The following is a 72,089-nucleotide window of genomic DNA, read 5'->3' as shown; positions in this document are numbered from 1 at the left end:
CAATACAGTGGAATGTGATTGTGATTATATGATTCAAAAGATTTGGTCCCTGTTCATCAGTGTTTTGGATTTACACTGATGTGATAATCAGCGATGAAGTATACTTACACTTGGAGTAAGTGTTATGTTCTTTCCATAACATTGGTAAAGTATACTGGTTTCGAATGCATGGAGTATGCATTGGACTGGACCGATATTGAACTTGGTTAAAGATATTGTAAACATACCGTTGTATCTTTCCAAGTCAATGTCAGAAGTTGATCTTAGATTAAGAGAATCTAAATCCTGATATGCTTAGGCTCAATCTCAGGAGTGCTATTCTTGTTCTTTGATTTATTAGTTAAAGCCTGTTTTGAGTCAGGATAATACATATATTTTGGGAACATGATAGCATAACTGAATAGGGAGTGCTAAACATAAATATGGAAATCTATAGCTTCTACTGGTGTATAGAAGTAAAGTGATGATTCCTTTTGAGCTTAGTTAAATAGAAGTAAATGGATGAGCTCTTGTTTCAGTGACTATATATTAGATCACTAAAACATCATTTACAGGTAACTAAGTGTTCAAATGGGCAAAATACATTGAGGGGTGTAAACGGTAAATTAGTCCCGTCTCGATGTAAATCATCTATATAGAGGATCTCTAAATCACATTAAGATTATAACAATGGTTAAATGAGATAGCATATTGATATCGTGAAACATATGATATGCTCTATATAAGTCTGAGAGTGCAATTCCAAGTTCTAAGAGTGGATTCAACGAGGAATTAATAAGTTAGGGATTTACTTGGTAAATCGGTTCAACTTATTGGAAGCTCAGAATATAGATCCATGGTCCCCATTCTAGTTGAGACTATACTGTTTGTAGGACTCTATAATTGATTTATGATTAATCAATTATAATTCTAAAAGTTAGACTATGTCTAATTTGTGAATTCTCACAGTTTAGGGATGAAATCGTAAATAAGAGGGTTTCTAGGTTTAATTATTAATTATGAGACTTTGCATGTCTGAATTAATAATTAATTTTAAATGGCAATATTATTTAATAATCTATTTTAGTTATTAAATAATTGGTTTTGGCATTTAAATGATTAGAATTGGAAAAATGGCATTTTTGGAGAAATAGAAATAAAATTGAGGAAACTGCAAAATCAATGTGAGGCCTTTTCACACCATGGCCGGCCACATCATTGCTTTTTCCCAATTAGTATTTTTCAATTTAATTTGTCATTTAATTGCTAATCAAAGCCTAGCCTAAATAGGAAAGTGGTGAATCACACTAAATAAGGCAGTTATTCTATTACACAGTAAAAGAGGAAACTGTTTATTTGGAAAGTTGTGGTCTTCTCTTTTCCTATTTATAGCAGCCCCTCTCTTCTCTTTGTATGAATGCATGTGTTGCTTGAGAAACTTTGCTCTGCAAAGTGTATCACACGAAAATAAGAGAGAAAACAAAGAGAGATTTCGAAATTCCCTAGTGAGAGAGAAGTGCCCACTCACATCATTCAGTATCTCATCATAGTTTGGAAGACTGTGAAGGATCACATCCAACTGAAGAACTTTCGGGCTCAGATCTTGATTATACTCTGCTATAGACAGGAATCAAGGGTTAGAGATCTGAGTGGAAGGAGACATAAATTTCGCTGCAATCACTGTAAGTTATTCTTAACTTTTATGTGTTTAGTTCATCGTTTTAGAAGTTCAATATTAGGTTGTTAAATCAACATACTTGCAATAGATCTAAGATCCTGGATAAATATAATACCAACATTGTCTATATCATGGAACATATAGAACGTTCTATATGACTGAGAGTGCAATTCCAAGTTCTAAGTGTGCAATTAATAAGTTAGGGAATTTACTTGGTAAATTCGGTTCGACTTATTGGAAGCTCGGTTATATAGACCCATGGTCCCCATACTAGTTGAGACCATACTGCTTATAAGACTCAGTTAATTGATTTTAATTAATCAATTAAAATTCTAAAAGTTAGACTATGTCTACTTTATGAATTTTCACTAAGCAAGGGCGAAATTGTAAAGAAAAGAGACTTTAGGTTTATTTATTGATTAAGAGACTTTACAAGTCTAAATTAATAATTATATTAAATGGTAATATTATTTAATAATTGTTTTTAAGTTATTAAATAATTAGAATTGGCATTTAAAAGGTTAAATTAGAAAATTGGCATTTTTGAGAAAATGGGAATGGAAAATAACAAAATGGGAAAGTTGCAAAGTGAGGCCCAATACCCTTTGTATGGCCGGCCACTATGCATGAGAATTGCCATTTGTAGTTTCCATTATTTTAATGCCATACAATTGTAACCTAAACCTAGAGGGTTTTCTATAAATAGAAAGTGTTGGCTTGAGGAAACTCACACATCTTTGATCACATTAGTTTCCCTCAAAAAATGTCTCACACGCCTCTCTCTCTTTTTTTTTTCTCTGTATTTTCGAAAATCCTTGAGTGATGAGTAGTGCCCACACACATCAAGTGGTATCTCAATCATAGTATGTAAGACTATGGAAAATCTGCATCAAAGAAGGAGAAAAGAAGTTCCAGATTCAGATATTGATTATGCTCTGCTACAGAAAGGAATCAAGGGCTAGAGATCTGAATGGAAGGAGTCATATTATTCCGCTGCACCCACTGTAAGGTTTTTCTAACTTTATATGTGTTTATTTTCATTGTTTTAGAATTCATATTAGGATGTTAATCAAACATACTTGTTAGTAAATCTAGATCCTGGTAAAATAAATTCCCACAATGTCAACTAACAAGATTCCTGTGACCACATGCCGGGAGATGGATGAGATTATCAGGAAATTTTTGTGGGCTGGGAGTGTTGAGAAGGATAGATATATGGCTATTCGGTCGTGGGATCACATATGTCAGCCTAAGGCCTCGAGGGGTTTTGGTCTTAGAAGGTTTGAGGATATTAATAAAGCTCTTTTGGCCAAGTTAGGATGGCTCTTAGCTTGCAGGATTGACAAACCTTGGGTGAATTGCCTTCTCAAGAAGTATTGCTGCAATGAGAATTTTTGGAATGTTCGGCCAAAAGACAGTGACTCTACCCTGTGGAAGAGTATCCTGGGTACTAGAGACATAATTCGGGTTGGTGTTATGTCCCTAGGTGCTTCTGGTGAAGCTATTGACTTCTGGAGCCAACCTTGGATCCCTTGGCTCAACCCAATGGAATTTACTGATATTATGTGCAGGTTGAGAAGCCAGAGATTTACTGTCAGAACGATTGCGGATGTCTCAATTGGACATAACTGGAATGAGGATCTTATCTTGCAGATTTTTGGGGAAGAGTTAGGAAGGAAAATTATTTCTATTCCTCGCATCCCTAATTCTTTTCATGATAGAGTGGTCTGGAAAGTTTGAATCACGGCATGTTCTCAGTAAAAGATGCTTATATTCTTGATCAGGGGTTCAGATTTGGTCCAAGGAAGGATAAATGGAAATGGATATGGGACCCTGGGTTACATCCAAGGATTTCTTTGATGCTGTGGAAAGTTATAAATGATGCCCTTCCTACTGCAGAGAGAGTCTCTGCCTTTACTAGGTTTGGCTGCTGCTTCTATGAGAGTGAAAGTGAAGACACCATCCATTTGTTTAAGGAGTGTGCCTTTGCAAAAGCAATCTGGTTTGCTGGCCGGTTCCCCTTTGTAGTAGACTCTATACACTATAGTAACATAATTGATTTTGTGGAAGCTATCCTATCTTCTCTCCCGGGGGATCTAAGAAAGGAGGTTACCATCTATATTGGGTGTGTGTTCCAAGCAATTTGGAAGTGTAGGAATATGGTTAGGATAAATGGGTGCGATGCTGATGTTACTTCTGTTATATCTGAGGCTGCTACTGTCTTTTTGGAGCTCTGGGAATGCCGGGATAATGACCAGAGTATGGTCTTTTCAGAATTCTACGTAGAAGAGGTGGTGCGAAGCGATCTAGCTGACCATATTGTTTTCACTGACGCGTCTTGGAAGGAGGGGGTTGGTGGCTATGCGGTGGTTGCGATCCACAGAACAGATAATTCCTGGTGTTATAAGTTAGATTCTAGTGTCGCTTCGTGTCCTTTGGAAGCTGAGTCTCGTGCCGTTCTTCTAGCTCTAGAACTTGCTGTGCAAAACTCTTGGTCTAGAGTTTATTTTCTATCTGATTGCAGGGTGCTAGTTAAAGCTTTGGAGCAGTTTTCCCCCCCTCCCGATTGGAGATTTTTAAATATTTCTTTAGGAGTTTTAGATTTGATGAATGTAATTTCGGATTGTAAGTTCTATTTTATTCACAGAGATTCTAACTCTATTGCAGATGGCTTGGCCAAAAGAGCTAGATTGTCTAGCCATGAGAGTTTTTCAAGGGGAGGGAATTCCCCCAATGATTCCCGATTACTTTTCTTTGATTAATTGAACTTGTTTTCTTTCAAAAAAAAAAAAATACCTTAGAGTAATATGAGTATTATGTCCTTTTATTTTTTTATTTTTTTACTTGTTTTCTTTTAATTTTATTTTTATTTCTTTCCTTCATGATATATAATATAACATACAAATATTATACCTTAGACTAATATGAATATACCACAACAATTTTATAGTCAAATAAATATATAAAAAAAAAACTTAAATAAACTTCTACAAGTTTTTTTTCTCTTTCTTTCATGATATACCATAGCAAATAAAATAATATACCACTCTATTTATTTATTAATATATCATAGCACATAATAAAGATATATCGTACAAAATAAAAAAAAAATACTAAAAACATAAAGTAATATTTAATATTTTTTTTTCTTTCTATCCCTCACGATATACTTTATCACATACAAATGATATACCTTAGACCAATATGAATATATCATAAACTTAAACGAATATACTATTAAATGATTTTTTTTTCTACGATATACAATAGCATATAAAAACTATATTCTGCAATCATAAGCATAAATAGTATAGTGAAAAATTAATATGCCACCAGTATAGTGGAAAAAATATATACATACCAAAAACTTAATTTAATATTCCACATGTTTTTTTTTTCTTTTTCTTTTCTTCATGATATATTAATGAACATAAAGACAATATTTCCTAGTGAAATATAACTTTACCTCAAACTTAAACTAATATTCCACATTTTTTAATTTCCGTGTTTCGTTCATTATATACCATAACACATTAAAATAATATACCACAATCTTAAACTAATATACTACCTTTCTGTTTTTTTTAATATATTATTGCACATAAAAATGATATACTATTGTGCAAAATAAATATACCAAACACTTAATTATTCAAGGTTATAATTGTAATTTCATCATCAAACTTTTAATAGAATGGACATTCTGTTAATTTTTATAAAAATGAACATTTATTAACTTAATTGTTAGATTTAGGGCCATTTTACATCTTGGCCCCGAAAACAATCATTTTTTTAATAGTTAAATTCACTACTACAAAAACCCCCTTTAGAGGCGGTTTTTAAGCCCTTTCAGCGTCGGTTTTCACGAAATTCGCTACCGACGCTGATCAGGGCGACGCTAAAGGGTTTATATGAACCGACACCATATGTACCCCTATGGCGTCGGTTATTATGAAATAACCGACGCCATAGGACCCCTATTACGTAACCGACACCATAGGGGTACATATGGCGTCGGTTTTTATAAAATAACCGACTCCATAGGGGTTTACTAAAATTTTTTTTTCAGCTTTAATTAATATATTTTTTTTACATTTATTAAAATTCTAAATTTATTTTTGTATTATTAATTAAATTAAATTAAAGCATAAATAAAATTAAATTAAAAAGTTAAATAAATACAAATTTACATTGCTCTAAGTGTTTGTATATTAGGTATTTTTTTATTGATATTTTATATTTTATAATATGTGTTTGTATTCTATTATTTTAGTATCATTTTTATAATTTTTTAAGTTATGTTTTATATAATAATTAGTATATTGAATAATAAAATAATGTGTAATATTTTAATTTTTATGTAATTTAATATTTTTATACATTTAAATTTTATAATATGGGTTTGTATTTTTCTAGTATATTATTATTACTTTTATAATTTTTTAAGTTATGTTTTGTATAATAATTAGTTTATTGAATAATAAAATAATGTGTAATATTTTAATTTTTATGTAATTTAATATTTTTATACATTTAAATTTTATAATATGGGTTTGTATTTTTCTAGTATATTAGTATTATTTTTTATAATTTTGTAAGTTATGTTTTGTATAATAATTAGTTTATTGAATAATAAAATAATGTGTAATATTTTAATTTTTATGTAATTTAATATTTTTATACATTTAAATTGTATAATATGGGTTTGTATTTTTCTAGTATATTATTATTATTTTTATAATTTTTTAAGTTATGTTTTGTATAATAATTAGTTTATTGAATAATAAAATCATGTGTAATATTTTAATTTTGATGTAATTTAATATTTTTATACATTTAAATTTTATAATATGGGTTTGTATTTTTCTAGTATATTAGTATTATTTTTATAATTTTTTAAGTTATGTTTTGTATAATAATTAGTATATTATCCCAATATTTTTGTATTTTTTTAGCTTACTATATCTATCCTTAACACTCAAGAATATCTATCCTATGTATTAATATTATTCGAAAATTACTCTAAGTATTTAAGGATTATCTAAATATATATAAAAAATATTCTTATAAAAGTAAGTTAAAGAAAACATACCTTATACCAAAAATTATGTAACACCCTAACTATCTTAGGCGTATTACGTGATTTTTAAACGTACTGTGCAGCTCGTTGCTAATCAACGAGGTTTATGGAAAAACGTGATTAATTAAAATTTTGCTTTTTCATTAAACTTATAAACCATTTTACAAAAAGTCTCGGGATCCCGATTTATAAAAATATTTACAAACGTTTTTACTGTTCAACTTTTACATCAAAATAAAGTCGTCTAACGACAGTTACAAAATCTCAGCCCTGCTGTCCCGAGGATCGTACGCTCCAGGCCTAACCGCCCCGACATGTACAATCTCAAATGCTCGGTCACGGTCCATCAGCTACAGCCTTGCCTTTACCTACACATGAACGTAAACTGTGAGTCGACAGACTCAGTAAGAAAAGCATACTAATATCATACATAAAACTGACTGCCGTGTCCAACACGATACTGAGTCCCGCTACTGCCATGTCCAACATGGTACTGAGCACTACTGCCATGTCCAACATGGTACTGAGTTTTGAACGTTCAGGGGACGGTACTATTGACAAGTATCCTCCTGATCGGTCGAACCGGTCATACTCCGCCGCCGGTCATACTCCACTCGTACCGACGGGATAGGTCAATAAGCCGAACCACCAACCAGGTGTCGACTGATCGGTCGAACCGGTCATACTCCGCCGTCGGTCATACTCCACTCGTACCGACGTGACAGGGTTGGGTGGTTCGAAGCCTAAATACATATCTAATGTAATCTAACAGGCTTCCTACATGCACGCTAAACATGTAATCTACATATGCATACCGTTATACTAATCGTACCTGGATTCCGATTTCGTGTGTGCCGTCAACCCGACCGGAACCGAAGCCGAACCCGCTGACATCGGCTCCTAAACCATAAAAATCACAACGCTATAAGTGACACGCTAAATCACTTCCCGGGGACTAAAACTCGAAACTAAAAGTTTCCCTATCGATAAAAAGCATGGCAATACCCCTAAAAACCCAAAAACGAGGAAAACTAGGGTTCGAAAATCCCCAACCCAACCGGCAGACCGGTTGCCCAACCGGAATTCCGGTTCTGGGAAATTCTGAACCCCCATCCGGAATTCCGGATGCTCAACCGGAATTCCGGTTCCTCGCAGGCAGCCAACTAAAAATCTCCTAACTTGACCAATTCGAACCCAATTGATCCCAAACTTTCCAGACCTGCTAAATAGACCCTAATAAACATTTCCAAGGCATCAAACCTACCCAGAAACCACATACACAAATTTTGCCATTGGAGCTCAAGCTTTGAGTTCCAAACTCAAGCTTGAGCAAAACCACATAAACAAGCAATCCACAAGCTTAATTCTACTAAACTAAGCATAAAAATACCTCTGCAAACTAACAGAAACATCCAGCAAATCACAGAAACAAAACATAGCATTTTCTCTCAAAATTCATAACTTTTTAACAAAGAAACTAAAAGCTTTGAACACCCTATCTAGCATGCTTCAAACAATCCAATTATTTATCACATAAACATGCTTTGAATCACACAAATTAACCTCAAAACACAGCAGCCAAAATCAACTAAAATCATGCATGCATTCATCACTTTTCATCATTTTTTTCAATAAAAACAAGTAAGAACTTAAGCCAAGAATTACCTCAACTAACAATCACTATGATCTTGCTAAAATGACTTGAAATCAACAAGGAAATCCAGCCCTAGCTGCTCCCCAAGCTTGGCCGAACAAGAGAGGAAAAGAGAGAGCTTGTGTGTGTGTGTTTTTTGGAATTTCTTCAAAAATGACTAAGTGTTGGAATTTTGGAAAAAAAAAAAAGAATATAACACATTTTATTTCAGCCAAATAATCACATAAATAATTATTTAATTTCCATTTAATAAATCATACAAAACAAAACACTAATGGGGCAAAAAGACCATTTTGCCCCTCCACCATAAAATCATGAAAATCATACTAAAGGGGTATTTTTGGGACATTCTAAATTCCCGGCCACTCCCGACATTCCCAATGTCTAAAACCCGTCCCCAAAATACTAACATACTAAGTTGTGATTTCTACTGAGCCAAACGCCGAGTTCCAAAATACCGGACACCGGAAATGCGAAATATAAAAACTGCTGATGACATAATTATGCATATCTGAATTCCATAAATAACAATGATAAATTATTTAAATAGCTATAAATAATTTCCTGATTAACATAAATAACTGCTAATTTCCAAATTAACTAAGCGGGCTTTACAACTATCCCCCCCTTAAAAGGATTTCGTCCCCAAAATCTAACCTGAATAACTCTGGAAATTGAGCTCGCATATCTGATTCTAGCTCCCAGGTGGCTTCTTCCACCTTACTGTTTCTCCAGAGAACTTTGACCAACGCTATGGTCTTATTCCGAAGGACTTTATCCTTCCTATCCAGGATCTGCACTGGCTGTTCTTCATAAGACATGTCTGACTGAAGCTGAAGGCTCTCATAACTGAGTATATGAGAGGGGTCTGAAACGTATTTTCTCAACATTGAGACATGAAATACGTTGTGCACTGCTGATAAAGCTGGAGGCAATGCTAACCGATATGCCACTTGACCTATCTTCTCGAGAATCTCGAAAGGTCCTGTAAACCTAGGGTATAACTTGCCTCTTTTCCCGAAACGTTTAATCCCCTTCATCGGAGATACTCGCAAAAACACATGGTCCCCTACTCGGAACTCAACATCCCTACGTTTCGGATCTGCGTAACTCTTCTGTCTGCTCTGGGAGGCAAGCATTCTAGCTTTAATCTTCTCTATTGCCTCATTGGTCCGCTGAACTGACTCTGGACCTAGGTATTTCCTCTCCCCTGTCTCATCCCAGTGGATAGGGGATCTGCATTTCCTACCGTACAACAGTTCGTAGGGTGCCATCCCTATCGTACTTTGGTAACTGTTGTTGTAAGAGAACTCTATCAACGGTAGATATTTACTCCATGAACCCTCAAAGTCCATAACACAGGCTCTCAGCATATCCTCCAAAATCTGAATTGTCCTTTCGGACTGACCATCTGTCTGAGGATGGAATGCTGTACTAAATTTTAGCTTCGTACCCATTGCCCGTTGCAAACTTTGCCAAAATTTGGAAGTGAATTTCGGATCCCTGTCCGAAACTATAGACTTCGGTACCCCGTGAAGTCTCACTATTTCCCTGACGTATAATTCTGCCAACTGATCCACTGTAAATGTTGTTCTGACCGGCAGAAAATGAGCAGATTTCGTAAACCGGTCCACCACTACCCAGATGGAATCATGCAAACCCGTGGTCCTAGGTAACCCGACCACAAAATCCATCGTAATATCCTCCCATTTCCATTCTGGTAGGGTTAGAGGCTGCAACAACCCTGCTGGTCTCTGATGTTCAGCCTTGATCTGCTGACACGTGAGGCATCTCGATACGAATTCTACCAAATTCTTCTTCATACCGTTCCACCAGAAGTACGGTTTCAAGTCTTGGTACATCTTGGTGGTGCCGGGATGTAGAGAATATGGAGTAGAATGAGCCTCCTCAAAGATCTCGTTCCTCAAGTCCACACTGTTCGGGACACAAACCCTGGCTTTATACAAAAGCACTCCACTAGCTGACACTGAAAAGTCCTTGGCTTGACCAGCCAATACCTCATCCCGGATCTTCACTAACTCCGGATCTGTCGTCTGAGCAACCTTTATTCTTTCTAACAGATCAGATTGCAGCGTTAAGTTGTGAAGCTGACCTACCACAAACTCAATGCTGGACCTAACCATATCCTCTGCTAGCTGAGGTGAGATCTGAACCATGCTAGCCACTTGCCCGGGACACTTTCTGCTCAGGGCATCGGCCACAACATTGGCTTTCCCGGGATGGTAAAGGATCTCACAATCATAGTCCTTCACTAATTCCAACAAACGCCTTTGTCTCATGTTCAAATCTTTCTGAGAAAAGAAATACTTGAGACTTTTATGGTCGGTATAGATCTCGCACTTCTCCCCATACAGGTAATGCCGCCAAATCTTCAGTGCAAAAACCACTGCGGCCAATTCTAGATCATGAGTCGGGTATCGCTGTTCATAATCCTTTAACTGACGGGAGGCGTAAGCGATAACCCGATCGGCTTGCATCAATACGCACCCCAAACCCTGTTTGGATGCGTCACAATAGACCACGAACTTCTCCTTGTCCGAAGGCAAAGCTAGCACGGAGCAAGAATCAATCTCTCGTTTCGGCTCCCGAAAACTAGCTTCGCATTTATCTGACCAGATAAATCGCTGATTCTTCTTTGTAAGCTCGGTTAGGGGCATTGAAATTTTGGAGAACCCCTCCACGAACCTACGGTAGTACCCAGCTAATCCCAAGAAGCTTCTGATCTCTGTCACTGTCTTCGGTCTCGGCCAATCCCTGACGGATTCGATCTTCCCGGGATCCACCTTGATCCCATCCTTACCCACAATGTGTCCTAAGAAGGACACCTGAGACAACCAGAACTCACATTTCTTGAACTTGGCGTAGAGTCTATGTTCTCGAAGTCGTTGCAGTACCATCTGAAGATGTAACTCATGCTCCTCTTCTGACTGAGAGTACACGAGGATGTCGTCGATAAACACAATCACACAGATATCGAGGAAATCCTTGAATACTCTATTCATCAGGTCCATGAATGCTGCAGGAGCATTGGTTAGTCCGAATGACATAACCAGGAACTCGTAATGTCCATACCTAGTGCGGAAAGCCGTCTTTGGAATGTCCTCCTCTCGGATCCTCAACTGATGATAACCCGAACGGAGATCAATCTTAGAAAAAACCGTCTTCCCCTGAAGCTGATCGAACAAATCATCGATCCTAGGTAATGGATATTTATTCTTCACCGTCAGCTTGTTCAACTCTCTGTAGTCGATGCACATCCTCATAGATCCATCCTTCTTCTTCACGAACAAAACCGGGGCTCCCCAGGGTGACACACTGGGCCGAATGAACCCTATGTCAAGCAACCCTTGGAGCTGAATCTTTAATTCCTTAAGTTCAGCTAGAGCCATCCTATACGGGGCTTTGGAAACCGGATCCACCCCTGGTGCCAAGTCAATCACGAAGTCAATCTCCCGCTGAGGTGGTAACCCTGGAAGTTCTTCGGGAAAAACGTCCAAAAATTCCCGAACCACACCGATGTCCTCTGGCCGAATGGTGTCTGGCCGAGTGGTGTCCACCACCACGGCCAGAAACCCTAAGCACCCACCGTGCAATAATTCTCTCGCTGACATAGCCGAGATCACCGGGATCCGAGATCCCTGAACCGAACCCACAAACACGAACGGTTCTTCACTTTCCGGTTGGAAGACCACCATCTTCCTCTTACAATCAATGCTCGGCGAATATTTAGATAGGAAATCCATTCCTAAAATAATATCAAATTCGACTAAGCTCATCTCTATCAGATCAGCGCTTAACTCCCTACCATCTATCCTGATCGGCATAGACCTAATCCACCTATTGGAGATAACCAATTCTCCGCTGTGTAATGTGGTTCCAAACCCCGATTCATATCTATCAAAGGGTCTACCCAACTTACTAAAGACTCTGGCCGCCACATAAGAATGTGTAGCCCCGTAATCAAACAAAGACCGAATAAAACGAGTTGTTAATAAGAATCCGACTCCGTAACAACCGATGGGCCGGCATCCGCATCGGCTGCGTGATGGCGAATACCCCGGCCGGAGTGGGTATCGCCGGAGCTCTCGGTGCCTCCGGCCGAGCCGGGGACATTCCCTCTTGAAGTGCCCGTGCATGCCACAATGAAAGCATCCCCGCCCCTTGCACTCTCCCCGATGATGCCTCTTGCGGCTAGGGCACTCGGGGTAGGAGAATCGGGTCTCATTACCACCAGGACGACTCCTCTCGTTCCGGTTCCCCGAACCTCTTGTTCGGCTCGAGCCGCCGAAGCGATGGGTGCCCTCTTCCTCCGATCAATGGCCGAACCACTACTCCCCCGCCGAAGCCCGATGCAGAGGGGTAGGAGCTCCGCCACCAACCGAGTACCGGGCCGAATCCGACATACACCCCACCGCGCCTCGGCCCGCAGTGCCTTCTCCACCATCTGAGCATAGGTGGTGCTGTCGTCAGTGGTAATCATCAGGTCATGCCTGATCTTGGGATTCAACCCGTCCAGATACTTCTCCTTCCTGCTGAAGTCGGTCGGCACAATTTCCGAGGCTAACCTCGCCAACCGGTCAAACTGAGTAGTATACTCAGTGACACTCATGTTCTCCCGCTGGGTCAGGTGAACGAACTCTTTCCTCTTGGCGCTTCTGACCGCCTCATTATAGTACTTCGCATTGAAGAGTTCCTGGAACCTTTCCCAGGTCATGGTGGTGACATCGTGAATCTGAGACACCATGTCCCACCATACCAGGGCATCCTCCTGGAACTGGAATGTGGCGCACACCACTCTGTCGTTACCGGTGACACCCATAAAGTTCAGAATTCTGGTGATCACCGTAAGCCACTGCTCGGCTTTCGACACATCTGGACCTCCCAGGAATACCGGAGGCGCTTGCTTCCGGAACCGCTCATACAACGGTTCCAATCTATGGGCCGCCACCACTATCTCGGCCCAGGCGGCAAGAAGGTGTGCCACCGGAACTACCGGCACCGGAACCGGCAGGAGCACCCCGCCGTCTCAACCTCCGAATCTCGAGGTCTTGTTCTTCGATCCGGCTTGCATCTCCGCAAACCGCAACTCCCGCCCGGGACTCCCCGATCGGCCGGGGGAGCTCGGGCAGCCTGTGGCGGGTTCTCATCACCCCGACCACGAGCCCTGCCTCGGGGACCTCTACCTCGGCCCCTAGCAGGTGGGGGAAACCGAGCTCCCTCTCCCTGATTCGACCCCACGGAGTTGCCCCGACTCCTGGTAGTCCGCCTGGCGTCCATCTAGTTAGAACCGCCTGCGAAACCAAGAGTTGGCATATCAGGTCGTATTCAAGGCGAGCTTACTAATGCCGCTTAATTTGGAAATTAGAAATGAAACATGCGCTGTGAAGCCCGCTTAGTTAATTTGGAAATTAGCAGTTATTTATGTTAATCAGGAAATTATTTATAGCCATTTAAATAATTTATTATGGAATTCAGATATGCATGAGTATGTTATCAGCAGTTATTATATTTCGCGTTTCCGGTGTCCGGTATTTTGGAACGCGGCGTTTGGCTCAGTAGACATCACAACTTAGTATGTTAGTATTTTGGGGACGGGTTTAGACATTGGGAATGTCGGGAATGGCCGGGAATTTAGAATGTCCCAAAAATACCCCCTTTAGTATGAATTATGTGATTTTATGGTGGAGGGGCAAAATGGTCTTTTTGCCCCATTAGTATTTTGTCTTATATGAGTTAATAAATGAATTAAATGTTTGTTTCTAATTAATCTTTTTGGCTGAAATAGATTTAAATAAAATGATACTTTAAGCTTGAAAATCCTTTTCTCTCATTTTTACACTTAGCCAATTTTTAAAAGTTTAAAAAAATTTAGAAAAGCTCTCTCTCTCTTTTCCTCTCTTTCGGCTGAGATTGGAGGGTTCAAGGCTGGGATTTTTGTGGGTGATTTCTAGTGTTTTAGCAAGATCAAAGTGTGTTTTCTTCAAGGTAAATCTTGTCTTGCTTTTTCTATTTAGTTTTCTTGAGATTTCAAGTGAAAAGTGTTGAAAATGCATGTGATTGTGAAATGTTCTTGCTGCTGTAATCTTGTTGTTAGTTTATGGATTCAAAGCATGATTTTTGATGTTAAATGAGTTGTTTGAAGCATGAGTAGCTAGGTTGTTCAAGCTTTTATTTTATATGTGAAAATTGATGATTTTGTGAGAAAATGCATGTTTTGTTTCTGTATAATTGCTGGGTATTTTTGTTAGTTTGCAGAGGTATTTCTATGCTTAGTTAAGTAGAATTAACTAGGCTAGGGTGCATGCTAGTGGGTTTAACCAAGTTTGAGTTCTTGAACTCAAAGCTTGGTCTTCAATGGTGAATTTGGCATGTGGGATTTCTGGGTAGGTTTGATGCTCTAGAATTGTTGTTTGGGACCTATGGAAGAGGTCTGGAAAGTTTGGGATCAATTGGGTTCGAATTGGTCAAGATATGTGAATTTTTGGTTGCTGCCTGCGAGGAACCGGGTCGGTTGAGCATCCGGAATTCGGATGGGGTTCGTATTTTCCCGAACCTAATTCGGTTGGGCAACCGGACTTCCGGATGGGGGATTTTTCAGAACCCTAGTTTTCCTCGTTTTTGGGTTTTTAGGGGTATTGCCATGTTTTTTATCGATAGGGAAACTTTTAGTTTCGAGTTTTAGTCCCCGGGAAGTGATTTAGCGTGTCACTTATAGCGTTGTGATTTTTATGGTTTAGGAGCCAGTAATCCGCCGTTCAGCTTCGGGCCCAAAAGTTGACCGCACACCCGAAATCTAATCCGTGTAAGATTAGTATAACGGTATGCATATGTAGATTACATGTTTAGCGAGCATGTAGGAAGCCTGCTAGATTACATTAGATATGTATTTAGGCTTCGAACCATCCAACCCTGTCACGTCGGTACAGGCTGGAGTATGACCACGGCGGAGTATGACCGGCTTTGACCGATCAGCCGACACTTGGTTGGTGGTTCCGTACTATTGACGTATCCCGTCGGTACAGCCGGAGTATGACCAGTCGAGTATGACCGGCTCGACCGATCGGGAGGATATAGTAACACGTCGGTACAGCCGGAGTATGACCGGCGGCGGAGTATGACCGGCTCGACCGATCGTGTTGTTACGTGTCAATAGTACCGTCCCTATGAACGTTCGTAACTCGCACCATGTTGGACATGGCAGTAGTGGCTCAGTACCATGTTGGACATGGCAGTAGTGGGACTCAGTATCGTGTTGGACACGGCAGTTAGTATCATGTATGAGTATTATTATGCTTTTCTTACTGAGTCTGTCGACTCACAGTTTACGTTGCATGTGTAGGTAAAGGCAAGGCAGTTGCTGATGGACCGTGAGCGAGCTTATGGGATTGTACATGTCGGGGCGGTTAGGCCTGGAGCGTACGATCCTCGGGACAGCACGGCTGAGATTTTGTAAATGTCGTTAGACGACTTTATTTTGATGTAAAAGTTAAACAGTAAAAACGTTTGTAAATATTTTTATAAATCGGGATCCCGAGACTTTTTGCAAAATGGTTTATAAGTTTAATGAAAAAGCAAAATTTTAATTAATCACGTTTTTCCATAAACCTCGTTGATTAGCAACGAGCTGCACAGTACGTTTAAAAATCACGTAATACGCCTAAGTTAGTTAGGGTGTTACAATTTGGTATCAGAGCCGCCAGGTTGTCTTCCGAAGATCGTCACGACATGTACAATCATCATCAGCAGTTAGCTCGGTTCACGGTTCAGTAAGCCTTTATTGCTTTAGTAGTTTATTTTATTCAGTTATGAAAAAGAAAAGCCTGTTAGGAAGCATGTTAGTAGCCTGATAGTAGAATAGGCGCATGTTTCGTTTTTAATCTCCAAATTAAGCGGCATTAGTAAGCTCTCGATGATCGTGACCTGAAGTGCCAACTCGGGATTTCGAGGCGGTTCAGACTAGATGGACGCCAGACGAAATATTAGGAGTCAGGGCATCTCAGTCGGGTCAGATCAAGGTCGAGGAGCTCAGTTCCCCTCAAGTGTTATGGGCCGAGGTAGAGGTCCCAGGGGCAGGGTTCGCGGTTGGAGTGATGTTAACTCGCCGCAGGCTGCCCAAGTCAATCAGGAAGCCCAGAATTGGGAAGTTACGGTTTGCGGGAATGCAAGCCCGGATAGAAGAGCAAGATCTCGAGATTCAGAGGTTGAGACAGCCAGGTGCTCTTGCAGCCCGGTGCCCGTAGTTCCGGTGGCACCGCCTCGCCGCCTGTGCCGAGATAGTGGTGGCGGCCATTAGATTGGAACCTTGGTACGAGCGGTTCCGGAAGCAGGCACCTCCGGTTTTCCTGGGAGGTCCGGACGTGATGAAAGCCGAGCAGTGGCTGACGGTGATCACCAAGATTCTAATCTTTATGGGTGTCACCGGGAACGACAGAGTGGAGTGTGCCACTTTTCAGTTTTAAGAAGACGCTCTGGTCTGATAGGACATGGTGTCTCAGATCCATGACGTCATCGCTATGACCTGGGAAAGGTTTTAGGAACTCTTCAGCGTTAAATGTTATAACGAGGCGGTCAGGAGCGCCAAGAGGAAAGAGTTCGCCCACCTGACCCAGCGAGAGAATAGGAGCATGACGGAATATATTACTCAGTTCAGCCGGTTGGTGAGGTTAGCCTCGGGATTTGCGCCAACCGATTTCAGTAAGAAAGAAAATATCTCGATGGACTTCAGGTGAAGATCAAGTATGACCTTTTGATCACTACCGACGATAATACCATCTAAGTTGAGATGGCGAAGAAAGCATGGTGAGCTGAGGGCGCAACTAGATGTATGTGGAATCAGTTAGGACTTCGGAATGTGGCGGGGCTCCTACCCCTTCTGCGTCAGGTTTCAGCAGGGGAGGTAGTGGTTCGGCCATGGACCGGAGGAGGAAATCATCCACTGCATCCGGTGGCTCGAGGCAGAACAAGAGGTTCCGAGGGAACCAGAATCAAGACAGTCGTCAGGTTAGTGTTGAGACCCGTTATTCCTAATGGAGTGTCTCATTAGTAAGAGGCATCCTCCGGGTGAGTGCTTGGGTCAAGGTTGTTTTTGTGTGGCTGCTAGAATCTCTAGTAAATTGGGTAGACCCTTTGATAGATATGAGTCAGGGTTTGGAACCCTGTTACCTGGCGGAGAATTGGTTATCTCCAATAGGTGGATTAGGTCTATGCCGATCAGGATAGATGATAGAGAGTTAAGTGCTGATCTGGTAGAGATGAGTGTAGTCGAATTCGATATTATTTTAGGAATGGATTTCCTATCTAAATATTCGGCGAGCATTGATTGCAAGAGGAAGATGGTGGTCTTCCAACCAGAAAGTGAAGAACCGTTCGTATTTGTGGGTTCGGTTCAGGGATCTCGGATCCCGGTGATCTCGGCTATGTCAGCGAGAGAATTATTGCACGGTGGGTGCTTAGGGTTTCTGGCCGTGGTAGTGGACACCACTCGGCCAGACACCATTCGGCCAGAGGACATCAGAGTGGTTCGGGAATTTTTGGACGTTTTTCCCGAAGAACTTCCAGGGTTACCACCTCATCGGGAGATCGACTTTGTGATTGACTTGGCACCAGGGGTGGATCCGGTTTCTAAAGCCCCGTATAGGATGGCTCCAGCTGAACTTAAGGAGTTAAAGATTCGGCCTGTGGGTTGCTTGACATAGGGTTCATTCGGCCCAGTGTGTCACCTTGGGGAGCCCCGGTTTTGTTCGTGAAGAAGAAGGATGGCTCTATGAGGATGTGCATCGACTACAGAGAGTTGAACAAGCTGACGGTGAAGAATAAATATCCATTACCTAGGATCGATGACTTGTTCGATCAGCTTCAGGGGAAGACGGTCTTTTCTAAGATTGACCTCCGTTCGGGTTATCATCAGTTGAGGATCCGAGAGGAGGACATTCCAAAGACGGCGTTCCGCACTAGGTATGGACACTACGAGTTCCTGGTTATGTCGTTCGGACTAACCAATGCTCCTGCAGCATTCATGGACCTGATGAATAGAGTATTCAAGGATTTCCTCGATATCTGTGTAATTGTGTTTATCGACGACATCCTCGTGTACTCTCAGTCAGAAGAGGAGCATGAGTTACATCTTCAGATGGTACTGCAACGACTTCGAGAACATAGACTCTACGCCAAGTTCAAGAAATGTGAGTTCTGGTTGTCTCAGGTGTCCTTCCTAGGGCACATTGTGAGTAAAGATGGGATCAAGGTGGATCCCGGGAAGATTGAATCCGTCAGGGATTGGCCGAGACCGAAGACAGTGACAGAGATCAGAAGCTTTCTGGGATTAGCTGGGTACTATCGTAGGTTCGTGGAGGGGTTCTCCAAAATTTCAATGCCCCTAACCGAGCTTACAAAGAAGAATCAGCGATTTATCTGGACAGATAAATGCGAAACTAGTTTTCAGGAGCTGAAACAGAGATTGATTACTGCTCCGGTACTAGCTTTGCCTTCGGACGAGGAGAAGTTCGTGGTCTATTGTGACGCATCCAAACAGGGTTTGGGGTGCGTATTGATGCAAGCCGATCGGGTTATCGCTTATGCCTCCCGTCAGTTAAAGGATTATGAACAGCGATACCCGACTCATGATTTAGAATTGGCCGCAGTGGTTTTTGCACTGAAGATTTGGCGGCATTACTTGTATGAGGAGAAGTGCGAGATCTATACCGACCATAAAAGTCTCAAGTATTTCTTTACTCAGAAAGATTTGAACATGAGATAAAGGCGTTGGTTGGAATTAGTGAAGGACTATGATTGTGAGATCCTTTACCATCCCGGGAAAGCCAATGTTGTGGCCGATGCCCTGAGCAGAAAGGGTCCCGGGCAAGTAGCTAGCATGGTTCAGATCTCACCTCAGCTAGCAGAGGATATGGTTAGATCCAGCATTGAGTTTGTGGTAGGTCAGCTTCACAACTTAACGCTGCAATCTGATCTGTTGGAAAGAATAAAGGTTGCTCAGACGTCAGATCCGGAGTTAGTGAAGATCCGAGATGAGGTATTGGCTGGTCAGGCCAAAGACTTTTCAGTGTCAGACAGTGGAATGCTTTTGTATTAAACCAGGGTTTGTGTCCCGAACAGTGTGGACTTGAGAAACGAGATCTTTGAGGAGGCTCATTCTACCCCGTATTCTCTGCATCCCGGTACCACCAAGATGTACCAAGACTTGAAACCGTACTTCTGGTGGAACGGTATGAAGAAGAATTTGGTAGAATTCGTATCAAGATGCCTCACTTGTCAGCAGATCAAGGCTGAACATCAGAGACCAGCAGGATTGTTGCAGCCTCTAACCCTACCAGAATGGAAATGGGAGGATATTACGATGGATTTTGTGGTCGGGTTACCTAGGACCACGGGTATGTATGATTCCATCTGGGTAGTGGTGGATCGATTTACGAAATCTGCTCATTTTCTGCCGGTCAGAACAACGTTTTCAGTGGATCAGTTGGCAGAGTTATATGTCAGGGAGATAGTGAGACTTCACGGGGTACCGAAGTCTATAGTTTCGGACAGGAATCCGAAATTCACCTCCAAATTTTGGCAGAATTTGCAACGGGCAATGGGTACGAAGCTAAAATTCAGTACAGCATTTCATCCTCAGACAGATGGTCAGTCCGAAAGGACAATTCAGATATTGGGGGATATGCTGAGAGCCTGTGTTATGGACTTTGAGGGTTCATGGAGTAAATATCTACCGTTAATAGAATTTTCATACAACAACAGTTATCAGAGTACGATAGGGATGGCACCCTATGAACTGTTGTACGGTAGAAAGTGTAGATCCCCTATCCACTGGGATGAGACAGGGGAGAGGAAATACCTAGGTCCGGAGTCAGTTCAGCGGACCAATGAGGCAATAGAAAAGATAAAAGCTAGAATGCTTGCCTCACAGAGCAGACAGAAAAGTTACGCAGATCCGAAACGTAGAGATGTTGAGTTCCGAGTAGGGGACCATGTGTTTTTGCGAGTATCTCCGATGAAGGGGATTAAACGTTTCGGGAAAAGAGGCAAGTTATGCCCTAGATTTACAGGACCTTTCGAGATTCTCGAGAAGATAGGTCAAGTGGCATATCGGTTAGCATTGCCTCCAGCTTTATCGACGATGCACAACGTATTTCATGTCTCAATGTTGAGAAAATACGTTTCCGACCCCTCTCATATACTCAGTTATGAGAGCCTTCAGCTTCAGTCAGATATGTCTTATGAGGAACAGCCAGTGCAGATCCTGGATAGAAAGGATAAAGTCCTTCGGAATAAGACCATAGCGTTGGTCAAGGTTCTCTGGAGAAACAGTAAGGTGGAAGAAGCCACCTGGGAGCTAGAGTCAGATATGAGAGCTCAATATCCAGAGTTATTCAGGTTAGATTTCGGGGACGAAATCCTTTTAAGGGGGGGATAGTTGTGAAGCCCGCTTAGTTAATTTGGAAATTAGCAGTTATTTATGTTAATCAGGAAATTATTTATAGCCATTTAAATAATTTATTATGGAATTCAGATATGCATGAGTATGTTATCAGCAGTTATTATATTTCGCGTTTCCGGTGTCCGGTATTTTGGAACGCGGCGTTTGGCTCAGTAGACATCACAACTTAGTATGTTAGTATTTTGGGGACGGGTTTAGACATTGGGAATGTCGGGAATGGCCGGGAATTTAGAATGTCCCAAAAATACCCCCTTTAGTATGAATTATGTGATTTTATGGTGGAGGGGCAAAATGGTCTTTTTGCCCCATTAGTATTTTGTCTTATATGAGTTAATAAATGAATTAAATGTTTGTTTCTAATTAATCTTTTTGGCTGAAATAGATTTAAATAAAATGATACTTTAAGCTTGAAAATCCTTTTCTCTCATTTTTACACTTAGCCAATTTTTAAAAGTTTAAAAAAATTTAGAAAAGCTCTCTCTCTCTTTTCCTCTCTTTCGGCTGAGATTGGAGGGTTCAAGGCTGGGATTTTTGTGGGTGATTTCTAGTGTTTTAGCAAGATCAAAGTGTGTTTTCTTCAAGGTAAATCTTGTCTTGCTTTTTCTATTTAGTTTTCTTGAGATTTCAAGTGAAAAGTGTTGAAAATGCATGTGATTGTGAAATGTTCTTGCTGCTGTAATCTTGTTGTTAGTTTATGGATTCAAAGCATGATTTTTGATGTTAAATGAGTTGTTTGAAGCATGAGTAGCTAGGTTGTTCAAGCTTTTATTTTATATGTGAAAATTGATGATTTTGTGAGAAAATGCATGTTTTGTTTCTGTATAATTGCTGGGTATTTTTGTTAGTTTGCAGAGGTATTTCTATGCTTAGTTAAGTAGAATTAACTAGGCTAGGGTGCATGCTAGTGGGTTTAACCAAGTTTGAGTTCTTGAACTCAAAGCTTGGTCTTCAATGGTGAATTTGGCATGTGGGATTTCTGGGTAGGTTTGATGCTCTAGAATTGTTGTTTGGGACCTATGGAAGAGGTCTGGAAAGTTTGGGATCAATTGGGTTCGAATTGGTCAAGATATGTGAATTTTTGGTTCTGCTGCGAGGAACCGAATTCGGTTGAGCATCCGGAATTCGGATGGGGTTCGTATTTTCCCGAGGAATTCCGGTTGGGCAACCGGACTTCCGGATGGGGGATTTTTCAGAACCCTAGTTTTCCTCGTTTTTGGGTTTTTAGGGGTATTGCCATGTTTTTTATCGATAGGGAAACTTTTAGTTTCGAGTTTTAGTCCCCGGGAAGTGATTTAGCGTGTCACTTATAGCGTTGTGATTTTTATGGTTTAGGAGCCGATGTCCGCCGTTCGGCTTCGGTTCCGGTCGAGTTGACCGGCACACCTGAAATCGGAATCCAGGTAAGATTAGTATAACAGTATGCATATGTAGATTACATGTTTAGCGAGCATGTAGGAAGCCTGCTAGATTACATTAGATATGTATTTAGGCTTCGAACCATCCAACCCTGTCACGTCGGTACAGGCTGGAGTATGACCGACGGCGGAGTATGACCGGCTTGACCGATCAGCCGACACTTGGTTGGTGGTTCCGTACTATTGACGTATCCCGTCGGTACAGCTGGAGTATGACCAGCGGCGGAGTATGACCGGTTCGACCGATCGGGAGGATATAGTAACACGTCGGTACAGTGGAGTATGACCAAGCGGCGGAGTATGACCGGTTCGACCGATCAGGTTGTTACGTGTCAATAGTACCGTCCCTATGAACGTTCAGAACTCAGTACCATGTTGGACATGGCAGTAGTGGCTCAGTACCATGTTGGACATGGCAGTAGCGGGACTCAGTATCGTGTTGGACACGGCAGTTAGTATCATGTATGAGTATTATTATGCTTTTCTTACTGAGTCTGTCGACTCACAGTTTACGTTGCATGTGTAGGTAAAGGCAAGGCAGTTGCTGATGGACCGTGAGCGAGCTTATGGGATTGTACATGTCGGGGCGGTTAGGCCTGGAGCGTACGATCCTCGGGACAGCACGGCTGAGATTTTGTAAATGTCGTTAGACGACTTTATTTTGATGTAAAAGTTAAACAGTAAAAACGTTTGTAAATATTTTTATAAATCGGGATCCCGAGACTTTTTGCAAAATGGTTTATAAGTTTAATGAAAAAGCAAAATTTTAATTAATCACGTTTTTCCATAAACCTCGTTGATTAGCAACGAGCTGCACAGTACGTTTAAAAATCACGTAATACGCCTAAGTTAGTTAGGGTGTTACATGCGCCTATTCTACTATCAGGCTACTAACATGCTTCCTAACAGGCTTTTCTTTTTCATAACTGAATAAAATAAACTACTAAAGCAATAAAGGCTTACTGAACCGTGAACCGAGCTAACTGCTGATGATGATTGTACATGTCGTGACGATCTTCGGAAGACAACCCGCGGCTCGATACCAAATTGTAACACCCTAACTATCTTAGGCGTATTACGTGATTTTTAAACGTACTGTGCAGCTCGTTGCTAATCAACGAGGTTTATGGAAAAACGTGATTAATTAAAATTTTGCTTTTTCATTAAACTTATAAACCATTTTACAAAAAGTCTCGGGATCCCGATTTATAAAAATATTTACAAACGTTTTTACTGTTCAACTTTTACATCAAAATAAAGTCGTCTAACGACAGTTACAAAATCTCAGCCCTGCTGTCCCGAGGATCGTACGCTCCAGGCCTAACCGCCCCGACATGTACAATCTCAAATGCTCGGTCACGGTCCATCAGCTACAGCCTTGCCTTTACCTACACATGAACGTAAACTGTGAGTCGACAGACTCAGTAAGAAAAGCATACTAATATCATACATAAAACTGACTGCCGTGTCCAACACGATACTGAGTCCCGCCATCGCCATGTCCAACATGGTGCCGAGCACTACCGCCATGTCCAACATGGTGCCGAGTTTTGAACGTTCGGGGGACGGTACTATTGACAAGTATCCTCCCGATCGGTCGAACCGGTCATACTCCGCCGCTGGTCATACTCCGGCTGTACCGACGGGATAGGTCAATAAGCTCGAACCACCAACCGGTGTCGGCTGACGGCCGAGCCGGTCATACTCATTCTTGGTCATACTCCGGCACTCGTACCGACGTGACGGGGTTGGGTGGTTCGAAGCCTAAATACATATCTAATGTAATCTAACAAAGGCTTCCTACATGCACGCTAAACATGTAATCTACATATGCATCTTGTTATACTAATCTTACTCGGATTCCGATTTCGGTGTCTTAGTCAACCCGACCGGAAGAAGCCGAACGGCGGACATCGGCTCCTAAACCATAAAAATCACAACGCTATAAGTGACACGCTAAATCACTTCCCGGGGACTAAAACTCGAAACTAAAAGTTTCCCTATCGATAAAAAGCATGGCAATACCCCTAAAAACCCAAAAACGAGGAAAACTAGGGTTCTGAAAAATCCCCAACCGGCAGACCGGTTGCCCAACCGGAATTCCGGTTCTGGGAAATTCTGAACCCCCATCCGGAATTCCGGATGCTCAACCGGAATTCCGGTTCCTCGCAGGCAGCCAACTAAAAATCTCCTAACTTGACCAATTCGAACCCAATTGATCCCAAACTTTCCAGACCTGCTAAATAGACCCTAATAAACATTTCCAAGGCATCAAACCTACCCAGAAACCACATACACAAATTTTGCCATTGGAGCTCAAGCTTTGAGTTCCAAACTCAAGCTTGAGCAAAACCACATAAACAAGCAATCCACAAGCTTAATTCTACTAAACTAAGCATAAAAATACCTCTGCAAACTAACAGAAACATCCAGCAAATCACAGAAACAAAACATAGCATTTTCTCTCAAAATTCATAACTTTTTAACAAAGAAACTAAAAGCTTTGAACACCCTATCTAGCATGCTTCAAACAATCCAATTATTTATCACATAAACATGCTTTGAATCACACAAATTAACCTCAAAACACAGCAGCCAAAATCAACTAAAATCATGCATGCATTCATCACTTTTCATCATTTTTTTCAATAAAAACAAGTAAGAACTTAAGCCAAGAATTACCTCAACTAACAATCACTATGATCTTGCTAAAATGACTTGAAATCAACAAGGAAATCCAGCCCTAGCTGCTCCCCAAGCTTGGCCGAACAAGAGAGGAAAAGAGAGAGCTTGTGTGTGTGTGTTTTTTGGAATTTCTTCAAAAATGACTAAGTGTTGGAATTTTGGAAAAAAAAAAAAGAATATAACACATTTTATTTCAGCCAAATAATCACATAAATAATTATTTAATTTCCATTTAATAAATCATACAAAACAAAACACTAATGGGGCAAAAAGACCATTTTGCCCCTCCACCATAAAATCATGAAAATCATACTAAAGGGGTATTTTTGGGACATTCTAAATTCCCGGCCACTCCCGACATTCCCAATGTCTAAAACCCGTCCCCAAAATACTAACATACTAAGTTGTGATTTCTACTGAGCCAAACGCCGAGTTCCAAAATACGGACAATCCGAAATGCGAAATATAAAAACTGCTGATGACATAATTATGCATATCTGAATTCCATAAATAACAATGATAAATTATTTAAATAGCTATAAATAATTTCCTGATTAACATAAATAACTGCTAATTTCCAAATTAACTAAGCGGGCTTTACAAATTATGTACTTGACTTCCGATAAAATAACTTCCGATAAAATCCTGACAACCAAGTTTAAGAGAAATTAAAATCAAATAGTATCCTAATTCTACCAAAATTTCGGCAGCATAACGACTATAATTGAACGTTTCTAAAAAATTTAAACATATTAATAACATTTTCCTAATACCATTAATAAACAAAATTTGAGAACCTTTCAAATATGAACTTTGACATTAATAATCATGCTACTAACACGAACATGTTTTGAGTCAAATATAAAGACCTACTAAGTATAATAAATGCATAGACACATCAATTAGATTATACAAGACAAGTGCCTAAAGTAACAAACAAAACAAATGTCACCTAATTTCACGGACATGTTTTGAGTCAAATATAAAGACCTACTAACACGAACATGTTTTGAGTCAAATATGAATGAGTTATGTCACCTAATTTCTTACAACTACCGAGTAATAACCTAGTTATTTATGTTATGTACTTTTCCTTTAACATTTATGTTTTTTATAATAAAATTTGATCCAAATTCTACCGAAATTTTGGCAGCATAATGACTGTAATTGGACGTTCCCAAAAATTTTAAAAGTGCCTAAAGTAACAAACAAAACAAATATAACAATACAGAACAAAGAAACTAACATAAACATACAAAATTTATCCACCCATCCGACCGCAGTACATGTATTCGCGGAATCTACTTCACTACGGATGAATATTTAAGATATTCAAACTCAACTAAGCATGCATTGATAATTAATTCTAGGGTAAATACCATTTTGGACCATGTGTTTTGCAAAAATTACAGATTGGACCCTGTATTTTGTTAAATGACAAAATAGACCCTTTATTTTCTAAAATAGTAAAAATAGGACCCTGAGCTTAATTTTTGACGACTTTTTTTTTTAATACAACCAACTTGAAGACAATGCTTTATAAGAACAGATACAAAAAATGTAAACAGTTTTGTCATAGCACTTTTAGATCGGATTATAATTAAACTTTATTTTGACAAAAAATCAATTCAGGGTCCTATTTGTACTATTTAACAAAACACAGGGTCCATTTTGTCATTTAACAAAACACAGGGTCCAATTGGTAACTTTTGTAAAACAAAGGGTCCAAAATGGTATTTACCCTTAATTATATTAACAAAAGGTTAGCGGATGGATATACCTACTGCAAATCCGATCAACACCGAAATATGTCGACCCTCAAATATTAGCACACAACCTATAACTTAATGCAATATACAACCAATTTAAAATTTTAATTATTAAATTACTCACTAGTTATTAAACAAAATAGCAAGTTACTAGCTAGTTACTAATTTCCATAGTTAATTTTTTTAAAAATAACATATAAATATATATACATATATAATCAATTATATATTCACACTACCATTATTTTAAAAATTTTATCTCTAAACTAATTAAATTCCTACTACCTCGCATTCTCATTCACAACAAATATATATACAATACAAATACACAAAATACACAAATAGTATATACACAGAAGATATATATAAACACATATTCAATTATAAAACAGAAAATATATACATATATACTATATATCAAGTTAATAAATATTTACCTTATAAACGCAATCCGGCGATAAAATGCTACAAAAATCCGACCACCTCTAGAACACACACAATATAATATTAATAAAATAAAAAAATTCTAAAAAAATTTATAAAAACGAAATAATACCAATGTACATAAATAAAATGAAGAGAAAGCATATTTATACCTTAATAGACGTTGAGACTCAACGTTTTCTCCGCTAAAATCGGTGGCCGGAGTTATACCCACCACCTTTCTTTACAATAGGTTCGGTTTGGTATATATAGGGGAAAAAAACTAAACTTTTTAACAGTATAGGTTTAGGTATAGAAAATAGAAGATTTTGAGACAAAAATGGGGTAAAATAGTTAAGAAATGAGGGAGAATGAGGTTGTTTTAGTGGTGGTTGGCGAGGGTTTTTTCGTGGGTTTGGGGCTGCTGTGGGTGGTTGTTCTTCGTGTTTAGCAAGGTGTGAAATGAGGAAGTGAGGAAGACGAAGCAGAAAGGGTCTGATATATAACCCTATGGCGTCGGTTATTAGGTATTAACCGATGCCATAGGTGCCACGTGTCGAATAAAGGTGGCACCTATGGCGTCGGTTAATATCTAATAACCGACGTCATAGGGTTATATAAAAAACTCTAATTTTCTCAACCCCCAACCGACGGCATAGATATATATACATTCTATACTTACGGTTTTTACCAAAAAACCGCCTCTAAATGTCAATGCAGATATTTTCACCCCCTTTAGCTTCCCTTTTTATAAATTGGGTTGGAAAAAGGGAAGCTAAAGGCTTACATTATAGTAGTGATTATATTTATAGGGGATCCGAAATTTGATTTCGCCTTAGGCCCCCATATACTTTAGGACCCGCCCTATTAATAGTTTTTTTTTTTGAAACAGGCCCTATTAATAGTTAAATATGTAACAACTTCAAACTTCTATAGTATAACATATATCCTACCTTGTTCTTAACATTCGTTCATCTTTTGGAATAGAACAAATTCAACCGATCGATTGACTGAGTAAATGTAGGTTATATAATTCAGTGAAGAAGGAAAATCCGGCACTATATATGTCTGTATATACATGATCACCATACACTGCTATGACGTTTACTAAGCTGATCTCCAATAATTGCTTCAAATTTCCAGTGCCACTATACAGGACATTTTCTAATTATGTATGTTCTATTCTTCAAAATCTTTACAGTTACAGATATTTTTTATTAATATTGTGAAGGGAGACTATTATATTGTGGGAATATTTTTATATATGTATAAATATATTGTATCGCAAGTGAGGTCAAATTAGGGCATTAATGTGATCATGTTGGTGTATTTAGTGCATGCACGCGAGCTAGCGCATTTAGTGATAGATATCACCCAATGTTGCCGTAATTTTTGCTAGACACAACTTATTTTATTTTAGGTAAATAGTGACATAAGTATCTTAAGTTTTGAGTATGTAAAAACTATATATGTAATAATTTTTTATAACAAAAGTACTTAATATTTATAAAACTATAATTTTTTTCTAATTTTATCTATACTTGCTCTGTTATTGTCTTAAATAGGGCACATAGTTTGTCTAGATTCTAGTATATTGGGTTTGAACGGAAACATGTAATATCAATTATTTTAATATTTTTTTTAATAAATTAAAATTGGAGAAAAATTATAGTTTTACAAACATTGGATACTTATGAGCTAAAAAAAGTAATTAAATTTATACAGCTTGCAAACTCAAAATTTTAGATACTTGTACCGCTATTTACGTATTTTTTTTATTTTATCTTTGTGTGGAGTGTAAATTATATCTTCTTTCTTATAATTCACTTTAAATATACCGAACAAAATATTTTTCTACTTTTTTTCATTTGGCGGTGTTCATTATAGTTATAATAGTATTACTATAAATTTTTTAAAAACATTTAATAATTTACAGTGTCAAAAAATAATTTAAAGTTTTTCAATCACATATGGTTAAGTTGAGTACCAAGAACTCCGATATCAATAGAAGAACTCTAGTGTCAGTAAAGTACTACGTCGTTAAGTATACCAGTACAAAAAAAAAATACAAGAATTCTCTAGCATGTGTTTGTAGACATAGATATGAAGAAAGAGGATGAAATAAGTATTGACAACAACACTCCTAATACATTTACTTTTGCTTAATTATAGCAACATTTTATTTCAGGTAATGGAAGAAATTATAGTTCATTCCACAATAAATTTTAATTATTTTTTTTTTTTTTGATTAGTGGAATCCCTAGAAGCCCCAGGGAACGAGACAAAACAAACAGGGCAACAACACCCCAAAGGAAAACAAGCTAAAAAATAAAGGAAAGAAAACTAACTAAACCAACTAAACAAAACCGAAAAAGAGAATTTAAGTCAGCCTATCTCTGTAAGGACAGAGTGTAAGGGACCATCCTCAATAGACAAATCCAACCACCCAAATGAGTTGTTGTGATTTGCCCACTTAGCCACCAAATGGGCCACGTTGTGTTTCCTCGGAATTCAAGAGGCTTCCAACAAAGTGAAGTTAACCAATGATCGGATGAAATTCTGTACCGGATCCTGAATGTTGTGATGAAGAGATCCAATTTCTTGTAATTTTGTTTTCAGAGCGGAGATCGCATTGGAGGTGTCACTTTGGAAGATCACTTTCTTATAGCCTTACTTGACCACTTTCTCGGCTCCCATGCATAGAGTTATGATCTCTCCAATAAATGGCTGACAGACAGCCAAACGGAAGGTGAAGCAGTTGGTGAAGATCCCAACTTCATTTCTAAAAACAGCAGCCCTTGTTGCTTGAGACTTGCCGATTGACACATCTGTATTACACATCACCCATCCAGAAGGGGGGGCAGCCATTTCATGATGCCAACTCTTTGAATTCTGGGGTCCTCCGAAGTTTCAATGATGCCAACTCTTTTAATTAATTTTAATTATAGCAATATCTCACAAATTTTTGAAATATTTAATTTGAATGATTTACTATGTTTTTTTTTTTTTTAAATAGAGTTTAAAACAATTAATTGCGTGTGTTGCTTAAAAATTTTCAAACACTAATTTAGTGAGAGCAAAAAAGAAAAAGTCTCTACCACATAAATCTCCATATATTATATTATACACTTTTACAAAAAAGAGTATTCGCAACGGTTCTAAAAACACTTTCTTTGAGGTACCGCCGCTAATAAATTTAAATGATTATTTTAAACTGTTCGGAAACATTGTGTATTCTCGACAGTTTATAACACTCACTATAGAAATAGGTGATAGTTTTAAGTTAAAACGTAACATTTTAGTCGGGGTTATACCCGACGATTTAAACAAAATCCTAGGGTATAAATATCTCGCCTTTTTTTCTTCGTCATTTCAGTTACCCTCTCTCTCTCTCTCTCTCTCTCTCTCTCTCTCTCTCTCTCTCTCTCTCTCTCTCTCTCTCTCTCTCTCTCTCTCTCTCTCTCTCTCTCTCTCTCTCTCGTCTCTCTTGCCTCCACCCACCCACCCATAGTCTCCCTCTCTCTCTCTCAGTCTCCCTCTCTCTCACATCTCGCTTCATCTCTCCCTCTCTCTCTTGCCGTTCACCGCCTCTTCCTTCACTGGTTACCGTAGGTGGTGTCTCCAAAAATATATATTAATAATAATTTATATATTTATATTTTTATTACGTATATATACCGTATATATAATATTAATTTTTATATATTTAATATATATTGAATATATATAATTACAAGATATATATTTATACCTATTTATTTAATTAATAGATAGTTAGATGAATTAATTAATTATTTTTAAATTGGGTATTAAAAAATATTTCATTTAGATTAATTATTTAGTTTTTGATTTAGATATTTGGAAAAATATTTAGTTTAGATTATTTGTTGTTACGTAATATAAAAAAATGATTTGAATTATTTGTTGTTAGGTAATAAAAAATATTTTTTTTAGATTATATTAATTGTTTAATTATTAAAAAAATAAGTTTTTATTAATTATTTATCTATTATTTTAATTTTCTTTTAAGTTTTATTAAATTGTGAAGGAAACTTTTTTGTTTCAATTATTTATTTTTATTTAAATTGTTATTGACACTATTTTTATGTACATATATATTATTGATTGTGCTAGTCATTGTTAAACTTCGTTGAGCTTCTCTTCCTTTTTTGGCAAACTTTCAAGAGTGGCTCCTTATTATTATTATTAGTAATATATATTTATTTTTAATTAGTACATACATATTTATATATAAATATTGATATTAGTTGTAAAATTTAGAATTCAATCAATATTATTATTTTTATTATTTTTTAGACATCAGGTTCTTGATGTTGATTGAAGAGTGTAAAAATAACTATCTTTATTATAGAAATGTTTAATCATTGAAATCTTAAAATTCTTTATATAGTGGAGTTTGAATATTTTAGATATTCATCTGTAGTAAAGTAAGTTCTGCGACTAATTATATTGCGGTGGGATGGGTGAATAATTTTTGTATTGTTAATATTATTTTGTTTCTTTTGTATTGTTTTATTTCTTATTTTTTTGCATGTTTAAAATTTTCGGGAATGTCCAATTATAGTTGTTATATTGTCGAAATTTTGATAGAATTAGGATAAATTTTACTAAAAATATTAGATTGGGGTAAAAATACATAAATATTTTTTCTTTTAGATGTAAAGTTTATATATTTGTAAATATTTTAATTTGAATAAAGGTATATTTGTTAGTTAAATTAAATATGCCAAGTATTCAAATTTTATTTTGATAAAGATAGCTAATGTTTATGTTTTTAAAAATATAACTCTCTATATTTTGATTTTTTTGTGAAATTTATTTTATTTTAAGTGATATTGTAAGCTAATTTTTTAGAAAATATCTTTAGTATATTTAGAATTAAAATTTTGATTTAAAAGGATTTATAAATTTTTTATAGCATTTTAATTTTAATGTTAATGTTTAATTTATTACTAGAAAAAATAAAATAAATGTAATGTAGTTTAAGTAAATAAAAGTTTTAGTGTAAGTTTAATTGTTTAGGGAAAAAAGATTAGTATAGTTTAATATAACTTTTGCATAGTTTAAGTAATGTTTAGTTTTAAATTTTAATTTTACAAAGTTTATTTGATATATTAGAATAATTAAAAGATTTGTTTTGTCTTTTTTTTTTTTTTTTTTTTTTGTGTTAATGTGTTTGCAATATGGTAGGTTATCTTTTACAAGTCTAAAATGCTTATTCATTAATGTTATTTTTTTTTTTAGAATGTACAGATATATTGTTAAGTCTTTCTTTGAAGCAATACTAGACGACATTTGAAGTTGAGATTTTAAAATTTAAAGAATGTATTTTCTTTTGTAAACACTTTTATATATGCTTGATAGTTGATGCTAATAGAATTGAAATTGAGTATAGTATTAGCTAGACAGAGTTATAAACCGTTGCGTATATACCTTATTATAGGTGATAGTTTTAAACATTTGAGAAAGAGAAAATGGCGACGGTTTTGAATTGTCGCTAGTTTTTCTCATTCTGCGAGGATCGAATAGGCAACGATTATAAAAACCAACAAAAAAAAAATACTTTACCCAATTATTTAAAATCTTTGTGATAAACCAATTTTTTTAATAGTGATATTATATTATATTATAAATCTCTATAAATATCTATGTTAATATAATAATGTTAACATTTATTGTAATCATGTGCCACTTCCGCACATGCATATTATTTTGAAATCAAATTCAATGGACAAACTCTGTCTTCAGCTTCCACTAGGTGTGTTATACTATTAATGTCCTCATGTAGTAAACAATAAGCATAAAGATATATATACTCGGAGTAGATAGCTCCTCCCTATATAATCTCCTTAGAATCATTAGATTATTTGTAGGATTATATAAATTGACAACAAGTTTTAAAGGTATGTTTGTTTTCAAGTCGGATTTATATATATAAAGACATATATATTATGTTAATATTAAGTGTACATATACTTAACTATATTTTTAATTTGTATTTTAATTATATATTTTTAATAGTATAATTCATTTTTGTCTTTTTTTTTAAAAAAAAAAAATTATTCAATAAAAATATCATAATATATATAATATAATAATATTTAAATTTATTATTAATTATAATTTTAATTTAACCGTAACACTTTTAATTTTATAATTCTTTTGATTTTTTTTTTAAAATATCATACACTTTTTTATTTTTTATAATAAAAATAAAAATATAGTATTTTGATAACGGCAAAAGGTAACAGTGTTACAAAAGTGGCTCTTTAAGAAACGTAAACACTTTTTAATTTTATTATTTAAAAAATCAAAAAATAATACAAATATATTTTTTAGAGATGTGTGGATTGAGTAAAAAATTAATTATAGAAATATATATTTTTTTTTCTAGATATTTTCAATGAATTTAAATTTAAAATGCAATATTGAAAAATACAAATTAATACAAGAGGTAAAAAATAAGAAAAATATTTGAAGTTTAAATTATAATTGTAATATTTTCAAAAAGAACAACACTTTCTTTTATATAATCATATTTAATATTACTAAGTATGCAATGCATGTTTTAGAATTTATTAGAGTTACTATTACTAAATTATTAATTTAAATAATAATTATAAATTTAAACAAAATACAATTCAATTATATTTTTTAAATATATTAAATTTTATCTAATTTTAAATTTATTTAAATATATATATATATTTAACTATGTTATCCGCATTTTCGCAAACATGACATGTGGAAATTAATTAGGAAAGGCCAAGGAGTCATTAAGTCGCCAAGGCCCTCGCTCCGCGCTCTAGGAAGATAGAGGCCCCAACTTCGCGGAACCATTCTCTATCAAAGAAGTCTTCCCGAATGCGGGTCACGAGAGAAATGTCCGCGAGCTAGCGACTCTTGATGTTTTAGAAGACAGGACCTTTTGCTCCCACGAAGGATATGGGCCTCCCATTGAAATGCACCAATCCGGGGCACACTTTTGACCTGCGGAAGCTCAGCCCACGCGTGTTAGGCTACGAACCCAATGGTGGGTCTTTTCCTTGTATGATGTCAAAGGTTGTCTTCTAGACCACGCTACCATACAGAGCACGTGTATCCTTGTGTACTGTGTTAAACGATCCGACGACTAGGAGTAAGAGTAATTCAAATGAGAATGGCCCTAGAATGACAGGCATCCTAAGCACCGCCAGTACCGCCAGTATAATCTGACATCGGTAAAGACCACATGGAAAATATACTACCTACAAATCCAATGGTGGGGGTTTATCCTTATGAAGATCCATGAACGACAGCCCATGCGAGGGGATCGACCAATAAATACTCTCGAAGACACACAAGGCAGGGGGACTTTGATTTCCAATTTCGAAGCTTGACTTCTCTCCTTTCCTCCATTTTGGCTCTTCACCTTAAAAGTAAAGATTGATTCTCTGTAAAACACATTACTGTAACTCCATTATTAACTCTAAAATATTCCTACTAAGCTTTCTCTTCTTCAAGAGGAACATGGTGGATCGGAGTAAAAGTCCATCCTTTTTGTATTTGTATAAATAGTCACCGGCCAAAGAGTCTAATAAAATGGACTCGTGGACTAAGGATATTTAACGCCTAAACCACGTAAAAATCTATTGTCTATAATCTTGTTATTTATGCATTTATTACTTTCTTAAGCTCTATAATTATTCAGTTACCGAAAAACTCAGTAAAAATTTTGATACTTTCATTGAGAGCTAAAAAATGCTTCGTTCAAGAAAAGAAGGTAGATCTCTTGATAGCTTGTTGAGGTCTGGCCAAAGGCCAGAAAGGTGCAAAGCCGACATGTTGCCCATAAAGAGACTCGATGCCTCAATCTACTCAAAAAGAGTGACAAGGACGAGTGCACGTAGTCGTGAAACACGTGATGCACTAATATTTGTCCTTAGAGGCTCAGATCTGGCCAGCGATCACCATGGGGGCAAGGTCGACTACCGATGTCCCGAGGCTCAGATCCCTCGTCGTGCCGCCATGCACATACGGAGTAGTATGAGAGGCGCTCGGGCCAGACTAAGGAGCTATGACTCGATGCAGTTACGCCAACTAACTCAGAAAGGGTCATCGAATGTAACGACTCTATCTAGCTAGAGACTACAACGCTGGTGCCGCCATGGAGGTCGGATTTGTTTTTTGACTTTGTTTTTTGACAACCACTTCTCCCGCCTTGTCTCTAGGTGGTGAAGTTGTTTGGAAAAAAATCCTGGAATGGCACATGCTGAGAGGAGACCATCAATACCATCGGTGTCTGCTAGGTTACCAATGAGGCCTGGTTATGGTACTGTTTGTAGGAATAGGCCATTTTTAGCATACTTCGCTCAGCGCCATCCCTGTCGCCTCGTGTGATTGCCTCCCTGGGGTTACATAAGAAGGAAGCAACTCGAGACATTATAAACTAGTTAGGGAGTCCTTGTGATAAGCTTATCCTGCTGGAAGTCTGAGTTCTCGCTTTAGTGACCCTCAAATGCCACCGCACTTCACTGAAGGAGATTGACTACCCAAGAGATCCTAAAGGTATAAGCATGCACCTCCTAGACTTTCCCTAGGCCCAGGAGACTCATACCGACATGCTCTCCAAGTGTGGAATATCATTGGGAGTGACGCGTGGCTTCAACAATCTATCACAGAAGGGAGGGACAGCTTGAAGTCTGCTTTACTGCCAAAGACTCTTCCACCCATTGATCTTTTCAAGTGAAGTCTGAGCTTGAATTTTTATACAACTTCAGCCTTCTTTCCCAGAAGTTGAAGCTTGTTATATAAAAATTCAACATGACTCTTACATGCATGTTTGTGCAAGATCAACGGGGGTACGATACGTCTTCCACCCTCCTTCCCGGAACAAAGGTGCTGCTTTAAGTCTACCCTACCCCTCGAGATACTTTCCATTGATCCTTTCAAGCGAAGTCTAAGCTTGAATATTCATACAACTTCAGCTTTCCTTTCCAGAAGCCAAAGTTTGTTACATAAAAATTCAACATTACTCTCGTAAGCACGTTCGTTCAAGAAAGATCACTGGGGGTACGATACGTCTTCAACCCTCCTTCCTTGAACGAAAGGGATGCTTGAAGTCTATCCTACCCCTCGTGATGCATTCTAACTAATCCTTTCAAGTGAAGTATAAGCTTGAATTTTTATATAGCTTTAGCCTTCCTTCCCGGAAGCTGAAATTGTTTTTTAAAATCCTTAGACAGCTGTTCCCAAGAAGTAATTAAATAATGGGTAAACTTATTTAACTAGCTACTCGCTGCTCCAGTCAGGGAGGTGGGAAACAAAATACAACGTAATTTATTCGAGACATTGCTGGCTCGCATTATGGTATTGAAATTGTTGAGGTGGGCGACTGGGGCTGAAGTCCCATCGTACGGCGAGACGTGAGGGTTTTTGAATCCTTGGGGAAATTTAGAGTTCTTAATGTCTGGAAGGAAAGGCTCGTGTTCTTCATCCGAGTCATAACCAGGCAGTTTCCCATATTCCCCATCTTTGTATCTTCTGAATTTATCTTCCAACTCAATGATTCACAATTAGATTGGATCTTCTTGCTTTCGATTAGCATTAAGTTGTTGGCGTAAATCAGGTGCATTCTGATTTAAGCGCTCGTGTAAATAGGGTTGTCTTTGATTCAAATGTTCACAAAGATCTGGCTATCTTTGATCATGATTGCTCACAAACCTTGTATCTAAGTAACTCTCAGATTGATAGCTCCTCGTATTACTCATACTTTTTCGATCATAATTAAGGTGAGGTTTATCTCCTCCTCGCGTATGTCTTTTTGATCGACTGTACTCTCAGGATCTTGTATGTCCCAAGCTAGAACTTGCCTTGTCCTGCACAGGCCTTGTCCTTCGGGAAAGGTTAGATACACCCCCCCCCCCGGCCGGGGTATGTGTATGCCTCCTCCCTATCAGTTCGAGAAGGACGTTGGGGGTGTCTCGGTGGTAACCCACTTGTCTCAGGTTGTGTCCCAAGATTTCTCTCGTTATTAGGAGGGATCTCCTGTTCCCTAGTTCTGGGTTGCCTTATGTTCTCATTTCTACGAGAAGACTCTGGCACGTCATTATTTTCATTCCCCTGATTTGCAAATCCCTAGGGTCTTTGAGGTACTCCTCGACGAGGTGTTTGATTATTCTATTGTTTGTCTTCTGGAACATCCATAGTTTTCCCAGGTTGTTCCTCCTGAGTGTTCTGGGGATTTTCTGTATTTGTCTCCTACCTCCTGGTTCTCGAACCGTACAATCCAAATAATAGAATATTTCGAAGAGAAAGGACTAAGCATGAATTGATCACTTTCAGTAACAATATCCTATGCCACAATAAGAAATAATTGAAATAAGAATGAAATAGAGGAAACTAGCTAAAGATTGAATTTGAAAATGCAATCAATATCAGAAGGATTCAAATAATAAGCCACCTTCAAAAGTTGATCTAGAAGATGAGAAGCACTCTGTACATTAGCATTTGAGTCGACTGAAAGCTTACATAAAGCATCAAAAATCTGATTAAAGAATATGATAAAATCTCCTCTTACACAACCTGCTCAAAAAACAAGAATACATATCACATACAATATCAATACGGGGAGTTATCATAATTAAGTGAGTCACCTACCACTCATCTTTTCAATATTGTATAGAGCTTCACAAGCATAATATCTGACTCAACTGTCTTGGCCAGAAAATGAATTCAGCACGGGAGGCACAATTTGCTTGAAAAAAAATTAAAAGAAAAAATAAAAATAAAATAAAAAGTTGTAGTTAAATAAATTCAGCTCAAAACATAACAACAATAATATATGTATATCCAATAATAAAATACTTGATGGTTTGAAACTACTCAATGTTTACTCTATCACTAAACTGAAGAATAAAAGAAAAGAAAATCCATTCCAATAGGGTTCAAATTTCACTAAATACAAATCTCAAATGGATGTCAAATTTATAATTAGTTATGTTTGCCAAATGCTAAGAACTGATTTTCAATGACACAACTTCTAAAAGATTATTTAATACTATTTATATTGACATAGTAATTGTTACAATATATCCACACCATAAAGACCATATATCTAAATCAATTTTGATATAACAAAAGCACAATCATAAGAAGTTGGCATTTTCCAATTCCCTAATCACTCATTCATTCACACTTGGACAACACACAAAATCCCTTTACCAAAATTCAATTCTCATGAACTTACAATATATAGAACAATTTAGTACATAAAAATTCCATTGTCAAAAGTAATCCATTATATCTACGTTGGTGCCTCTATCTCTGGCTGCAACAATATTAAAATCCCAAATTCATATTAAATTTAACAAAAAGAATAAAATAAACATGAGAAGCATATAAGAAGACACAATTATGAAAAATCAGCTATAGTTTTTTCTTTGAGTCATTTAATAAAACACCTAAACTACAATATGCAACAGTAACAATACTAGCACAATCCATATTCGATGATATATGACACCAATCTATACAGAACCAAATAAATTCATAAAATAGAGCAATATCAATACACGCAGTCCAAAAACATAACCAATAATAATACTCATATCAATATATCCACATTCAGGAATCAGGAGAGTATACCAAATAGGTGGAGAGGCCCTTTGCCGAGAAAAAAACTCTAAAGAGGAAAAATCGTTATGATTGGTTTATTCTAAGCTTCTTTGTAAAGCCCGCTTAGTTAATTTGGAAATTAGCTGTTATTTATGTTAATCAGGAAATTATTTATAGCTATTTAGATAATTTATCATTGTTATTTACGGAATTCAGATATGCATAATTATGTCATCAGTAGCTTTTATATTTCGCATTTCCGGTGTCCGGTATTTTGGAACGCGGCGTTTGGCTTAGTAGAAATCACAACTTAGTATGTTAGTATTTTGGGGACGGGTTTTAGACATTGGGAATGTCGGGAATGGCCGGGAATTTAGAATGTCCCAAAAATACCCCTTTAGTATGATTTTAGTGATTTTATGGTGGAAGGGCAAAATGGTCTTTTTGCCCCATTAGTGTTTTGTCTTATATGAGTTTATTAAATGGAAAATAAATAATTATTTAAGTGATTATTTGGCTGAAATAAAATGTGTTATATTCCTTTTTTCCAAAATTCCAACACTTAGTCTTTTTTGAAAGAAAATTCCAAAAACTCACACACACAAACACTCTCTCTTTCGGCCAAGCTTTGAGCAGCAAGGAGGGGGCTTTTCTCCTTTGATTTTGGCTGGTTATTCATCATCTCTTAAGGTTCTTTGCAAGCTAGGTTGGTTCTTGTCTTCTTCTCTTTAAATTTCTTGAGAAAAATGGTGAAAATAGATGAAATGCATGCTTGAATAGTTGTGTTGTTGCTGCTGTAATCTTATTATTATTTTGAGTTTAAGCATGTTAGTTTAGGGTTGTTTTGATGCTTGATTACTAGGTTGAGCATGCTAGAGGTTTATATGTGAAGATATGTGATTTTGAGAGAAAATGCTATGTTTTGTTTCTGTGAATTGCTGGATGTTTCTGTATGTTTTCAGAGGTGATTATATGCTTACTTGAGTAGAATTAAATAAGTTAGGATGCATGTTAGGTGGTTTTGCTCAAGCTTGAGTTTGGAACTCAAAGCTTGAGCTCCAATGGTGAATTTTGCATGTGTGGTTTCTGGGTAGGTTTGATGCCTTGGAATTGTTATTTGGGGCATATAGAACAAGTCTGGAAAGTTTGGGATCAATTGGGTTCGAATTGGTCATGTTAGGAGATTTTTAGTTTGCTGCCTGCGAGGAACCGGAATTCCGGTTGAGCATCCGGAATTCCGGATGGGGGTTCAGAATTTCCCAGAACCGGAATTCCGGTTGGGCAACCGGTCTGCCGGTTGGGGATTTTTCAGAACCCTAGTTTTCCTCGTTTTTGGGTTTTTAGGGGTATTGCCATGCTTTTTATCGATAGGGAAACTTTTAGTTTCAAGTTTTAGTCCCCGGGAAGTGATTTAGCGTGTCACTTATAGCGTTGTGATTTTTATGGTTTAGGAGCCGATGTCCGCCGTTCGGCTTCGGTTCCGGTCGGGTTGACTCGCACACCCGAAATCGGAATCCGTGTAAGATTAGTATAACAGTATGCATATGTAGATTACATGTTTAGCGTGCATGTAGGAAGCCTGCTAGATTACATTAGATATGTATTTAGGCTTCGAACCACCCAACCCTGTCACGTCGGTACAGGCTGGAGTATGACCGGTTCGACCGATCAGGCTGACACTTGGTTGGTGGTTCAGTGCTATTGACCTATCCCGTCGGTACAGGCTGGAGTATGACCAGCAGCCGGAGTATGACCGGTTCGACCGATCAGGAGGATACTTGTCAATAGTACCGTCCCCTGAACGTTCAAAACTCAGTACCATGTTGGACATGGCAGTAGTGCTCGCACCATGTTGGACATGGCGGTAGCGGGACTCGCATCGTGTTGGACACGGCGATCGGTTTTATGTATGATATTACTATGCTTTTCTTACCGAGTCCGTCGACTCACGGTTTATGTTCATGTGTAGGTAAAGGCAAGGTCGTGGGCGATGGACCGTGACCGAGCATATGAGATTGTACATGTCGGGGCGGTTAGGCCTGGAGCGTACGATCCTCGGGACAGCAGGGCTGAGTTTTTTGTAATTGTCGTTAGACGACTTTCATTTTGATGTAAAAGTTAAACAGTTAAAACGTTTGTAAATATTTTTATAAATCGGGATCCCGAGACTTTTTGTAAAATGGTTTATAAGTTTAATGAAAAAGCAAAATTTTAATTAATCACGTTTTTCCATAAACCTCGTTGATTAGCAACAAGCTGCACAGTACGTTTAAAAATCACGTAATACGCCTAAGATAGTTAGGGTGTTACAATTTGGTATCGTAGCCGCTGTGTTGTCTTCGAAGATCGTCACGACATGTACAATCATCATCAGCAGTTAGCTCGGTTCACGGTTCAGTAAGCCTTTATTGCTTTAGTAGTTTATTTTATTCAGTTATGAAAAAGAAAAGCCTGTTAGGAAGCATGTTAGTAGCCTGATAGTAGCATAGGCGCATGTTTCATTTCTAATTTCCAAATTAAGCGGCATTAGTAAGCTCGCCTTGAATACGACCTGATATGCCAACTCTTGGTTTCGCAGGCGGTTCTAATTAGATGGACGCCAGGCGGACTACCAGGAGTCGGGGCAACTCCGTTGGGTCGAATCAGGGAGAGGGAGCTCGGTTTCCCCCACCTGCTAGGGGCCGAGGTAGAGGTCCCCGAGGCAGGGTTCGTGGTCGGGGTGTTGAGGACCCGCCACAGGCTGCCCAGGCTCCCCTGCCGATCGTGGAGCCCCGAATCGGGAGTTGCGGTTTGCGGAGATGCAAGCCCGGATCGAAGAACAAGACCTCGAGATTCGAGAGGTTGAGACGGCGGGGTGCTCTGCGGTTCCGGTGCCGGTAGTTCCAGGTGGCACGCCCTCGCCGCCTGTGCCGAGATAGTGGTGGCGGCCCATAGATTGGAACCATTGTATGAGCGGTTCCGGAAGCAAGCACCTCCGGTATTCCTGGGAGGTCCAGATGTGTCGAAAGCCGAGCAGTGGCTTACGGTGATCACCAGAATTCTGAACTTTATGGGTGTCACCGGTAACGATAGAGTGGTGTGCGCCACATTTCAGTTCCAGGAGGATGCCCTGGTATGGTGGGACATGGTGTCTCAGATTCACGATGTCACCACCATGACCTGGGAAAGGTTCCAGGAACTCTTCAACGCGAAATACTACAATGAGGCGGTTAGAAGCGCCAAGAGGAAAGAGTTCGTTCACCTGACCCAGCGGGAGAACATGAGTGTCACTGAGTATACTACTCAGTTTGACCGGTTGGCGAGGTTAGCCTCGGGAATTGTGCCGACCGACTTCAGCAGAAAGGAGAAGTATCTGGACGGGTTGAATCCCAAGATCAGGCATGACCTGATGATTACCACTGACGACAGCACCACCTATGCTCAGATGGTGGAGAAGGCACTGCGAGCTGAGGGCGCAGTGGGGTGTATGTCAGAATCAGCCCAAGATCTCGGTTAGTGGCGGAGTTCCTACCCCTCCCGCATCGGGCTTCGGCGGGGGAGTAGTGGTTCGGCCATTGATCGAGGAAGAGGGCACCCATCGCTTCCGGCGGCTCGAGCCAGAACAAGAGGTTCCGGGGGAACCAGAACAGAGGGAGTCGTCCTGGTGGTAATGAGACCCGATTCTCCTATCCCGAGTGCCCTAGCTGCAAGAGGCACCATCGGGGCGAGTGCAAGGGGCAGGGATGCTTTCATTGTGGCATGCCCGGGCACTTCAAGAGAGAATGTCCCCAGCTCCGGCCAGAGGCACCGAGAGCTCCAGCGATACCCACTCCAGCCAGGGTGTTCGCTATCACGCAGCCGATGCGGATGCCGGCCCATCAGTTGTTACAGGTCAGATTTTTATTAACGACTCGCTTTATTCGGTCGTTTGATTCTGGGGGCTACACGTTCTTATGTGGCGGTAGTCTTTAGTAAGTTGGGTAGACCCTTTGATAGATATGAATCGGGGTTTGGAACCCCGTTACACGGCGGAGAATTGGTTATCTCCAATAGGTGGATTAGGTCTATGCCGATCAGGATAGATGGTAGAGAGTTAAGCGCTGATCTGATAGAGATGAGCTTAGTCGAATTTGATATTATTTTAGGAATGGATTTCCTATCTAAATATTCGGCGAGCATTGATTGTAAGAGGAAGATGGTGGTCTTCCAACCGGAAAGTGAAGAACCGTTCGTATTTGTGGGTTCGGTTCAGGGATCTCGGATCCCGGTGATCTCGGCTATGTCGGCCGAGAGAACTATTGCACGGTGGGTGCTTAGGGTTTCTGGCCGTGGTGGTGGACACCACTCGGCCAGACACCATTCGGCCAGAGGATATCAGTGTGGTTCGGGAATTTTTGGACGTTTTTCCCGAAGAACTTCCAGGGTTACCACCTCAGAGGGAGATTGACTTCGTGATTGACTTGGCACCAGGGGTGGATCCGGTTTCCAAAGCCCCGTATAGGATGGCTCCAGCTGAACTTAAGGAATTAAAGATTCAGCTCCAAGGGTTGCTTGATTTAGGGTTCATTCGGCCCAGTGTGTCACCTTGGGGAGCCCCGGTTTTGTTCGTGAAGAAGAAGGATGGATCTATGAGGATGTGCATCGACTACAGAGAGTTGAACAAGCTGACGGTGAAGAATAAATATCCATTACCTAGGATCGATGACTTGTTCGATCAGCTTCAGGGGAAGACGGTCTTTTCTAAGATTGATCTCCGTTCGGGTTATCATCAGTTGAGGATCCGAGAGGAGGACATTCCAAAGACGGCTTTCCGCACTAGGTATGGACACTACGAGTTCCTGGTTATGTCATTCGGACTAACCAATGCTCCTGCAGCATTCATGGACCTGATGAATAGAGTATTCAAGGATTTCCTCGATATCTGTGTGATTGTGTTTATCGACGACATCCTCGTGTACTCTCAGTCAGAAGAGGAGCATGAGTTACATCTTCAAATGGTACTGCCACGACTTCGAGAACATAAGCTCTACGCCAAGTTCAAGAAATGTGAGTTCTGGTTGTCTCAGGTGTCCTTCCTAGGGCACATTGTGGGTGAAGACGGGATCAAGGTGGATCCCGGGAAGATCGAATCCATCAGGGATTGGCCGAGACCGAAGACAAGGATGAGATCGAAGCTTCTTGGGATTAGCTGGGTACTACCGTAGGTTCGTGGAGGGGTTCTCCAAAATTTCAATGCCCCTAACCGAGCTTACAAAGAAGAATCAGCGATTTATCTGGTCAGATAAATGCGAAGCTAGTTTTCAGGAGCTGAAACAGAGGTTGATTACTGCTCCGGTGCTAGCTTTGCCTTCGGACAAGGAGAAGTTCGTGGTTTATTGTGACGCATCCAAACAGGGTTTGGGGTGCGTATTGATGCAAGCCGATCGGGTTATCGCTTACGCCTCCCGTCAGTTAAAGGATTATGAGCAGCGATACCCGACTCATGATTTAGAATTGGCCGCAGTGGTTTTTGCACTGAAGATTTGGCGGCATTACCTGTATGGGGAGAAGTGCGAGATCTATACCGACCATAAAAGTCTCAAGTATTTCTTTACTCAGAAAGATTTGAACATGAGACAAAGGCGTTGGTTGGAATTAGTGAAGGACTATGATTGTGAGATCCTTTACCATCCCGGGAAAGCCAATGTAGTGGCCGATGCTCTGAGCAGAAAGGGTCCCGGGCAAGTGGCTAGCATGGTTCAGATCTCACCTCAGCTAGCAGAGGATATGGTTAGGTCAAGCATTGAGTTTGTGGTAGGTCAGCTTCACAACTTAACGCTGCAATCTGATCTGTTAGAAAGAATAAAGGTTGCTCAGACGACAGATCCGGAGTTAGTGAAGATCCGAGATGAGGTATTGGCGGGTCAGGCCAAAGACTTTTCAGTGTCAGACAGTGGAATGCTTTTGTATAAAGCCAGGGTTTGTGTCCCGAACAGTGTGGACTTGAGGAATGAGATCTTTGAGGAGGCTCATTCTACCCCGTATTCTCTGCATCCCGGCACCACCAAGATGTACCAAGATTTGAAACCGTACTTCTGGTGGAGCGGTATGAAGAAGAATTTGGTAGAATTCGTATCGAGATGCCTCACTTGTCAGCAGATCAAGGCTGAACATCAGAGACCAGCAGGGTTGTTGCAGCCTCTAACCCTACCAGAATGGAAATGGGAGGATATTGCGATGGATTTTGTGGTCGGGTTACCTAGGACCACGGGTTTGCATGATTCCATCTGGGTAGTGGTGGACCGATTTACGAAATCTGCTCATTTTCTGCCGGTTAGAACGACATTTTCAGTGAATCAGTTGGCAGAGTTATATGTCAGGGAGATAGTGAGACTTCACGGGGTACCGAAATCTATAGTTTCGGACAGGGATCCGAAATTCACTTCCAAATTTTGGCAGAGTTTGCAGCGGGCAATGGGTACGAAGCTAAAATTCAGTACAGCATTTCATCCTCAGACAGATGGTCAGTCCGAAAGGACAATTCAGATATTGGAGGATATGCTGAGAGCCTGTGTTATGGACTTTGAGGGTTCATGGAGTAAATATCTACCGTTGATAGAATTTTCTTACAACAACAGCTATCAGAGTACGATAGGGATGGCACCCTATGAACTGTTGTACGGTAGGAAATGTAGATCCCCTATCCACTGGGATGAAACAGGGGAGAGGAAATACCTAGGTCCAGAGTCAGTTCAGCGGACCAATGAGGCAATAGAGAAGATTAAAGCTAGAATGCTTGCCTCCCAGAAAGGCATTTAAGAGTTACACAGATCCGAAACGTAGGGATGTTGAGTTCCGAGTAGGGGACCATGTGTTTTTGCGAGTATCTCCGATGAAGGGGATTAAACGTTTCGGGAAAAGAGGCAAGTTATGCCCTAGGTTTACAGGACCTTTCGAGATTCTCGAGAAGATAGGTCAAGTGGCATATCGGCTAGCATTGCCTCCAGCTTTATCAGCAGTGCACAACGTATTTCATGTCTCAATGTTGAGAAAATACGTTTCAGACCCCTCTCATATACTCAGTTATGAGAGTCTTCAGCTTCAGTCAGATATGTCTTATGAGGAACAAAGGTGCAGATCCTGGATAGAAAGGATAAAGTCCTTCGGAATAAGACCATAGCGTTGGTCAAGGTTCTCTGGAGAAACAGTAAGGTGGAAGAAGCCACCTGGGAGCTAGAATCAGATATGCAAGCTCAATTTCCAGAGTTATTCAGGTTAGATTTCGGGGACGAAATCCTTTTAAGGGGGGAATAGTTGTAAAGCCCGCTTAGTTAATTTGGAAATTAGCTGTTATTTATGTTAATCAGGAAATTATTTATAGCTATTTAGATAATTTATCATTGTTATTTACGGAATTCAGATATGCATAATTATGTCATCAGTAGCTTTTATATTTCGCATTTCCGGTGTCCGGTATTTTGGAACGTGGCGTTTGGCTCAGTAGAAATCACAACTTAGTATGTTAGTATTTTGGGGACGGGTTTTAGACATTGGGAATGTCGGGAATGGCCGGGAATTTAGAATGTCCCAAAAATACCCCTTTAGTATGATTTTAGTGATTTTATGGTGGAGGGGCAAAATGGTCTTTTTGCCCCATTAGTGTTTTGTCTTATATGAGTTTATTAAATGGAAAATAAATAATTATTTAAGTGATTATTTGGCTGAAATAAAATGTGTTATATTCCTTTTTTCCAAAATTCCAACACTTAGTCTTTTTTGAAAGAAAATTCCAAAAACTCACACACACAAACACTCTCTCTTTCGGCCAAGCTTTGAGCAGCAAGGAGGGGGCTTTTCTCCTTTGATTTTGGCTGGTTATTCATCATCTCTTAAGGTTCTTTGCAAGCTAGGTTGGTTCTTGTCTTCTTCTCTTTAAATTTCTTGAGAAAAATGGTGAAAATAGATGAAATGCATGCTTGAATAGTTGTGTTGTTGCTGCTGTAATCTGATTATTATTTTGAGTTTAAGCATGTTAGTTTAGGGTTGTTTTGATGCTTGATTACTAGGTTGAGCATGCTAGAGGTTTATATGTGAAGATATGTGATTTTGAGAGAAAATGCTATGTTTTGTTTCTGTGAATTGCTGGATGTTTCTGTATGTTTTCAGAGGTGATTATATGCTTACTTGAGTAGAATTAAATAAGTTAGGATGCATGTTAGGTGGTTTTGCTCAAGCTTGAGTTTGGAACTCAAAGCTTGAGCTCCAATGGTGAATTTTGCATGTGTGGTTTCTGGGTAGGTTTGATGCCTTGGAATTGTTATTTGGGGCATATAGAACAGGTCTGGAAAGTTTGGGATCAATTGGGTTCGAATTGGTCATGTTAGGAGATTTTTAGTTTGTCGCTCGCGAGGAACCGGATCTCCGTTGAGCATCCGGAATTCGGATGGGGGTTCAGAATTTCCCGAACCGGAATTCCGGTTGGGCAACTCTGTCACGGTTGGGGATTTTTCGTAACCCTAGTTTTCCTCGTTTTTGGGTTTTTAGGGGTATTGCCATGCTTTTTATCGATAGGGAAACTTTTAGTTTCAAGTTTTAGTCCCCGGGAAGTGATTTAGCGTGTCACTTATAGCGTTGTGATTTTTATGGTTTAGGAGCCAGTAATCCGCCGTTCAGCTTCGGCCCAAATAAAGTTGACAAGCACACCTGAAATCGGAATCCAGGTAAGATTAGTATAACAGTATGCATATGTAGATTACATGTTTAGCGTGCATGTAGGAAGCCTGCTAGATTACATTAGATATGTATTTAGGCTTCGAACCACCCAACCCTGTCACGTCGGTACAGCCGGAGTATGACCGGCGAGTATGACCGGCTCGACCGATCAGCCGACACTTGGTTGGTGGTTCGGCTATTGACCTATCCCGTCGGTACAGCCGGAGTATGACCACGGAGTATGACCGGTTCGACCGATCAGGAGGATACTTGTCAATAGTACCGTCCCCTGAACGTTCAAAACTCAGTACCATGTTGGACATGGCAGTAGTGCTCAGTACCATGTTGGACATGGCAGTAGCGGGACTCAGTATCGTGTTGGACACGGCAGTCAGTTTTATGTATGATATTAGTATGCTTTTCTTACTGAGTCTGTCGACTCACAGTTTATGTTCATGTGTAGGTAAAGGCAAGGCTGTAGCTGATGGGCCGTGACCGAGCATATGAGATTGTACATGTCGGGGCGGTTAGGCCTGGAGCGTACGATCCTCGGGACAGCAGGGCTGAGTTTTTTGTAATTGTCGTTAGACGACTTTCATTTTGATGTAAAAGTTAAACAGTTAAAACGTTTGTAAATATTTTTATAAATCGGGATCCCGAGACTTTTTGTAAAATGGTTTATAAGTTTAATGAAAAAGCAAAATTTTAATTAATCACGTTTTTCCATAAACCTCGTTGATTAGCAACAAGCTGCACAGTACGTTTAAAAATCACGTAATACGCCTAAGATAGTTAGGGTGTTACATTCTTCTTGCTGCAGCTCTATACAGCTAGAGAGCTATTAATATTTTTTTTTCTTTTTTTCTTTTTTCTCGAAAAATAAGTTAGCAGAGGTAATTTATTATGGTTGAATTGATAACTAAACATTACAATAACTCTCTGTAAATACACATGACTACCTTTTCTGAATGAAATTCCTCATTTCTCAAATCCCTGTACACATTTGCTCAAAAGATGTTGTGATCTAAAGGTTCAAATAATTTAATCAAATAAATTAAAATCCATCAATAATCCATATAACCTACATACAACAATTTATTAAATTGCTTTTTCATGTACCTTTTAGAATACGAAGAGGTTTTTTTAAAGCATATTCACACAGCTTCCCAATCTTACGGTCATTGGGTTCTTCATCCTGCAAATTTTTTTGATATTTATATATGTAAGAATGTACAGAGGTTACATACCTTAAATCTTATTATTTTTCAATGTAGATTAGAAAAAGATTAATTTTTTCTAATTACTCAAATATGTGTATATGTTGAGATAAACAAGATATGAGAGAGGTAAAATTAACCTGAGAGAGAGGGAATATACCAAAGATTAACTTCTTATAGAATTTAACATGATGCTTAGATTTGGCGTGTAATTAAGGACACCAAAAATTGAGATTTTCACAGAGAGGAAAAACCTGCCTTGAAATCGCACCCATTTCTGCCCTAAAAAGTCATTAAAAATTAAGATTCCTCTCTTAAATCCTAATCCAAATTACATACAAAACACAAATTTAGATTTTCTATAACAGTAATATTGGAATCAAAACCTTGGTATGGAAGATTATAAAGGGCCAGGATTGTGGAGATGATCGTAGAGTGGAGAAGGAGCAATAGAAAATATGTGAGCTTACACCAAGATGTCAAAAACTAAATATCTGACCTTTTAATATGAAGGTCCAACACACATTGGTCGCATATGTATATCCAGATCCCACATAGAATTCATAGGAAAGAGGATCTGCAAAAAAATATCACAGGGTACCCACAAAACCCTCAGCAAATCAACTATTGTTTACCAACATAACAAACAAAAGCAGTACCACTTGCACAAAAACCCTGAACCTATTCCCAAAGTGCATATCAACAATCGATGAAGCTCTGACTGGGTGCAAAATCGATCTTAGAGGGCCAGAGATGGTGCGAAATAACTGTGAGAAAATGATAAGAGGAAGATGGTAATCTTCCAACCCAAAGGTGAAAAACCGTTTGTTTTCGTTGGTTCGGTTCAGGGATCTCGGATCCCGGTGATTTCGGTCTTATCAACCAAAGAATTGTTGTGTGATGGATGTTTAGGGTTTCTGGTCGTGGTATTGGATGCCACTCGGCCTAACTCTGTTCGGCCAGAAGACTTCAAGGTGGTTCAGGAATTTTTAGATGTTTTTCCTGATGAACTTCCGGGTTTACCACCTCAGCGGGAAATTGATTTTGTAATTGATTTGGTACCTAGAGCAGAACTGGTTTCTAAAGCCCCTTATAGAATGGCTCCAACTGAGCTTAAAGAATTGAAAATTCAACTCCAGGGGTTGCTTGACATAGGGTTTACTCGGCCTAGTGTGTAACCCTAGGGAGCTGCAGTATTGTTTGTCAAGAAGAAAGATGGGTCTCTAAGAATGTGTATCGACTATCGGGAGTTGAATAAGTTAACAATCAAGAATAAATATCCCTTAGCTAGAATCGATGATCTTTTTGATCAACTTCAGGGAAAGACGGTCTTTTCAAAGATTGATCTCCGATTGGGCTATCATTAGTTGAGAATCCGAGAGGAGGACATTCCAAAGACGGCTTTCCGTACTAGGTATGGACATTATGAATTTTTGGTTATGTTGTTTGGACTAACCAATGCTCCCGCAGCTTTCATGGACCTAATGAATAGGGTATTCAAGGATTTCCTCGATATCTGTGTTATTGTGTTTATCGACGACATCCTTGTGTATTCTCAATCAGAAGAGCATGAGTTACATCTCTGCATGGTTCTGCAACGGCTTTGGGAACACAAGCTTTATGCCAAATTCAAGAAGTGTGAATTTTGGTTATCTCAGGTGTCCTTTTTGAGCACATTGTTAGTAAGGATGGGATCAAGGTGGATCCAGGAAAGATAGAATCCGTTAGGGATTGGCCAAGACCGAAAACAATGACAGAAGTCAGAAGCTTCTTGGTTCTGGCCGGTTATTATCGTCGGTTTGTAGAAGGGTTTTCTAAAATCTCAATACCCTTAACCGAGCTTACCAAAAAGAATCAACGTTTTATATGGTCAGACAAGTGTGAAGCTAGTTTTCAGGAGCTGAAATAGAGGTTGATTACAGCACCGGTGTTACCTTTGCCTTCTAACAAAGAAAAATTCTTGGTTTATTGCGATGCATCCAGACAGGGTCTGGGATGCGTGCTGATGAAAGCCAATCGAGTTATCGCTTATGCCTTCCGTCAGTTGAAAGATTATGCACAGCGATATCCGACTCATGACTTAGAATTGGTCGCGGTAGTGTTTGCTTTGAAAATTTGGCGGCATTATCTCTACGGAGAGAGATGTGAAATTTATACGGACCATAAAAGTCTCAAATATTTCTTTACCCAGAAAGATTTGAATATGAGACAAAGGTGTTGGTTGGAATTGGTTAAGGATTACGATTGTGAGATCCTTTACCACCCTGGGAACGCCAATGTAGTGGTCGATGCCCTGAGCAGGAAGGGTCCCGGGCAAGTAGCTAGTATGATTCAGATTTCACCTCAGTTAGCAGAGGACATGGTCAGATCTAGCATTGAGTTTGTTGTAGGCAAGCTTCATAACTTGACGCTGCAATCTGATCTGCTAGAACGAATTAAAGTCGCTCAGATGACTGATCCAGAGTTGGTAAAAATCAGATAAGAGGTTTCAGTTGGTCAAGCCAGAGATTTTACCGTGTCAAACAGTGGAATGTTATTGTTTAAAGCCAGGGTTTGTGTTCCAAATAGTGTGGAACTTAGAAACGAAATTATCGAGGAGGCTCATACCACTCCATATTCCCTACATCCCAGCAGCACCAAGATGTATCAGGATCTTAAACCTTACTTCTGGTGGAGCGGAATGAAGAAGAATGTTGTAGAATTCATATCGAGATGCCTAACCTGTCAGCAGATTAAGGCTGAACATCAGAGACCGACAGGGTTGTTACAGCCTTTAACTTTACCTAAGTGGAAGTGGGAGGACATCACGATGGACTTTGTGGTCGGGTTACCTAGAACCACAGGTTTGTTTTATTCTATTTGGGTTGTGGTGGATCGATTCACGAAGTCTGCTCATTTTCTACCAGTTAAAGCAACCTATTTTTGGGTTTTATGCCCTAAATAAAACTCTTTACAATCAGATTAGTTATCAATATAAGAAATTTGAAGTGATTGATGTTTGCAAGAATTCAACATGCTAATGGTTTAATATGTTTAATATGTTTATTACATTCATACACACAAAATCAGTTAAATCCAGATCATATGTTTATTCACAATTACAGTATCGTCAACACAGTGGAATGTGATTGTGATCATATGAATCAAAAGACTTGGTCCCTGTTTCATCAGTGTTATTGGATTTACACTAATGTGATAATCAGCGAAGATGTGTACTTACACTTGGAGTAAGTGTTATGTTCTTTCCAGGACATTAGTAAAGTATACTAGTTTCGAATGTATGGAGTATACATTGGACTGGACCGATATTGCAACTAAGTTATGATATTACAAACTTACCGTTATACATATCTTTCCAAGTCAATATCAGTAGTTGATCTTAAGATTAAAAGAATCTAAATCCTGATATGCTTGGGCTCAACTCAGGAGTACTATTCATGTTCTTTGATTTATTAGTTAAGCCTACTTTTGGGTCAAGGTGATACGTATATTTTGGGAACATGATAGTATGATTGAGTGGGAGTGCTGAACATAAATATGGAATCTATAGCTTCTACTGGTGTATAGAAGTCAAGTGATGATTCCCTTCGAGCTTAGCAAATAGAAGTAAATGGATGAGCTCTTGTTTAACTGACTAATTATTAGATCACTAAACACCATTTACAGGTAGCTAAGTGTTTTAAGGGGCAAAATACATTGAGGGGTGAGAACGGTAAAGAAATCCCATCTCGATGTAGATCATCTATATAGAGGATCTTTAAATCACAATAAGATTATAATAATGGTTAAATGAGATAGTATATTGATATCGTGGAACATACAATATACTCTATATAAGTCTGAGAGTGCAATTCTAAGTTCTAAGAGTGGATTCAACGAAGAATTAATAAGTAGGAATTTACTTGGTAAATTTGGCTCACTTATTGGAAGCTCAGCATATAGATCCATGGTCCCCATTCTAGTTGAGAATATTCTGCTTGTAAGACTCATTAATTGATTCGTGATTGATCAATTATAATTCTAAAGTTAGACTATGTCTAATTTTATGAATTTTCACTAAGCAGGGGTGAAATTGTAAAGAAAAGAGTTTCTAGGTTTATTTATTTATTAATGGACTTTATATGTCTAATTAATAATTAAATTAAATGACAATATTATTTAATAATCTATTTTAGTTATTAAATAATTAGTTTTGGCATTTAAAAGGTTAGAATTGGAAAATTGGCGTTTTTGAGAAATTAGAGATAAAATTTGATAAAACTGCAAAATTAAGTGAGGCCCATTATAACACCATGGCCGGCCACTTATTGTGGGATTTCAAATTAATATTTTCATTATATTAATGCCAAATAATTCTTAACCTAAACCTAGTAGTTGCCTATAAATAGAAAGTGATGGCTCAGTCACATAATATGCTTTCATTAGTAATCTGACAGAAATTTCTCTCTTCAAAAAAACTGAGCCTTCCCCACTTTCTATACCTGGCCGAAACCCTCTCTCTTCTTTTCTCCTTGATCAATTTCGACCCTAGTGAAAGAGTAAGTGCCCACACACAGCAAGCAGTAACTCAATCATAGATTGGAAGACTGTGAAGGATCAAACTTGAAGAAGAAGGACATTCGGGCTCAGATCTTGATTATACTCTGCTACAGAAAGGATACAACGGTTAGAGATCTGAGTGGAAGGAGACATTAATTTCGCTGCATCAATGTAAGGTTTTCTTAACTTTATATGTGTTTAATTTATCTTTTTAGAAAGTTCATATTTAGGGTGTTTAAACAACATACTTGTGAGTAGATCTAAGATCCTGGTAAAATAAATTTCCAACAACTGGCCTCAGAGCCATGGTAATTGATTTACTTACATGAAATTTGGACTTTAAAACGATTGTTTGTTTATTTTTGGATGGTATCATGTTGTATTGAGTGTTATTTGATGATTGATTGATGTTTGTAAATTTTTGTGAAAAATAATTGCGATTCTGTTTCTAGAATTATTTTTATTGGATAGTATGGAAAAAATTAAGCAAGGTACTTTTTTACAGAACTCAATTTCGATTTAATTTTAATTAGTTATGATTTTTTGAAGATTCGACAAAATCGGAGTTGTGCTGAAATTTTCATGCGATCGCGAAAATTGTCCGTACAACTCACAATTGTTTCGTTTTTCTTCGTTTTTTCATGCTTTTTCATGGAATTAACTTCCGATTTTTTGTGTAGTTTTGTATTAATAGATTTACTATTCCTAATTCAATTCTAATTATCATTATGAATTAATTTAATATTTTTTAAATTTAATTCAAGATATTAGTGTAATTTGAATTTGAAAATAGTAAATATATATCTTATTGCTTAATTATCTATCTTATTTTTAAATTTGATTATATCTTATCTTATTTTTAAATTTAAGGTCAGATTTTAAATATTTTTAAATTAATTCTTTTTTTTAAATAATTTGACCTTATTTAAATTTAAAATAAGATAACTATAATCATGTAATTTTAAATAGATGTAAGATATTATGCTAACTGTTAAATTTTGTTATTTTATTTATTTAAATTAAATTTAAAATCTGAAAAAGTTATTTCATTTATCTTTTCTAATTTTTATTTATAAAATAACATTTAAATTTTAAAAGTAGTTAGCAAATTTTGAAATGATATTTAGGTTGGTTGAAACCTAATTTTTCAAAATTGTAGGTTTAATTTTAAATATTTTTTTAAAATAATTTCGAAATTTAAATTATTTTTTTTTAATTTCGAAAATAAATATTTAATTTTTTTTTATTTTCGAAAATTAAATTTTTTTTTATTTATTTATTTAATTATTAATTTCGAAATCTATTTATTTAAAATTAAATAAATCCTACTTCCAACTATCCAGCTAACCTTGTTGCAGGAGTATGTGGTTTTAGCTTGTGTATAAGTTTTCAAAACCTATTATTACTTGATTGCAAATAGCCACGGTTACTTTTTGCCAGATCTAATGATCTGATGGCTCCCTTGGTCAAGTTAATAATTTGTAACAGGTAAAATTTTACAATCTTCTTTCATCTGTGTATGACCTAGCAACATGATAGGATCCATCCAAAGTGTGCCTGTGTGAGCCTATATGTTTATTTTGTTTTAATATAGATGCATATAGGTTGTTGCTAAATAAAATGTCACACCATGATAGATTTTATTTAGGTCCATCTAGTTATTGGACCTATTCAATTAATAACAGTTATTTATTTTAAGGTTAAATTCCTCTCTTTTGGGCCTTGTGTGAGAGTTGGGAGCCATAGAAGTGGGTACGACATACTGAACCCAGCACCCCCTCACATGAACTACCCCCAATTGTGAAGGCCCATTTTCCTGATTTAAATAACTGTACTAGGTTAATTATATTAGTTTGACCTAATAAAATTGAATTAGCAACATAATTAACTTTTAAAATATATGAAAATTTATTTTCATTTTAATATTTTAAAGTTAATTTTAAGAAAAACACTTTTAGTTTAGATATTATTTCTAGACAAACTATTTGTATTTTTCTTGTATTTAATTAAATATCAAATTTTAACTAACTAGATTCTTTCTGGAGCTTATTTAATTAAATATTCCTATTTAAGTTATAAATCAGTTATATCAACTAATTTTTCTTATCTAACTTACATTTGAATATTTGATTTAAATTTTAAATCAAGTTGAGGAATCCTAGGCATTAGTTATTAAAGATTCTTAAGATATTTTTTAAGTTAATATCTTTTCGAATATTAACTTAAAATAGAATATTTTAGATATTTTTTAGGTTAATATCTTTTCAAATATTAACTTAAAAAGATATCTTCAAATTAAGTGGTTACAACTTAATTTTTGATATTTAATTAAATCTAAATTTGAAATTATTTAAGTTTTAGATTTTTTCTATATAACTTAAATTGGATATTTTTCAAATTTTTGTTGAAAAGATACTTAGTCAAATATGATATTTTCTAGATAGTAATTTCTAGACTACTTATTATTTCTAATATTTAAATAGGAAAATATTATACTTTGTGAAATTAATTATTTAAATAATTAATTTTGGTACAATTTTATTAAGTATATTTTTCCTAGTATTAAACTAGAAATAAATAATTAAACCTTCTCTACACTTAAATATTATTTCTTGAATTTAATACATTTAATTAACTTGAAAAATCTAAATATCTAAGTTAATTTTCATCATGATACTTAAATATTTATTGATTTTTCATGACACTTAATTAAATAGAAAATTATTTTTAGGTTGAAATTTATGTTTTTACAAAAAATTTAAATAATTTTCAATATATATATTTTTCTTTATTTTCTTAATCAATTTTGAAAATTGCATTTTATTTATGCAATATTTTCGAAATTTTTATTTTAAAAAATAGATTGAGTTGTAAATTAATTATTTATTTTAATTAATTCTTGGACCAACTACAATCAATGATTTTTTTTCATTTAAATGATTAATTTAAAATAAATGAATTTAAAATATATATATATAATATTAGAAATTGAATTAATTAGTCAAAAGAAAATCTAGATGGGTGATATTTTTGCTTGAAGTATTCCTTTTCTATTTGTTATTATTATTTTCGAAAATTGTATATTTTTTTTAATAATTACTTAATTTTCGAATTCAATAAATATATTCTCAAAGGAAATTTTTAAGTTGCTAATTATTTAATTTAATTCAACTTAAATTAATTTCCTTAATATTTATATTTAAGATTATTACTAAGATGGAAATAATTAATTTTATTTCAATCACCATCTAAGTATAATTTTATAAATATTATATTAAATTCTTATTTTTGAATTTTAATTCTTAATTTTGAATTTAATTAGAATTTATTTATTAGAAATAATAAAGAAAATACATTTTAAAGAATGAGCTTTATTATTATTAAGATATTCGATCTCCATTGTGGGTTTTACACCGCGTTTGTTTTAGTGAGTAATCCTCCCTAATGGAGGAACGTTCATTAGCAATTTCGCACCGTTTAATCTCGCATGATAAGTGGTTTGTAAGTGTTTTATATGGTATAGATCACCCTAATGGTGGCGACCATATTTGACTTGTAGATTGCGAAACAATGGTAGAAGCTCATGAGATAGAATAGCCTTGACTCTTGCCTAAACGGGACAACGCTGGATTCCAATCTTGATCGAATAAAAGGTTGCTAGAATGTTTAACATTTTAGATGAGCTTACAACTCTATTCAATGGATGGTAGATTTGACTCTCGCCTAAACGGGACACTGATATCAGTTTGTTGAAAAACCTTGGAAATTATTTAGGATTGAATTTTTAAGTATTTTCTCATATCATTCCTACTTGCTATGTGCTTATAATTTCTGAATTGATTTTGTGTTGAACCATTATTAATTTCTATTTGTTGATTTCTATTATTTTGTAGTATCCTGTATTATCAAAATGAATCCCATGTTATCACTGTTGACTGAAAACAAGCTGGATGGATCTAACTTTAATAAGTGGAATGAGAAAATTAATATTGCTCTCATAGGAGAAAGTGCCTTGTTTGTTTTAACTGAGCCGTCACCTGAAGTGCCTGGGGACAATGCTTCGAAAGCTGTGAAAGAAAAGTATGAGCGTTGGCAGAAAGCAAATGACAAAGCTCTATACTTTATGCTTTCTAGCATGGTTGACACCCTCAAAACTCAGTTTTCTAAAACCGAGAAGGCTTCTGAAGTTATGACGAAGTTAAATGAGCTATTCGGTAAGGCATCACTTTAGTCACGCTTTGACGCGACTAAGAAGTACATCAATGCACGGATGGAATCTCATCAAAACGTGCGTGACCATGTTCTCCTAATGTCAAGTTATTTCCAAGAAGCCCAGGATCATGGTGCTGAAATGGATAGTGATACTCAAGTAAGTCTTATCTTGAATAGCCTAACTCCAGCATTTCTACCATACACTTCAAATTATGTCATGAATAAGAAGGAAATTGACTTTCATGAATTAGTCAATGACCTTCAAACTTATGAAAATTTGATTGGAGGACCCAAGAAGAAAGGGAGTAAACCTCATAATCCTGGGAATGGTAATGGGACGATGAAACCTGAAGTAAATGTTGCCACTGCTTCAAAGCCCAAATCGAAGAGGAAGTGGAACAACACCAAGAAGCGAACAAAAGCCATGAAAAATAAAAAGGCTGCTCCTTCTGGTGATGCTACACTTAAAGGAAAGTGTTTCTACTGCAATGAGAAAGGTCATTGGAAACCCCAGTGTCCTAAACTTCTTGCAAAGAAACAAGGTATTTCCATTTATAAACTTTAAGAGTTTTAGTGAATTATTATCCAATTGGATTTATGATTCTGGACTAAACTTTGTTTATTTGTTTTCTTCTTCTTATAGGCCAAGCTACTTGAACTCAATTGAGTTGGATCAGAAAGCTGGACCAAAGGGTGAAATCGTCCAGATGAAGATGAAGCTCTTCAATTTATTTTTGAATTAATTGTTTTAGTTTAAAGACAATTTGGATTTCAAATTTTAGTTAGGGATATTTATCCCTGTTTTTCTCATATTGTTGCAATACATTTTTTATATTATTATTAATAAAGTTTTCTTTATTTTCGAAATCACCATTGCAAATTATGAGATTGAGCTTCATTTATTTTCTTCATCAACAATTACCACATTATATTTATATGTTTGTATGTGTAAGTGTTTTTATTATTGATGCAAATTCTATAATATTTACAACTCTTCATAGAGTTATATTAAATAAACACTAGAAATTATTTCTATGTTTATTCATAATTATTAATTCTCATACAATTATTAAGAATTTGTTTAATAAAAGGATCTTATGATCTGATAGGGGTGGAGAAAAGTTAAGAAAACTATGCATTTCAACGATCTTTTATATCTAATGAACTCTGGATAGTATTCAACTCCACATAAACTCTATCACACTAAGAGAATCATGATCTTTACAACCTTTAGGGGTGGATCATAATCTCTATATACTTAGGGGTGGAGGTTATCCATAGTACCCTATATGTATATTCTTAGAGGTGGAGTCCATTCCACAATTCCCTATGTAACACATATCTTCTTTAAACATGGAAGTAATATAATGAGTTAGTTGTTATCAATATAAATTCTTGATCTTGATTGTATGTTCCATTTCGATTTTACTGTTGTAAGTAAAAGTTTGATACCTACAAAAGTTCTTTGTTAAAGTTTCACACTACCTTAATTGAGTGGGAGAATTTTAAAGTTCTATACCCATCTTCATTAGGTTGATAATTGTGATAGGTACTTAAGAACACTACTGAAAAGCAAATCTAACCATTCACATGGATAGGTATAGCTTATCAGAATTATGAGAATAAGATAAAGAACTCTAGTTCAGTCCATTCGAATGACTTGAACCAAGAATTCTTAATCCTCATAAAATTTGATGGTATCTTAATTTTGATTACTTTATCTCTGGCATGTATTTTTCACTTCAAAATACTAGTCTGGTTTGTTAATGACTTAGTCTTGACTTAAAGTTTCAGACTAATACAAAAGTCACAACTAGGTAACTCTCCAAACAATCAGAGGTTAAAAGTATTATTTAACCAGACATCTGCTATTGAGTGGGAGCTATCTGAGATGTAATCAAATAGGGAACATTAGAAGATATTCAAGAAAGATTTATGAAAGTGATCTATATGTTAGATATTAAGGAACTGTGTATCAGTTATCCTTGTATCTCACCATCTAATTTTGATTTCTATAAGATGGTGCTTACTTTGGGGGTGGAGGAATTATTGAATAATAATTCAAGTTCTACCAGAGAAGAATTATAACTTTGTGTATTCGAAATCTAAGAAAGTTATATCACTGAAGAAAAGTCTACACTGTATTATCTCAATTACATATTTTAAAATATGAGAGATATGTCTTCTGTTAATTCAGATGTACTTTTAAAATAGTAAAGATTTCAGTATCCCTTGATGAGTAAAGCATATAGTAAAGGATGTATCATAAGAGTATTTATGAACTAGTTCCAGAAGTTTGGGTGGATTCAAATATACTACACTTGATCTGATGATCAAGACATCAGATTGACCTATTTGCAAAGTTTGTTTTATATTAGTGCAAGTGGGAGTTTGTTGAGTTTTATGCCCTAAATAAAACTCTTTACAATCTGATTAGTTATCAATATAAGATATTTGAAGTGATTGATGTTTGCATGAATTCAACATGCTAATGGTTTAATATGTTTAATATGTTTATTACATTCATACACACAAAATAAGTTAAATCCAGATCATATGTTTATTCATAATTACAGTATCGTCAACACAGTGGAATGTGATTGTGATCATATGAATCAAAAGACTTGGTCCCTGTTTCATCAGTGTTATTGGATTTACACTAATGTGATAATCAGCGAAGATGTGTACTTACACTTGGAGTAAGTGTTATGTTCTTTCCAGGACATTAGTAAAGTATACTAGTTTCGAATGTATGGAGTATACATTGGACTGGACCGATATTGCAACTAAGTTAAGATATTACAAACTTACCATTATACATATCTTTCCAAGTCAATATCAGTAGTTGATCTTAAGATTAAAAGAATCTAAATCCTGATATGCTTGGGCTCAACTCAGGAGTACTATTCATGTTCTTTGATTTATTAGTTAAGCCTACTTTTGGGTCAGGGTGATACGTATATTTTGGGAACATGATAGTATGATTGAGTGGGAGTGCTGAACATAAATATGGAATCTATAGCTTCTACTGGTGTATAGAAGTCAAGTGATGATTCCCTTCGAGCTTAGCAAATAGAAGTAAATGGATGAGCTCTTGTTTAACTGACTAATTATTAGATCACTAAACACCATTTACAGGTAGCTAAGTGTTTTAAGGGGCAAAATACATTGAGGGGTGAGAACGGTAAAGAAATCTCATCTCGATGTAGATCATCTATATAGAGGATCTTTAAATCACAATAAGATTATAACAATGGTTAAATGAGATAGTATATTGATATCGTGGAACATACAATATGCTCTATATAAGTCTGAGAGTGCAATTCTAAGTTCTAAGAGTGGATTCAACGAAGAATTAATATGTAGGAATTTACTTGGTAAATTTGGTTCACTTATTAGAAGCTCAGCATATAGATCCATGGTCCCCATTCTAGTTGAGAACATTCTGCTTGTAAGACTCATTAATTGATTCGTGATTGATCAATTATAATTCTAAAGTTAGACTATGTCTAATTTTATGAATTTTCACTAAGCAGGGGTGAAATTGTAAAGAAAAGAGTTTCTAGGTTTATTTATTTATTAATGGACTTTATATGTCTAATTAATAATTAAATTAAATGACAATATTATTTAATAATCTATTTTAGTTATTAAATAATTAGTTTTGGCATTTAAAAGGTTAGAATTGGAAAATTGGCGTTTTTGAGAAAATAGAGATAAAATTTGATAAAATTGCAAAATTAAGTGAGGCCCATTATAACACCATGGCTGGCCACTTATTGTGGGATTTCAAATTAATATTTTCATTATATTAATGCCAAATAATTCCTAACCTAAACCTAGTAGTTGCCTATAAATAGAAAGTGATGGCTCAGTCACATAACATGCTTTCATTAGTAATCTGACAGAAATTTGTCTCTTCAGAAAAACTGAGCCTTCCCCACTTTCTATACCTAGCCGAAACCCTCTCTCTTCTTTTCTCCTTGATCAATTTCGACCCTAGTGAAAGAGTAAGTGCCCACACACAGCAAGCAGTAACTCAATCATAGATTGGAAGACTGTGAAGGATCAAACTTGAAGAAGAAGGACATTCGGGCTCAGATCTTGATTATACTCTGCTACAGAAAGGATATAAGGGTTAGAGATCTGAGTGGAAGGAGACATTAATTCTGCTGCATCAATGTAAGGCTTTCTTAACTTTATATGTGTTTAATTTATCGTTTTTAGAAAAGTTCATATTTAGGGTGTTTAAACAACATACTTGTGAGTAGATCTAAGATCCTGGTAAAATAAATTTCCAACACCTATTCAGTGGATCAGTTAGCAGAGTTGTATATTAAAGAAATAGTAAGGCTACATGGTGTGCAAAAGTCCATAGTTTCGGATAGGGATCCGAAGTTTACCTCCAAGTTTTGGCAAAGTTTGCAACGGGCTATGGGTACGAAACTAAAATTTAGTACAACATTCCATCCTCAGACAGATGGACAGTCGGAAAGGACGATTTAGATATTGGAAGATATGCTACGAGCCTGTGTTATGGATTTTGAAGGCTTTACGAGTAGGTATCTACCGTTAATAGAGTTCTCGTATAACAACAGTTATCAGAGTACTATAGGAATGACTCCCTATGAACTGTTATATGGAAGAAAGTTAGATCTCCCATTCACTGAAATTAGACATGGGAGAAGAAATACCTAGGTCCAGAATCAGTACAACGGACCAATGAGGCAATAGAGAAAATTAAAGCTAGAATGATTGCCTCTCAGAGTAGACAAAAGAGCTATGCAGATCCCAAACGCAGAGATGTTGAGTTCTAAGTAGGGGATCACGTGTTTTTACCAGTATCTCCGATGTAGGGGATTAAATGTTTCGAGAAAAGAGGCAAGTTATGCCCTAGGTTTACAGGACCTTTCGAGATTCTTGAGAAGGTTGGACAAGTGGCGTATCGATTAGCTTTGCCTCCAGCTCTTTCGGCAATTCACAACGTATTTCATGTCTCTATGCTGATAAAATATGTTTCTGACCCTGCTCACATACTTAGTTATGAGAATCTTGAGCTGCAACCATATATGTCTTATGAAGAACAGCCAGTTCAGATCCTTAACAGAAAGGATAAAGTCCTTCGAAATAAGACTTTAGCTTTGGTCAAAGTACTCTGGAGAAACAGCAAGGTGGAGGAAGCCACCTGGGAGTTAGAAACAGACATGAAAGCCCAATATCCAGAGTTATTCAGGTTAGATTTCGAGGACAAAATCCTTTTAAGGGGGGATAGTTGTAAAGACCGCTTAGCTTAAATTTAGAAATTAGCAGATAATTAGAGTTTAAACAGGAAAATTAGTTATTGATTCTAAATTATTAATTTATGATGATTTATTTGAATTCAGAATGCATTTTATATGACATATATAGAAATTTCATAATTTTGCATGTTCACTGCCCGGCAACATTGGAACGCGATGTATGGCTTAGTTGAATCACATCTTAGTATTTTAGTTTAGCGGGGTGGTATAGTTAAACATTGGGAATGTCGGGAATGTTCGAGATTTTATAATTTCCCAAAATACCCTTAGGTGATTTTATGACTTTTTGGCTTAAGTGGGGGCAAAATGGTCTTTTTACCCTAAGCTAGTTTTGTCCTTTACTTGACTTTATTTGGATTGTTATTCTAATTTTTAGGCTGAATATAGGTATAAAACCAAATGTTTATTTACTCATTTAATGGAAAATCAAATTTTAAAAAAAAAAACAAAAAGAAAGAAGAAGAAGCTTTTCTTTCCAAACTCTCTCTCTCTCTTTCGTGCCTTCAAGAACCAGCTAGGGTTGAGGGTTTTCTTTGTGCAATTCAAGAATTTCAGCTTGTTTCTTAGTGATCCAACCCAAGGTAACCTCTCTAGCACTTTTCCTTGTGGTGTTTTCAAGCTTAAAGTTAAGAAAATTATTCCATGCTTGTGGTTTTGTGGCTGTAGCTGCTGTTAGTGTTTAATTTTGTTTTCTAAAGCTTAATTATGTTTAGATATATGGATTAGAGCAGGTTTTAGTGGTTGTTGGTTGGATTCAATCAAGTTTGGAGTTTTGAACTCAAACTTTGGTCTTTAATGGTGAAATTTGATTTGGAGGTTCTATAGTTGTTTTGTTGCTTTAGATATGTTGTGTATGGTGTTAATAGCAGGTTGTTACGAAAAATATTAAACAATACGCAAGTGCACGCAATCAAGTAGTAAACTCACGCAAGTGAGGTCGAACCACAAGGAATTGGATTAATTACTACTAAATTATACTTATGATTCTATTTGGCAAATCAATACTTTTTACGATTTAAAAGAATAAAAGTAATTCAAGAACTTAAATAACACTAGTGAATATTAATCAAGATCAGACAATGGGGAGGATAATCCTCTTGTTTGTTTACCCAATTATTAATGCCTAATTGCTATCCTTTTCTTGAAGTGAATGACAGATTATAAAATCAACATAACTCTTTTCAGATCTTTTAGGTTCTAAATCACATGTTCTGTAATTAATCTCTTAATTAAACTAACATGAAATCAGCATTAAGTAATAATCTAATTGTCACATAAGTCATGTGAATACCCTCGTTTCACAAAGAACCTCGATTATCTAATTTTAGCATTCTCAATTCTCACTTTTCAGATTTTGAATTAAGATCATATAACATGTAGAAGGTGATCAAGCTTACACATGGAATTAAACACAAATATAGATAATTTCACAATCAAGAATGGAGGAATGGCAATTATTCATTAACTAGGAAAAAACTTTAAACACCATTCATCATCCTCCCTAAATGGGAAATTTAGTTCATCTTCAAATCCATGACCATTCCTAAAACAGAATTCAACATAAAGAAATTAAAAAGGAATAGAGAAAGAAATTGTTGGTGGAATGACTCTGGATCTTCACTTTGCTCCTCTAGCTGCTATTCACTGCGTTTTAGGTCTCCAAATCGCTTCACCTATTTTTCAATCGCAGTTTTCTTTTTATTTCTCATTTTTTAGGGTTCAAAGGACAAAAAATACCCCTGCTCGTACGGTCTCTCGCCGCGGCCATAGCATCCTCCACCGCGGCGACTGGAGCCCCCAAAAACAACCTTTCTGTTTTCAACTTTATGGCCGCGGCCATGGTGATCTCGCCGCGGCCAAAAGTGCACCGAGCCTAAATTTGGTGTTTTTCTTGGCTCCACTTGTCTTTTATTGCACTTTGTATCCCGGGGCCTCCATAACTCCGAGAAACCTGAAAACATAGAAAATAAGCGTAATTCTGTCCTAAACATCGAAAAGCGGACATAAAAGTGATCCAAAATATAGGCTAGAAATAGCCTAACACGGCTCTGGAAGGTTTCTTTAAGTTTGGGGTTGAATTGGTGAAGATATGAAAATTTTGGTCTTTCCTGCACTGAACCGGAATTCCGGTTCAGAGGGGCCTGTAGGAACCGGAATTTCGGTTGGCTCCTAGGATTCCCCACAGAACCGGAATTCTGGTTGGGGAACCGGTCTACCGATTGTGCCAATTTTGGGAACCCTAGTTTTTCCCATTTTTGTGTTGTTTAGGGTATTGCCATGTTATTTATCGATAGGGAAACTTTTAGTTTCAAGTTTAAGACCCCGAAAAGTGATTTAGCATGTCACTCACCTATGTTATGATTGATGGATTTAGGAGCCTGTAATTCGCCAAGCAGTTGTTCCACTCAGGTTGGCCGGCACACCTGAATTCGGAATCAAGGTAAGATTAGTATAATGTCATGCATATGATTATACATGTTTAGCGTACATGTTAGTTGCCGTCAGAATAACATATTAGATATATGTTAGGCAAATTTTATATAGCCATCAGATTAGTATATCAAGGCAACAGTGAGATGTACATAGAGTTGCACTGAGATGCCATCAGATATATGCTAGGCTATCAGACAGTATGGATTAACTGCTACCACATCAGTGTGATTAGAGTACTGAGTATAGGCTGGATCCGCGGTTAATCATACTTTTTCAAGAATGTTCCTGATTCAGTTAGGGTTATCGTTAGGTGTATGGGCGCCTAATTATAACCCGAGATTTTAGTATATTTATTATTTTATGCTTTTCTTACTAAGTTTGTCGACTCACAGTGCTATTGCTATGTGTAGGTAAGGACAAGGGTAAAGTTGAGGAGCCGTGAGAGCGAGCAGGTGAAGATTGTACATGTCGGGGCAGTTAGGCCTGGAGCGTACGATCCTCGGGACATCAGGGCTTCTGTTGTTTAGTCGTTGGGCGACAAATATTTTGTAAATGAATAGCAAACTTTTGTAATTGTATTTTGTAAACGGGATCCCAGAATTTTATAAGTATAATATGTTATGTTTTAATTAAAAAGCAAAATTTTAATTATTCACGTTTTTCCAATAACCTTGTTGATTAGCAACGAGCTGCACAGTACGTTAAAAATCACGTTAACACGCCTATGCTAGTTAGGTTGTTACACCTTAGACTCGGCAGTATTGGGGGTAGAGGGGTTTGCAGCAGTCAGCTCCTCGGAAAGATCAATGACCTTCCCGGTAGGCCTCTTTTCCTTTGTAGAGGACCCCTCACTGCCCTTAGACTTCTTTGCTGGAGGAGAGGCGCTAGAGCTTCCGCCTATTCTCTTCCTCAGAGCGTCGAGCATATGCCGAGACATGTCTGCACAGAATGAAAACAGTGTGATTAGAAAACAACCATCAGAAACATAAGGCATGCAAATCAAGAAGCTAAAAAACAAGACAAAGTAAAATGCGAGGTGACTGCCCGAACAAGACTGAGAAGTCCATCATCACCTGACATCGATCTTATTTCAGAGATAACAGCTTTCCCTTTTCCGAACACGGGATGGGATGGCCGAACAGGTGAAATGGGCTCCCTGATGTGAATCGCATGTTCAACAGGCCTGGGCAGGGCTAGGAGTTTCTTCTTCCTCTTCAATGGGGTCACCTGCTCTTCCTCGGCCTCATCTTCAGGATTCAAGGGCTCCTGAGCATACTGCTTGTTCTTTGTCCCTCCCGTCAACTTAGCTTCGCGCTTAAGTTGAATGAGTTCATTCTCTTGATGAGCTCGTTCGGTCCGGCCAACACCAGATTTCCTCTTCTTCCCCGTCATGGACTTAGGAGTAAAGTCCTTGTAATAGAGCCCGTACCTCACAAAGTTATCCTCAGAGGTCAACTGGATAATATTCTGGTCTTCCCCCGGCAGCCGAGCAAGTTTTTGAGCTCTATCGCTAAGAGCAAGAGTGAGGGGAGGACGGTGATATATTGGAATCTGCTGGAATCGAGTCCGAGTAATGCCTGCGCCATCCACCATGAAGTACTCATCAGCAAAACGCCCTATCTTGCTGATGGCCTTGTCATTCGTGCCCGTCAATCACTTGAAGCCTGGTTCAGAGAAATAGAAGTACCTCGACTTGCCTTACTTGGGGGTGGACTTCAAATAAAAGAACCAAGCAACTTCGTGAGGAGACGGAGTACCCCACTCCTAGGAAGCGAAGAGGACGAAGAGGGCAGATAAATACTTAATGCCCTTAGAAGTGAACTGGGTTGGGCAAAGGCCGAAGAAGTCCGCCACATCCTTGAAGTATTTATGCAAGGGAATCAACGCTCCTTGCTGACCATGGGCACCCGACCAGGCGCACATCCCCTTGTCAGGGTTTGTGGCACGATTGTTGTGGGCGAGATTGTAGCGGTCCAGCTCGCCCAGGTATCCGCCCTGGTCAAGAGTTCGAAGACGCGCCTCCGTGATCTTGGACGGAGGACTTACCCACTTGGCGCCCAAGGCACCCTGCCTTCTATGAGGAATCGCCGCAGCGAGCTCCTCACTGACGTAGTCCACGCCCTCTACCAGGACGTCTTCGTTAGCATCGATTGGCTCCCCAACCTCATTGTACTCCCCGTAATTTGGGGGTTCAACCTCTGCCTCTTCCTCCGCCTCGGAGGGATTGTCAGGACGTACGTCGTCCAGCTCCTCGATCTCCTGGACCTCATCCTCCCCTTCATGATCCTCCTCCATCTAGATGGCCGAATCCTGTTCGGCGCTGGGCAAAGTGGCGTGCCGAGCCACTTGAGGTTCAGATGCGTCAGCCAGACGCGTGGTTTTCTTTGTACGAGCCATCATCCTATGGCTGGGTACAAGGGTTGGAGAATGCCCTTCGCTAGAGGAAGGTGGGCTAGAACAAAGACGAGGATGATCCTTGTCCAGAAGTTGAAGCAGATCCTGGTCGATCCGATGTCCGTGTTCCCAAGACTCACCTGAGTTCATCTACAAAAGACAACACACGAGATGAGTATTTGGTCGGAATATCGAACGATAAACAAGCAAATATGCCGACCAGGATTACTCAACAAATTAAAGAACGATTATGTTCAAAGAAAAGTCAGAACTTAAGAAGTCAAAAATTTTCTTGAGTTAGGGCAAAAAAGTTCACGAAGCTTAGAATAAGCGAGATGAAAGATGGACGTTATGCAGTTCAGAAACAAGCATTATGGCTGTAAAATCGCACGAAAATATGATAAAGAAGAATCGCAGAGGTTTCTAAGCCTAGGGTTTCCTAAATATTTTTCTACAGCACAGTAGAAGGTGCATTCGAAATGTAAACATGCAAAGATAAGCATAAAGAAAATCAGAAACTTACTCAAGAGTCAGATATCTGAGTTCGAGCAACGTCAATCCAACAAGCAGTTTGTATGAAGGCACTTCGGCAACTTTGAAGCCAAGAATTTCTCTTTCGCTCTAAAGCTTACTTAACAAAGAAGGGTGATGAAAATGAGTTCATGTGCCAATGTTGTTGATATTTATAGGCAAGTCACGAAAAGAGGTAATTGCCTCAAAGGAACCTCAGACGCCTCAGCTTCCCTCCTTAAAAACGAATATGGGGAATCAAAAATAATCAAGTGCAGCCGTCAGCTGTGGAGAGAGAAAATCAGATTTCAAAATATTAATTGTCAGAACATTTATTAGCCGAAAACCGAAGGGACGCCCAGTCAGCCTCACTTTGAAAGTCCTGTACAGACTTGGGGGGCAAATGTTATCCCAATTTTTGCACTCTGACGTGGCATCACATGAATGGTGACACGTGGAATCCACTTGGAATATCTGCTCGGGAAGCATAGTCCGAGCAGGACATATCGCTGGCACGCTCAGAGCAAAGTATTCAGCAATCCGCGTAGAGCAACCAACACTTAGCGAATTCAGCTTTCGCATCATGAGTCATCAGCACAATCCATATAACTCAAGGATCAATTTACGTGGATATGGCATACACACGATCCCACTATTAGTGTATTCAGCCTCAATCCCACGATCCTTGTAGTCAGCATTGATCCCACGATCTTTCTGTTTATACGCCTTGTAACGAGAGGGGAAACTCTTCCTCTCCAAGCTTACTAGCCCTATAAATAGTGATGTATGTTCACTGGGCAAGAGATCGATCGAAAAGCAGTTGAGCTAAGACTATATTATAATCTAAGAATTATACATTCAGAGATACTGTTGTAAGAGCTATAAGAAAAAGAATCTTTCTTCTTGATCTTAAGTCAATACAAGTAACGAGGATTAGGCTATTACCGGACTGCTCGGGGCTGAACCTCTATAAAATCCTTGTGTCTTATTATTGCTTTATGATATATCTGTTATCATATCTTATTTATCGCTTATAAAATAGACTCATTGTTGTTGGCTAAAAGCGAGATCAACAATAGCAATAGCTAAAAAAAAATTTTAAAGATCAAAATCTCAAACTCTATTTTAAAAATAATAATAAAAAAATACATTATCTAAGTAAAAAAATTAAACATACATGTATTGCACTTAACAACACCTTATTGAACCTAATTAAAAAAAATTAATTATACGTGCATTGCACGTAATATCAACCTAATATATAAATATATACAAATATATATATATGGGTGACTATTCAATGGTTACATTTTTATTGTAACCATATGGTTACATTTTTCTTTAACCTGTAATAGCAGGTTACTAATAGGTAGACTTTCCTTTTTTAGATTTAATTAATTATAATTAACTATTTTCTTAAAATAATTAATTAAATAGTAGACATTCCTCTTTTAGAATTATTTAATTATAATTAACTATTTTTTTAAAATAAATTAAATATTTAACAAGACCTCTTTTAGCAATTAATATTTATATTTAAATCATTACTTGAATTATTTTAATAATTAAGCCATTTAATTATAATATTTACAATAAACTTTATTTTTTTTACAAAAATTAAACTTCTTTTGACACAAATTAAAATTCTCTTCTTATAATAAATTTTCAAATAATTAATTATTTTTAAATGATATTTAATTATTTTGTTACAATTATATGAACTAAGTATGAGGCCTCAAACTAATCAATCGATAACAAGTGCAGCAATTTTTTTTCTAAAAGATCCTTCAACTTATTTCATTTTTTACTTTTTAAATATTTAAATAAAAAAATTAAATAATTAAGTGTAATAATTTAAAATTAAGATTAAAAGTATAATAAAATTTAAATTATGAAATTATATGTGTATAATTTTAAATTATAAAAAGTTTTGCTATAAAATTTTAAATAATTTAAGTATAAAAAAATAAATTGCTAAAAGATCCTTATATAGTAATAAATTACAAAAAATTAATTAATTAATTTTAAAATATAATTAATCTTAATTAAAGTTTTATAAGGAAATAAATTATTAGGTTACTTTGAGGTTACAAGTTATTTATTATTTATTTTTATTTAATTTTCAAATTAATCACAACCATTTAATAGTAATTCAATGGCTTAAAAAAATGTAACCATGATGGTTACAATAAAAATGTAACCATTAAAACCTCTTTCATATATATATATATATATAAACTAATTGTATTTAAGGATTTTGCATAAGACGATAATATGATGTTCTGAAGCTATTATAATAACCACGCAACATAATAATATGTATTCCTCATTTTTTAGATCTCTTATTATAAAAATCAGAATTACACATTTGCTTCTCTCTGATGAGTCGTATGCTATATCTCAGTCCTTTCAGTGATCATTAATTTTTCACTAAGAAGGAGAATCAATAGTCCAAATAAATTAAGCACAGGTATAATTATAAATACTGTATAACGATTTTTTGATTTCTAGATTTGAAATTGTATAGTGCGTTTTCTAAAAATTTCTCAATTTCGTTAGATCTATTATTATAACTAAATAATTTAATAATTATGTATAAAAATACATAGTTAATAAATTGTTTAATTTATTTTATTATAGAGTAAACTTATCAGGAAAAATAATTGTGACTACTGTATAAGTGAGATACGGTGATGACAACGAGCGAGATATAATAATGACAATAATTTTAAATAATCGAGATATATATAAAGGTGATATGTTATGAGGAGTAGTGTTTAAAATTAGGAGAATAATCGTGGTCACTATACAAGTGAGATACGGTAATGACAACGAGTAATATACAATAATGACAATGATTTTGAATGATTGAGATATGAAAGTGATACATTATGAGGAGTGTTTAAACCTATCAGGGAGAACAATCGTAGCCATTAGACAAGTGACATACAGTAATAACAACGAGTGATATACAATAATGACAATGACTTTGAATGATCGAAATATAAAGAAAATACATCATGAAAAAAAAAAGTGTTTACTTAAATATAATAACATTCTAATTTTTGTCTACACCGCCCTATTTATGTATTTTTATATTAATAATATTTTTTAATAGAAAAATTCAAAATTTAATATATACATTAATCGTATAAAATTTAAATTTTTTAATAAATATATAAATTTTAAATTTCTTAATAAACTTTTCAATAATCCTCCTAATAGAATTTTATTTTATAATAAATTCTATATAATTTAAATATATTATTATATATTAGAATATTTTGTAAAGGTTTTATTTATTATACTCATAAGTAAATATATTTTAATTATTATACTAAAAATAATTTAAATACCGTATGTAAATTTTCAGTTAATTAAAGAAGGGAAAATTACACAATGTACTGACTTTTTCCTATTTATTACAAAAATACTGTCAAGCAGTATTTTTTAATTTTTTTACTATGTATTTTTTTAGGTTTTATACAGTAGTATACTGCCTTTTATTAAATATTTTTTGATTATGTTTTGAGAAATGACAAAAAGTTTGATGTTGATATAAAAGTTTTTTAAATAAAAGTATTGATGTTGATATATATAAACTTGCATGCTTTTTATTTAATTTATATATACATAATTTTAATTTGATTATGCTTTGTCACAAGTTTTTTTATTTATTTATTTTTACTTAAAATTGATGATGATGATGATAAAGATGAGACCCAAAACATACACGTTCTCTCTCCATGATCATCCTATTTCCTATCCTCTTTCTCCATGTTTATTTTCTTCTTGTAAATCTTTTTCATAGGTTTCTCCCTTTTTTTTTTTTCAAAATCCATACACGTTTTTTATTTTTAGTTTTATCTCAATGCCCTTATTTTATTTCTTGTTCAGTTCTTCTTCTTCTTCATTTTCTTTTAATTTTTTTCTTTAGTTTTTGAAGTTTTCTGTCACATTTTCTGGAAAGATAAGAGTATAGTTTTTTTAATTTGATTTTCCAGAACTGGGCTTGCAAATATAGCCTCTATTGCATCAAG

At 37.0% G+C, this 72,089-nt stretch overlaps 1 protein-coding gene and 2 long non-coding RNA genes across 5 annotated transcripts; 1 reads left to right on the top strand and 2 right to left on the bottom strand.

Annotated features, from left to right (window-relative positions):
* Positions 1-3,405: 3,405 nt before the first annotated feature.
* Positions 3,406-4,419, top strand: LOC115696606 (uncharacterized). Its single transcript, XM_030623499.1, has one exon. It carries the CDS (start codon positions 3,406-3,408, stop codon positions 4,417-4,419), a length of 1,014 nt encoding a protein of 337 aa, XP_030479359.1.
* Positions 4,420-34,883: 30,464 nt separating this feature from the next.
* On the bottom strand, positions 34,884-37,744 carry LOC133039574 (uncharacterized). Its single transcript, XR_009688713.1, has 2 exons — positions 37,621-37,744; positions 34,884-37,512 (listed from the first exon to the last, which is right to left on the bottom strand). It is a non-coding gene; the product is annotated as an uncharacterized LOC133039574 (long non-coding RNA).
* A 176-nt stretch (positions 37,745-37,920) lies between these two features.
* Positions 37,921-49,559, bottom strand: LOC115697127 (uncharacterized). 3 transcript variants are annotated; one of them, XR_004007890.2, is made up of 4 exons: positions 49,048-49,551; positions 48,822-48,943; positions 48,249-48,639; positions 37,921-38,879 (listed from the first exon to the last, which is right to left on the bottom strand). It is a non-coding gene; the product is annotated as an uncharacterized LOC115697127 (long non-coding RNA). The 3 variants fall into 3 exon arrangements; XR_009688712.1 differs by having other exon boundaries at positions 48,802-49,559; XR_009688711.1 differs by having other exon boundaries at positions 48,822-49,550.
* Between the last annotated feature and the right edge of the window lie 22,530 nt (positions 49,560-72,089).

Source organism: Cannabis sativa, chromosome 7, assembly GCF_029168945.1.
Source record: "Cannabis sativa cultivar Pink pepper isolate KNU-18-1 chromosome 7, ASM2916894v1, whole genome shotgun sequence".
NCBI classification, from domain to species: Eukaryota; Viridiplantae; Streptophyta; class Magnoliopsida; order Rosales; family Cannabaceae; genus Cannabis; species Cannabis sativa.
Note: the sequence above shows the minus strand (reverse complement) of the source record. Positions and strands in the feature narration are given on the sequence as shown.

Coding starts and splice junctions, on each gene's coding strand:
- LOC115696606 (XM_030623499.1), top strand. CDS start 3,406: ATGTTCTCAGTAAAAGATGCTTATATTCTTGATCAGGGGTTCAGATTT.